Here is a 72089-nt window from a genome sequence, read left to right as displayed (position 1 = left end):
GGCCTCCTTCTCTGCTGTAAATTTTCTATGATTCGATGATTCTAAGTCCCGCCAGCAATTAAAGCCAGCGGGAAGGTATTTAAAGCAGTAAATCAAGTACTTAAAGTACTTGAAATGTCCACAAATCCAATTAACAATGAAGGCAAGTGATTTTAATGCTGCCTCAACATGTTTCCCGTGCTGCGTGCAACATGGCATTGGAAAGTAGTCAGGTGTCAGTCGGCAGCCATTTGGACATTTAAATCCCTGTTTGACAGATAGGGATAAAAGGTGAATTATTGCAGCAGGGCACTCAGTTCTCTCAGACAAACTTTTGGCTGAGAGATCTTTGTGTTGAGACTGAAAATTCTTGGTTTCCACTCAGAATTGTTCTGTTTACACATATTTACCAACTTTTCAGACCCCCTCAAACTGACACCATGGGGGGTGGAATGGCTGCATTCACCACTACATCCGAGGACGAGGAACATCACCATCCTCACCAGGCACGGTATGCACTTCCGCCTCTTGAAGCTCCACAACACAGTGCTGAACCACAGACACCTGTGCAAGAGCAGAGAGGGGAATAACAGAGAGAGCGACGTCGCAGGAGGCACTACCTTCATCAGGTGAGGTGAGAGTGACTGCCCTTGACATCAAGGCAGCATTTGACCAAGTGTGGCACCAAGGAGCCCTAGTAAAATTGAAGTCAATGGGAATCAAGGGGAAAACTCTCCAGTGGCTGGAGTCATACCTAGCACAAAGGAAGATGGTAGTGGTTGTTGCAGGCCAATCATCTCAGCCCCCGGGCATTGCTGCAGGAGTTCCTCAGGGCAGTGTCCTAGGCCCAACCATCTTCAGCTGCTTCATCAATGACCTTCCCTCCATCATAAGGTCAGAAATGGGGATGTTCGCTGATGACTGCACAGTTTTCAGTTCCATTCGCAACCCCTCAGATAATGAAGCAGTCCGAGCCTGCATGCAGCAAGACCTGGACAACATCCAGGCTTGGGCTCATAAGTGGCAAGTAACATTCGCGCCAGATAAGTGCCAGGCAATGACCATCTCCAACAAGAGAGAGTCTAACCACCTCCCCTTGACATTCAACGGCATTACCATCGCCGAATCCCCCACCATCAACATCCTGGGGGTCACCATTGACCAGAAACTTAACTGGACCAGCCATATAAATACTGTGGCTACGAGAGCAGGTCAGAGGCTGGGTATTCTGCGGCGAGTGACTCACCTCCTGACTCCCCAAAGCCTTTCCACCATCTACAAGGCACAAGTCAGGAGTGTGATGGAATACCCTCCACTTGCCTGGATGAGTGCAGCTCCAACAACACTCAAGAAGCTCGACACCATCCAAGATAAAGCAGCCCGCTTGATTGGCACCCCATCCACCACCCTAAACATTCACTCCCTTCACCACCGGCGCACTGTGGCTGCAGTGTGCACCATCCACAGGATGCACTGCAGCAACTCGCCAAGGCTTCTTCAACAGCACCTCCCAAACCCGCGACCTCTACCACCTAGAAGGACAAGAGCAGCAGGCGCATGGGAACAACACCACCTGCACGTTCCCCTTCAAGTCACACACCATCCCGACTTGGAAATATATCGCCGTTCCTTCATTGTCGCTGGGTCAAAATCCTGGAACTCCCTTCCTAACAGCACTGTGGGAGAACCGTCACCACACGGACTGCAGCGGTTCAAGAAGGCGGCTCACCACCACCTTCTCGAGGGCAATTAGGGATGGGCAATAAATGCCGGCCTTGCCAGCGACGCCCACATCCCGTGAATGAATAAAAAAAAAGAGGGTCTACAGACTGAGGCTGAGCTTCCTGGACCTCTCTGAGGAGCAGTGCATACGGAGTCTGAAAGTGAGTCGCCAGGTGGTCGCAGACAGCTACAGCCTCCTTCATGCCGAGCTGTTCCCGGCTGGCCTGGCGGCATCTCATTACCTGTTGCTGTTAAACTGACAACTACCCTCAACATTCCAGGGTGCCACGGGTGACATCACAGGTCACCGATGGCTTGTTTCGCAGGGCCTCGAAATACATCAACTCCCCCGTGGACGACCTCAGCCAGAAGGAGAGGGCAGTGAGATTCCACTCTGTGGCTGGCTTCCCTGTGTACAGGGTGCAATCGATTGCATGCATATAGCAATCAGAGCACCTCGACATGAGCCAGGACTGTTCATCAACAGAAAAGGTTATCACTTCATCAACGCTCAGCTCATTTGTGACCACCGCAAAAGATTTCTTCACGTGTGTGCGAGATTCCCTGGCACCTGCCATGATTCATTCATTCTGAGGGAATCCAACATCCCAAACCTCTTCTACATACCAAACAACCTTAAGGGCTGGCTCCTCCGGGACAGGGGATACCCCCTGCACACGTGGCTGATGACACCTCTGAGGAACCCCATCAGCGAGCAATAGCATTGATACAATGAAAGCCACATCGCCACCAGGTCTGTAATTGAACATGCGATAGGGCTGCTGAAGTTGCGATTTCGGTGCCTCGATTGTTCTTGGGGAGCGCTTCAATACACACCAGCAAGAGTGAGTTGCATCATAGTAGAGTGTTGTGTCCTGCACAACATGGCATAACAGAGAGGGGTACTGGTTGATGACCATTCATTCACATTTTCAATGAACATTGAGGAGGAGTAGCAGCAGCAGGAGCACCAGGAGGAAGTGGAGGAGGATGACAAACCCATAGGCAGAGCAGTGGCTCACTTGGCTGCTCGTGAGGCCAGGGAGTCACTTATATGTGAACAGTTCTCATAAGATCACAAAGTGAGAATAGTCCGGTCCTCACACCGCCTGGAAACACCTGCACCAACACCAGCAGCCCCTGCCCTCCCCACCCCACTGCAAAAAACAGTCCTGCACCACACATATACCCACTGTAAAGTCACCCACTGGGTGACATCAAGTGTTGCCTTTCATGAAATGAAGAATGGACAAGACGTGGTAGTAGTGGTGAGAATGATAACATTTAATGTGACTTTAACAAGAAACAAAAAACATGACAGTCTGTCAGACACCCTTGTACAAACCTCTCATGATCACAAATCCTTAGCCTTTCTCTTCCTACTACTTCTACGTGATGCATCCCCTAAGGCTGCAGCAGAGGTAGTGGTAGGTTGTTCATGTCCATCCCAGGCTGCTTAGATGCTTTCGGCCTACGCCCTCTGGATTTTGGAGCCCGTGAGGGCCCCGCCAAAGACTGCTCCACCTGCACCTGTGCAGGGCCAGACTCGGGCACCTGGAGAGGAGGCAGCATTGCGGATATTGGTTGAGAGGGGAGCAACGGGTGAGATGTGGGAGCACTTTGAGTGGCATCCCTACTTCCGTGTCCCCTTTCGCCATCATCCCTCTCCTGGACCAGGCCCACAACACTCCTACCACCCTGCTGGAGAACAGTTTGGAGGACGTGTATGATGCCTTGGAAGCCTAGTTGAAAATGTATGTCTGCCTGTTTAAGGCGGCAGAATGTTGTTCACCGTGAGTCCAAAAGGCCGTTGTCAGGGCCCGAATGGACTCATTTGTGAGCCGAGCTTAAAACTCAATGGAGGATGGCCTTCTCTCCATCGCAGACATTCCCGCACTTACCTGCAACACTATCTCAGACAGTTCCTCACGTCCCTGTGATACTATCTCAGAGATTCCCTCACGTACCTGTGCCACCATTCCATTCTTGCAGGAGTTGGACTCCTCCATCCTCTGCGCTATTGTGGAGAGTTTGCGACACCTGTTACAGTGCCTCACAAATGTGCTGCTGTCTCTCGATCATTCTCCTTTTAAAGGATGAGTCACCGGGGTTCAGCAACTGCGACCAGCTGAGCAGAGCCTGGAGAGGAGTGTGCCCACTGACGTGGACTCTCCGCAGCTGCCCGTCACCAGTGTCTGCTCGTGCTCACTTGTGTGTGGTGACTTACCACGTACCAAGCCAACTAACTGACTACTAGGACCCACCGAGGTGTGAGTATCTGCGCTGGTGGATGGCTCTCTAAGATGTGATGGTGCGCCCTCAGAGGCCAGGAGCTCCTCTGAGGAATCGCCCTCTCCTGTCACTGCAGTTGTTGAAGGGCCTGTAAGAGAACAGAAAGCAATATTAAGCATCATCACAGATGTATCATGTTGCGATGAGCATACTGAGGTGTTCAACGTGCCCATCATTGTTAACATCAATTCATGTCATGTGTGATGAATGTTAAAGTTGTGTCACCAGACATTTGTGGGGTGCCAGTCTCAGCGTCCCCGACAAATAGACACTCAACGGTACGGCTGATCTCCGGGGCCTCCTCCTCTGCCTCTGTGAGGACCACCAATTGTTGTGGCCCCCCCTCCAGTCCTCGCCCTCTCGCGTGCATTTTGCACTCTCTTCTCCTACAAGGGGAGAAAGTACAGATGTGTGAGTGAGTGAGTGAGGGTGAAGTGGTCAGTCGATGAATGCATTGCTTTAGGTGAGGCTGACCGTGAAAGAGATGCATCAGAGGGTGAGTACCAGGCAGAGACATCACATTGGATGAGGATTGGGGTGAGTGGTAGTGGTGGGGTCATAAATGGGGAGGTGAGGAAATGTTCAGGAAGGGCAGGTAAGTTGAGGATGAGCCTTAAGTGGGTATGAGGAGTGATGTGATGGAGTAGTCTTGGCAGTGCAGAATGATGTGATGGGGGAGGTGATATGCACCACGGAATGCAGGAGAATCAGTAAGTGTATTCACTTTTGTTGACCTAGTTAGGTCATTGAAATGCTTTCTGCACTGGACCCAAGTGCGGCATATGTTGCTCCTCTCTTGACCTCCTCTACCACCTTGAGCCAGGCCTTCTTGGTGGCAGAGGCAGGGTGCTTCCTCCTGTCAGCCGGGTAAAATAGTTCCTTCCTCCTCCTCCTCCTCACTCCAGCGAGCAGCACCTCAAGTGATGCATTGCTGAATCTTGGAGCAGCCTTGCTCCTGTGCTGCTCCATTGTGTCTTCTTGTTCCTTGCTCCAGCAAAATCCATTGTAGCAACGGTCCTTCAAATCATGACACCGCAGCTGTCAGCCAGTCATGCGGGTGTGCAGTCCACCCGCTGTGCAGATTTCAGATAGCAAACCAGGAAACAAGATTAATGGCGACCAATTAAGTCACGATCGCGTGGGGAACGGTAAGTTTTCATTATTCGTGTTTGCCACGTACCCGTTGACCCTCCCCACCGCTGCCATTCCACTTCCCTTTCAAAATCGTGCCTCATATGTAGCAGGGACTGTTCAGCAAATGTGCACATTATCATGTTAATAAGAACATTCACAAGGATATCTTTCTATTAGATAGTGTGAAAATTCTAGCATTGGATTTTCACTAATTTGGGACATTTAATAATTACTAATGTTTATATAAAAACCTTTTTGAGATTTTATTGTTCACAATCAGTTATGGAACCCAGTTTTAATTATAAATAAAATAAGGCCGCACAAACTGCTGGTTTCATTTATTTCAGTAACACTCCTGCACAACCAGCACACCAACAAAAGTGGGTGGGAGGAACACAAGCTCCAGCCACCCTACTCATTTGAAATGCTGCCAGATTTCAGCCTGAGCTCCACTCCCCCGATTTCAGACAGACCCAGTCCCCCTCCCAATCAGTGCTCCAATGTTCCAAGCCTGCTCCACAAGTGTGATATCAGATTCCAGATCCCTTTCCCTTAGTGCTTTGAGGCCCCAGCCCCGATTTCCGGACTGTTCTCGAAAAAAGACTTTTCCATTTTGCAGGCCCAATTGCTGCTAATCCCCAGTCACCAAGTGGTACCATGGAGACCTCTGCTGTAGATGTCCCTGGAGTTGCCATGTACTCTGTGTTGGACTGCAGAGTTTCTATTCAGTACAATAGCAAAACATTCATGTGCACTGTGGCATCCTTCAGAGTAGCTGCCATGTTCTGAAAGCTGGGACCATTCTCCAATGAGTCCAGCAGTCTTTGAGGTTTAGAAAGCATTCTTCTTTTAAAAGCAGATCTCCAAAGGTCTGGATCCTTATCGTCATCAGCTGAGGACAGACCTGAGCATATCCCTGGACAGCAAGTTCTTGCTCCTCCTGGCAACACCACTAGCTGCTCCTTCTTACTGGAGTCTACTGTAAATATTCCAAGCAGTTGATGTACTTTTGCTGCTGCTTGGCATGGTTAGATTTTGATACACTGTGTGCTGTGAGATGCAAGGTTTCTCTGGTCCCTGATTCAGTTTCATGTAGAACATCTATAGAAAGAGAAGAATAAGTTTTACAATGATACGTTAATGACAACTCGATGAGATGTAAGAGTAGATTTCCTCTTCACCGTGCCTGGGAAATTAGCATTTCCCAGCTACAGTGGGATGGAGACACATTGGGCTCAATTTTCAAAGGGTGGCAGGATGGCAATGGGGGGTGGGTCAATAGCCACGCAGCAAACCTGAAAGAAAAAAACTTACTTTTCCCCACACGATCGCGAGGTTATTGACGCTCATTAATCTTGTTTCTGGGTTGACAGGCTGGCTGCTGTCAGGAGCTGCAATGCCGAGGTGGGGGGTGGGAGGGTGTGGAGAAAGAGAGAGAGAGATACCTCATTGGGCTTCGGAGCAGAGATTGGGGGGGAGAGAAGAACAAAGATTGGGGGGGGACAAAGATGGGGGGAACATCGGACATCGTCAGAGGGTGGGGGGAGACACCGGGAGACATGGAGGGGGGTGAGACATTGGAGAAGGGACATCGGGAAAGAGAGATCGGAGGGGGGAGACATCGGAGAAGAGACATCGGGGGTGAGACATCGGAGAAGAGATATCGGGGGGGGAAAGACATCGGAGACGGAGATACCGGGGGGTGAGACATCGGAGAAGAGACATCAGGGAGTGAGATGTCAGACATGGTTTCACCAGGCGTGAATCGGAAGCCATGGGAAAGCCGCCCAGATAAGTTGAAAATCGTTGAAGTTATTACCTACTATGTAACAAATAAAGTACCTTAAGTACCTCAATGAGGTACATTTGCTTCTTTAATCAGCACACGCACACGTGGAAGTCAGCGGGTTGGAGCCGGGTTCCTTACCCACTCGGGATTTTATCGATTTTTGCTGCCCCCCACCCCCACCCCTAACGCAGCCAGACTTTCATTTGAAAATTGAGTCCATTATGTCAGCTCGCTGCCCGTTTTGCTTCCTTCCAGGATTTTCTAGGGCTTTCCCACTTGGCATCAGTAGGCCTGCAGCTATAGTAGACGCAAGTCCAGCATTCCTGTTTTAATGAGGCGGAGGTAGTGTTCCTGGCCTCCCGTTCCATTTTGCTCAGTGTGACCATTGGAAAGCCCAGCAGAAGTGAAATATGGTGGAAGAACCTGCCCAAGGACCCCCATAGACCAGAGGGCCTGTGGAAATGCTGAGGGCAAGCCAAAGACTTAACAGACAAATGAGAGATCTTTTTATAACCTTCCCCGGGCCAATGAAGACCTTGAGGATGACTGGCTAATACTCTCCAGCAATGGCCAGAAAACCACAAGGTGCCAGTCAGAAACATAGTTTCAGGCTTCTGAGGCATGTGCTCAGGCCATCAAAATGGCTTAGAGGAAGAAAATCACAGGATCCTCTTATATATCGGTGCAGCATACCTCAGGTGCGCAGTGCCTGTTGGCACACTGAATTAATGACCTGGGATTATTCTTCATCATGTGAGTGAATGAATAAGAAGGGAGGAATAAAAGTTTTGCACAAACCTTAAGTCTTGTGGGGGTGGTGGGGGGGGGAAAGTTATTCTGCCATACAGCTTCTCTTCTTAGTTATGTGCAGTCTTCTGTAAAAACAGTAGAAGGAATTGATTAATTGACAATGGTAGGATGCCCACCAGAGGGTAAAATGTGCTACTAGCATGGAGTCTCACCCTTTGGATGTTTATTGAGAAATCATCCATTAAAATGAATCGATAGAAAAGTATGGGGTAAATGCTCATGATTTACCAATATGTGTTCCCAGCAGGTGGAGGTCCATGCCAGGATCATGCCTTCATAAAATATACCTGAGGGATGATAGGAACGTGGATCCTGCAGGTACAGTAGATAGAAGGATTGGTGGAAGGGAATAATAGTTGATGACTGGTTATGAGAAGGTAGCTGATGCAAAGTGCACCCTTGTGTCATAGAATCAGAGAATCATAGAAGTTTACAACATGGAAACAGGCCCTTCGGCCCAACATGTCCATGTCGCCCAGTTTATACCACTAAGCTAGTCCCAATTGCCTGCACTTGGCCCATATCCCTCTATACCCATCTTACCCATGTAACTGTCCAAATGCTTTTTAAAAGACGAAATTGTACCCGCCTCTACTACTGCCTCTGGCAGCTCGTTCCAGACACTCACCACCCTTTGTGTGAAAAAATTGCCCCTCTGGACCCTTTTGTATCTCTCCCCTTTCACCTTAAATCTATGCCCCCTCGTTATAGACTCCCCTACCTTTGGGAAAAGATTTTGACTATCTACCTTATCTATGCCCCTCATTATTTTATAGACTTCTATAAGATCACCCCTTAACCTCCTACTCTCCAGGGAAAAAAGTCTCAGTCTATCCAACCTCTCCCTATAAGTCAAACCATCAAGTCCCGGTAGCATCCTAGTAAATCTTTTCTGCACTCTTTCTAGTTTAATAATATCCTATCTATAATAGGGTGACCAGAACTGTACACAGTATTCCAAGTGTGGCCTTACTAATGTCTTGTACAACTTCAACAAGACATCCCAACTCCTGTATTCAATGTTCTGACCAATGAAACCAAGCATGCTGAATGCCTTCTGCACCACCCTATCCACCTGTGACTCCACTTTCAAGGAGCTATGAACCTGTACTCCTAGATCTCTTTGTTCTATAACTCTCCCCAACGCCCTACCATTAACGGAGTAGGTCCTGGCCCAATTCGATCTACCAAAATGCATCACCTCACATTTATCTAAATTAAACTCCATCTGCCATTCATCAGCCCACTGGCTCAATTTATCAAGATCCCATTGCAATCCTAGATAACCTTCTTCACTGTCCACAATGCCACCAATCTTGGTGTCATCTGCAAACTTACTAACCATGCCTCCTAAATTCTCATCCAAATCATTAATATAAATAACAAATAACAGCGGACCCAGCACCGATCCCTGAGGCACACCGCTGGTCACAGGCCTCCAGTTTGAAACACAACCCTCTACAACCACCCTCTGTCTTCTGTCGTCAATCCAATTTTGTATCCAATTGGCTACCTCACCTTGGATCCCATGAGATTTAACCTTATGTAACAACCTACCATGCGGTACCTTGTCAAAGGCTTTGCTGAAGTCCATGTAGACCACGTCTACTGCACAGCCCTCATCTATCTTCTTGGTTACCCCTTCAAAAAACTCAATCAAATTCGTGAGACATGATTTTCCTCTCACAAAACCATGCTGACTGTTCCTAATCAGTCCCTGCCTCTCCAAATGCCTGTAGATCCTGTCCCTCGGAATACCCTCTAACAACTTACCCACTACAGATGTCAGGCTCACCGGTCTGTAGTTCCCAGGCTTTTCCCTGCCGCCCTTCTTAAACATGGTCGGCAGGGACACTACCAGTGTCCCTGCCGACCATGTGTGCAGGAAGTGTGTCCACCTGCAGCTACTGACCGATCGTATCTCGGAGCTGGAGCTGCGGGTGGACTCACTGTGGAGCATCCGCGATGCAGAGAAACTCGTGGATAGCACATTTAGTGAGTTGTTCACACCGCAGGTAAAGGGTATACAGGCAGGAAGTGAATGGGTGACCACCAGGAAGAGTAAGAGGTGCAGGCAGGTAGTGCAGGGGTCCCCTGTGGCCATCCCCCTCTCAAACAGATATGCCACTTTGGATGCTGTTGGGGGGGATGACTTATCAGGGGAAGGCAGCAGCAGCCAACTTCCTGGCACCACGGGTGGCTCTGCTGCACAGGCTGGGAGGAAAAAGAGTGGAAGAGCTATAGTGATAGGGGACTCAATTGTAAGGGGAATAGACAGGCGTTTCTGCGGCCGCAACCGAGACTCCAGGATGGTGTGTTGCCTCCCTGGTGCAAGGATCAAGGACGTCTCGGAGCGGCTACAGAACATTTTGGAGGGGGAGGGCGAACAGCCAGCTGTCGTGGTGCACATAGGCACCAACGATATAGGTAAAAAAGGGGATGAGGTCCTAAAAGCAGAATATAGGGAGTTAGGAGGTAAATTTAAAAATAGGACCTCAAAGGTAGTAATCTCAGGATTGCTGCCAGTGCCACGTGCTAGTCAGAGTAGAAATAGGAGGATATTTCAAATGAATACGTGGCTAGAGGAATGGTGCAAGGGGGAGGGATTCAAATTCCTGGGACACTGGAAACGGTTCTGGGGGAGGTGGGACCAGTACAAACCGGACGGTCTGCACCTGGGCAGGGCCGGGACCGCTGTCCGAGGAGGAGTGTTTTTTTATTCGTTCACGGGATGTGGGCGTCGCTGAAAAGGCCGGCATTTATTGCCCATCCCTAATTGCCCTCGAGAAGGTGGTGGTGAGCCGCCTTCTTGAACCGCTGCAGTCCGTGTGGTGACGGTTCTCCCACAGTGCTGTTAGGAAGGGAGTTCCAGGATTTTGACCCAGCGACAATGAAGGAACGGCGATATATTTCCAAGTCGGGATGGTGTGTGACTTGGAGGGGAACGTGCAGGTGGTGTTGTTCCCATGCGCCTGCTGCCCTTGTCCTTCTAGGTGGTAGAGGTCGCGAGTTTGGGAGGTGCTGTCGAAGAAGCCTTGGCGAGTTGCTGCAGTGCATCCTGTGGATGGTGCACACTGCAGCCACAGTGCGCCGGTGGTGAAGGGAGTGAATGTTTAGGGTGGTGAATGGGGTGCCAATCAAGCGGGCTGCTTTATCTTGGATGGTGTCGAGCTTCTTGAGTGTTGTTGGAGCTGCACTCATCCAGGCAAGTGGAGAGTATTCCATCACACTCCTGACTTGTGCCTTGTCGATGGTGGAAAGGCTTTGGGGAGTCAGGAGGTGAGTCACTCGCCGCAGAATACCCAGCCTCTGACCTGCTCTCGTAGCCACAGTATTTATATGGCTGGTCCAGTTAAGTTTCTGGTCAATGGTGACCCCCAGGATGTTGATGGTGGGGGATTCGGCGATGGTAATGCCGTTGAATGTCAAGGGGAGGTGGTTAGACTCTCTCTTGTTGGAGATGGTCATTGCCTGGCACTTATCTGGCGCGAATGTTACTTGCCATTTATGAGCCCAAGCCTGGATGTTGTCCAGGTCTTGCTGCATGCAGGCTCGGACTGCTTCATTATTTGAGGGGTTGCGAATGGAACTGAACACTGTGCAGTCATCAGCGAACATCCCCATTTCTGACCTTATGATGGAGGGAAGGTCATTGATGAAGCAGCTGAAGATGGTTGGGCCTAGGACACTGCCCTGAGGAACTCCTGCAGCAATGCCCTGGGGCTGAGATGATTGGCCTCCAACAACCATTACCATCTTCCTTTGTGCTAGGTATGACTCCAGCCACTGGAGAGTTTTCCCCCTGATTCCCATTGACTTCAATTTTACTAGGGCTCCTTGGTGCCACACTTGGTCAAATGCTGCCTTGATGTCAAGGGCAGTCACTCTCACCTCACCTCTGGAATTCAGCTCTTTTGTCCATGTTTGGACCAAGGCTGTAATGAGGTCTGGAGCCGAGTGGTCCTGGCGGAACCCAAACTGAGCATCGGTGAGCAGGTTATTGGTGAGTAAGTGCCGCTTGATAGCACTGTCGACGACACCTTCCATCACTTTGCTGATGATTGAGAGTAGACTGATGGGGCGGTAATTGGCCGGATTGGATTTGTCCTGCTTTTTGTGGACAGGACATACCTGGGCAATTTTCCACATTGTCGGGTGGATGCCAGTGTTGTAGCTGTACTGGAACAGCTTGGCTAGAGGCGCAGCTAGTTCTGGAGCACAAGTCTTCACCACTACAGCTGGGATGTTGTCAGGGCCCATAGCCTTTGCTGTATCCAGTGCACTCAGCCGTTTCTTGATATCACGTGGAGTGAATCGAATTGGCCGAAGACTGGCTTCCGTGATGGTGGGGATATCGGGAGGAGGCTGAGATGGATTATCCACTCGGCACTTCTGGCTGAAGATGGTTGCAAACGCTTTAGACTTGTCTTTTGCACTCACGTGCTGGACTCCGCCATCATTGAGAATGGGGATGTTTGCAGAGCCTCCTCCTCCCGTTAGTTGTTTAATTGTCCACCACCATTCACGACTGGATGTGGCAGGACTGCAGAGCTTTGATCTGATCCGTTGGTTGTGGAATCGCTTAGCTCTGTCTATAGCATGTTGCTTCCGCTGTTTAGCATGTATGTAGTCCTGTGTTGTAGCTTCACCAGGTTGGCACCTCATTTTTAGGTACGCCTGGTGCTGCTCCTGGCATGCTCTTCTACACTCCTCATTGAACCAGGGTTGATCCCCTGGCTTGTTGGTAATGGTAGACTTAACGGCACAAATAACTACGTATGGGTATGATCTTGTGGCCATTGCAGAAACATGGCTGCAGGATGACAACAACTGGGAATTAAATATGCCAGGGTATTTAAAAATCAGGAAGGACAGGCAGGAAGGAAGGGGAGGTGGGGTGGCTATGTTGATAAAGGAAGGAATCACTGTAATACAGATAAATGATATTGGGACAAAGCATCAAGATAATGAAACAGTTTGGGTAGAGATAAGGAATAATAAGGGGAAAAAAACACTAGTGGGCGTAGAATATAGGCCTCCTAATAGTTGCAACTCTGCTGGAAGAAGTATTAATCAGGAAATAGTCGGGGCATGTACAAAGGGAACAGCTATAATTATGGGGGATTTTAACTATCATATTAACTGGACAAATCAAATTGGGCAGAGCAGCCTTGAGGAAGAGTTCATTGAGTGCATCAGGGATGGATTTCTTGAGCAGTATGTAACTGATCCTACAAGAGGGCAGGCAACCTTGGACCTGGTCCTGTGTAATGAGTCAGGATTAATTAATAATGTCCTAGTTAAGGATCCCCTTGGAACGAGCGACCACAACATGGTTGAATTCCATATCCAATTAGAGGGTGAGAAGGTTGATTCTCAAACAAGCGTACTGAGCTTGAATAAAGGAGACTATGATGGTATGAGAGCAGAATTGATTAAAGTAGACTGGGAAAATAGATTAAAGGGTAAGACGGTACATGAGCAGTGGTGTTCATTTTGGGAGTTATTTTACAAACTTCAAAATAAATATATTCCAATGAGGAAAAAAGGGTGTAAAAGAAATGACAGCCACCCGTGGCTAAGTAAAGAAATCAAGGATAGTATCCGACTAAAAACAAGGACATATAAGGTAGCCAAACTTAGTGGGAGGATAGAAGATTGGGAAGTCTTCAAAAGACAGCAAAAAGTAACAAAAGGATTGATTAAGAAAGGGAAGTTAGATTATGAAAAGAAATTAGCAAAAAATATAAAAACAGATAGCAAGAGTTTCTACAGTTATATAAAAAGAAAAAGGGTGGCTAAGGCAAACGTAGGTCCCTTAGAGGATGAGACCGGGAAATTAATGGTGGGAAACATGGAGATGGCAAAAATGCTGAACAAATATTTTGTTTCAGTCTTTACGGTAGAGGACACTAAGAATATCCCAACACTGGACAAACAGGGCGCTCTACGGGGGGGAGGAGCTAAATACGATTAAAATCACTCAGGAGATGGTACTCAGTAAAATAATGGGACTCAAAGCGAATAAATCCCCTGGACCTGATGGCTTACATCCTAGGGTCTTGAGGGAAGTGGCAGTTGGGATTGTGGATGCTTTGGTGATAGTTTTCCAAAATTCCCTGGATTCAGGAGAGGTCCCGGCAGATTGGAAAACTGCTAATGTAACATCGTTATTTAAAAAGGGTGGTAGGCAGAAGGCTGGAAATTATAGGCCAGTTAGCCTAACATCTGTGGTGGGTAAAATTTTGGAGTCTATTATTAAGGAGACAGTAACGGAACATTTGGATAAACATAATTTAATAGGACAAAGTCAGCATGGCTTTATGAAGGGGAAGTCATGTCTGACAAATTTGCTTGAGTTCTTTGAGGATATAACGTACAGGGTGGATAAAGGGGAACCAGTGGACGTAGTGTATTTAGACTTCCAGAAGGCATTCAACAAGGTGCCACATAAAAGATTATTACTTAAGATAAAAAATCACTGGATTGGAGGTAATATTCTGGCATGGATGGAGGATTGGTTATCGAACAGGAGGCAGAGAGTTGGGATAAATGGTTCATTCTCGGACTGGCAACCAGTAACCAGTGGTGTTCCACAGGGGTCGGTGCTGGGTCCCCAACTCTTTACAATCTATATTAACGATTTGGAGAAGGGGACCGAGTGCAACATATCAAAATTTGCAGATGATACAAAGATGGGAGGGAAAGTAGAGAGTGAGGAGGACATAAAAAACCTGCAAGGGATTATAGACAGGCTGGGTGAGTGGGCGGAGATTTGGCAGATGCAATATAATATTGGAAAATGTGAGGTTATGCACTTTGGCAGGAAAAATCAGAGAGCAAGTTATTATCTTAATGTCGAGAAACTGGAAAGTACTGCAGTACAAAGGGATCTGGGGGTCCTAGTGCAAGAAAATCAAAAAGTTAGTATGCAGGTGCAGCAGGTGATCAAGAAAGCCAACGGAATGTTGGCTTTTATTGCTAAGGGGATAGAATATAAAAACAGGGAGGTATTGCTGCAGTTATATAAGGTATTGGTGAGACCGCACCTGGAATACTGCATACAGTTTTGGTGTCCACACTTAAGAAAAGACATACTTGCTCTCGAGGCAGTACAAAGAAGGTTCACTCGGTTAATCCCGGGGATGAGGGGGTGGACATATGAGGAGAGGTTGAGTAGATTGGGACTCTACTCATTGGAGTTCAGAAGAATGAGAGGCGATCTTATTGAAACATATAAGATTGTGAAGGGGCTTGATTGGGTGGATGCGGTAAGGATGTTCCCAAGGATGGGTGAAACTAGAACTAGGGGGCATAATCTTAGAATAAGGGGCTGCTCTTTCAAAACTGAGATGAGGAGAAACTTCTTCACTCAGAGGGTGGTAGGTCTGTGGAATTCGCTGCCCCAGGCAGCTGTGGAAGCTACATCATTAAATAAATTTAAAACAGAGATAGACCGTTTTCTAGAAGTGAAGGGAATTAGGAGTTATGGGGAGCGGGCAGGAAATTGGACATGAAGCTCAGTTTGGATCGGTCAATGCCCTGTGGGTGGCGGAGAGGGCCCAGGGGCTGAGTGGCCGGGTCCTGCTCCTACTTCTTGTGTTCTTTAGATTTGTGGTTGGGATCAGATCAGCCATGATATTATTGAATGGCGGAGCAGGCTCGAGGGGCCGATTGGCCTGCTCCTGCTCCTATTTCTTATGTTCTTATGTTCCTAAAGGCACAACATTTGCTACCCTCCAATCTTCAGGCACCTCACCTGTAGCTGTTGATGTTTCAAATATCTCTGCTAGGGGACCCGCAATTTCCTCCCTAACCTCCCATAACGTCCTGGGATACATTTCATCAGGTCCTGGAGATTTATCTACCTTGATGCGCGTTAAGACTTCCAGCACCTCCCTCTCTGTGATATGTACACTCCTCAAGACATCACTATTTATTTCCCCAAGTTCCCTAACATCCATGCCTTTCTCAACCGTAAATACCGATGTGAAATATTCATTTAGGATCTCACCCATCTCTTGTGGTTCCGCACATAGATGACCTTGTTGATCCTTAAGAGGCCCTCCTCTCTCCCTGGTTACTCTTTTGCCCTTTATGTGTTTACTTATGAGTAACAATCAAAGAACTATAAGAGACAATGTGGGCGAGGGAATTATTCATTACACGCATAGTTAATACGCTGCATTACTATAAGATAATGGTGCAAGTCCTAACTTGGCACAACTGCTGAGGTCATTAAAAGTCTTGTGGCAATAAAGCCACAACTGCTGCACATTGCTGCTTCACTACCAACTGTCACACACCCTGATTAACTCTTCTGGACAGCCAATGACCATCTGGAGGAAATAGAAGCTCCCTCCTATTGCATTTTATCCAGTGAAAGTTCTGCTGCCCCCATCTGAAAACTAGGCTGTTCTGCTGCTCCCCATGGCTGCTCGTTGACATTAAAGATGGCTCACAAGAGCATTTTACTTTTCTTTGGTCAGGATTGCAACAAAACCCTCAAAGTCCTGGGACATTGCAAGATTTCCCACCCACCAGTGGACAAGCTATCAATCAGGGATGTTCATCATGGCTGGTGCTCACCCACAATAACCCAGTAAAACAAGCAAGCTCAGGTGCCAGTGCAAACATCAAATAGACCAACATGCACCCAAATGGAGGATCAGCAGGAAAGTCATACCCCTCAGTGTTTTATAGGAAACTGAATTGGATGCTGAGAAGCAAATTTACATAGAATTGCATAGAATTTCACAGCACATTAACAGGTCATTCAGGTCGATGCTGGTCTTTATGCTTCACACTAGGCTCCTCCCACCTTACTTCATCTCACCCTATTAGCATATCCTTCTAGTCCTTTCTCTCTCATGTACTTATCTAGCTTCCCCTTAAATGCATCTATGTTATTCTCCTCAACCACTTCGTGTGGTAACGAAGTCCACATTCTCACTACTATTCCGAGTAAAGAAGTTTCTCCTGAATTCCTTATTGGATTTATTCGTGACTATCTTAAATTTGTGGCCCCTAGTTTTGGATTCCCCCACAAGTGGAAAAATCGGGAGGGAAAAAGAAATTGGATAGGGCCTATTATTGGGCGGGGGTAGCGTGATCCACTATTACCCGGCGCCCAATGGCCCCTGCGCAGGCAGGATGAGACTTTCATGAGGCCTGAGGACTTACCTTCAAGCAGCGTTCTGAATCAGCGTTGATACGAGGATTCAATGCAATTCACTGCAGGGGAGCCCCAAGCTCTTAAAGATCTCTTAAAGGTAGCTGGTACCTGTTATTTACTGAAAATAACAGTCTGCTGTCTGCACGGAGTCTGAACAGAGTTCAGGCATCGCATTTGCAAAACACAGATGCAGCTCCTGTCCCTATGTTTACAAAGTGATGAGTTATGTTAAAACATTGAATAGAGGTTACACACTACTGAATCCCACATCCTCCAATCTGCATGCCAGACCTCACCAATCTGCCGATCTGAATTTGTACCAGACCTGCGAGAATGCGTGCACCAAGGTTCTCTGCTAATGCACTAGAGGCCCTGGTGCAAGAGGTGGACAGAAGGAGGGGCATCCTATATCTGCAGTGGGGGGGGGGGGGGGGGGTAAGAAGAGGCCCTCCAGACATATGGCCAAAAGGCAGTGGGAGGCAGCGGGGGACGAAGTCAATGCCAGGCACACAGCATCATGAACATGGATGCAGTGCAGGAAGAAGTTCAATGCTTTGACATGAGTGGTCAACTGTCAAGTGGCATCTCCTACCAACTACACCACTAGCCACATCCACTGCTCCACGCACTACACCCCCTTCATCCACATACCAACAAGCTCCTACCATCAGTACTCAACTCTTCCAATCAGATGCTTCCTCTCGCCCTTACACATTACCCCTGTTGCAAGCTGCCCACCCACAATTCACAGGCCACACATACTGGCAGCTATTCAACCATGACAGGCATATCACCCAGACACACGTCCCGCTTTCTTGCAGGAGAAGGTGACGCATATCAGGAGGCATCAAGTGGCAGTGGCATTTAGCCCCTCGAGCCTGTTCCACCATTCAATGAGATAATGGTGGACCTGTGACCTAACTCCATATACCCGTCTTAGCCCCATATCCCTTAATACCCTTGGTTCACAGAAATCTATCAATCTCAGATTTAGAATTCACAATTGAGCTAGCATCAACTGCCAGTTGCAGAAGAGCGTTCAAAACTTCTCCCACCCTTTGCGTGTACAAGCATTTCCTAACTTCACTCCTCACTCTAAATGTTAGGCCATGTCCCCTAGTTCTAGTATTCAAGTGGAGGAGACCTCCAAAAACAGTTACAAATGTCTCAGCAGCCAGAAGCAATAATCCAGCCACTAACCTGTAAATGCTGCATGGTCCCTTTAAATAACGCTGCTGGGGGTCCTCCGGGCACTCTAAGACACGTTCAGATTGTCCGGTTAAGACTGTGTGTTGAGTTAAGCGTAAAGTCCTAAAATGGTGTCGATCACTTTAAATCAGCTTCACACACTGATTGTATCCATTTTCTCCTTACTTTACATGCTTCTGGAATTCGGTATTTGCGCTTGCGCTAACTCCTGTACCAAGATGGCGTCCGGCGCACGTCACGCTGGAAATGTGCGTACGCAGCAAAGACGCCATCTTGGATGTTGGAGAGACCGTGTAGCACTGAAACAATGGGCACTACAAAGCCCAATTTAGCGCCCATCTTCTCTACATCTACCCTATCGAACCCCTTCATAATTTTAAAGTCCTCAATCAGTTCAGAACTCTTTGATCTAATGGGTTCAGCTACTTGCAACCCTCCAAATGTCATGCAGTGAACAAAAATTCTAATTTCTGGTTATTTTCCGTTGTCAAAACAAGTAGGCTGTTATGCAAGGAAGCCAGCTGTTATAATTTACTGAGATGTTAGAGAACATTAACATCTTGGTTCCAGGATTTCTTTCAAGAAATTACTTGTACTTCAAAAGGGGAAATATCTTTCCAGTGCTTATCAGTTTCTGTTCATTAAAGCTGATAGAATTCTATTAGTCATGATTATGTACCAGAGACCATGGGGTGATTTTTGTCTGCCTTCTGCCCATTCACGCTGGAAAATAAGGCGTTAGGCAGGCAATTTTTTTTTTTAATTCCTACTGCCCACTGGCGGCCCGACTAAATTTTCAAGCAGGCCTCAGATTGGGCGGGCTGAACTCCCACTGTAATTCCTTATTTACATATTTAAATCAGGGTCCTATGCTGGTTGTGCAATGCAATTTTCAGATTCATCCCACCCAGTGGTACTGGATGTACAGTAGCTGAACCAATTGTCCTTAAAGGGATCACTGCAGGCCACACTGAAATGGGTCAAAAATCTTGGTGACACTGATTTTGTTGGGGCTCTTCCCACCCACCACTGCCCCCTTCCCCCCACCCCCACAATTGCCTCCTCCCCCTTCCCCCCAACCCCGCAATTGCCTCCTCCCCTTTAAGTTTAACTCCGTTCAAATCTACGGTGGAGACGCTGGACTCCTCTCCCCAACACCCCCCGATTCGGGCCTCTCACTAATGCCATCAAGTGAGCAGTGCGATCACTCCGCCCACCGCCTGCCCACTGTGCATTATAATTGAAAAACGGCCTTTGTGTCTTTTCAAGAGTTTACTAGGAAAAGCTGGAGGACCTAAATACTCTTTCAAACAGTCGACACAGTATATAATGTAATTGACTGATTGTGCTGTACTGTATCGTGCCTATATTTTTGCTTCTGTGAAACATTATGAATAAATCTGAACAGTAGTTTAACTTCTACCAAGTGGTGTAACACTCCAAGTTGACAGAAGACATAACAAGTGTCCTACATATTCCCTACTAAGCAATCTAATTCTAACTCTTGCCCACAACTGCTGCCAACCTCATTCAGCTTGGACATGAGTAACTATGTTTTATTTAAAACATTTATGTCGCATGGAGACCACGTGACCAGGTTAAGAAGTGGATCTGACCAAAAAGCTGAGTGAGTCCACTGTAAAATCCACAGTCAGATGGCAACCACAAAATGGCAGTAGCAAAGTCAAGGAAAACATGAAAGGTAAAGGAAACAGTACAGCCTGATATTTAAAAACAACCAAAGGAATGGGGAGAATAAATAATAAATATCAAGTACATTATCAGAGAGAATTCAAGAGAAAATTTAGGATAAGTTAGCTAAGAAAAAATGTCAATGAAGTCTACAGTGTTTTTTAATTGCTGTAAAAAATGTTTTGTACTGAGTTAATATTATATTTGATGGAGTCAGTATTCCTGCTTTTTTGATTATATACTCACATTGAGGAAATCTATTCAAGCTCTCTCCGTGCCTCTTTTATTAAATTTTTAAAAGATCACCATAATGAAGGTTAATAAACTAACATTTCCTAAAATGGTGAACTCAACTGAATGTTCTTCTCATGCATTTATAAAAGTCCCAGGATGATCAACTTTTCTCAATGAATACAAGGGCCAATATCAAGTGAAATTATAGTATTAAAAATTTTGAGGAGTCAAAATTTATAGGGGAGGGGAGATGAATGATTATACTGGGTTGAGGAAAGGGTGGCTCATATCCCTTCTGAACAAAATTATGAGGGGGATAGGTAGGATGGATACTAAGGAGCTTTTTCCCTTCGTTGAGGGTTCTATAACAAGGGGACATAGATTCAAGGTAAAAGGCGGGAGGTTTAGAGGGGATTTGAGAAAGAACTTTTTCACCCAGAGGGTGGTTGGAGTCTGGAACTCACTGCCTGAGAGGGTTGTGGAGGCAGGAACCCTCACAACATTCAAGAAGCATTTGGATGAGCACTTGAAATGCCATAGCATACAAGGCTACGGACCAAATACTGGAATATGGGATTAGATTAGACTGGGCTTGATGGCCGGCATGGACACGATGGGCCGAAGGGCCTCTATCCGTGTTGTATAACTCTATGACTCTATGACTCTAATTCCACTTTAACCAATGGATGTTACGCATATCATAGGGAATACATACCACTAGCATGTTTATAAAGATAGATTTTCTGAATTGATGCTTAGGTGTGGGATCATAGAAAAAATATAGAATCCTACAGCACAAAAGGAGGCCATTTGGCCCATTGTGCCTGTACCGGCTCTTTGAAAGAGATAAAAAAATTAGCCCCACTCCCCTGCTCTTTCCCCATGGCCCTGCAACTTTTTTCCTTTTCAAGTATATATCCAATCCCCTTTTGAAAGTTACTATTGAATCTGCTTCCACTACCCTTTCAGGCAGTGCATTCCAGATCATAACAACTCACTGCATTAAAAAAAACTCCTCATCTCCCCTCTAATAATTTTGCATAATTATTTTCAATCTGTGTCCCTCGGTTACTGACCCTCCCACCAGTGGAAACAGTTTCTCCTTAGAATTCTCAAACCCACATAACTTTGAACATCTCTATTAAATCTCACCTTAATCTTCTCTGCTTGAAGGAGAACAATCCTAGCTTCTCTAGTCTCACCAGATAACTAAAAACCCTCATCCCTGATACCATTCTAATAAATCTTCTCTGCACCTCTGCATGGCCTTGAAATCATTCCTAAAGTATAGTGCCCAGAATTGGATACAATATTCCTGCTGAGGCCGAACCAGTGATTCATAAAGGTTCAGCATATCAGATCAGAAATGTGGGTGCAGGCGTTAGTAAGCCTCGCAGGTTTTTATGTTCATTCAAATTAAAACTGCTTATTTAGATTTTCATGTAGAACCTTGTGAAACTGCTTCTAATTCAACTAAAAGCACTAGGAATCCTATTTAAGACAAAATAACAAATTTGTTAAAAAGTAGCAGTGTGAGTGAGAGGTGCAATTTCAAATGGGGTGTTGGGGTGGTGTAGAAATTGTTGAATTCCCACAAGTCTCGGTGCTTGGACCCCTAAAGTTTCTGATCTACTTAAATGATGAAGATACTGAATCATAGAATCATAGATAGGTTACAGCACGGAAGGAGGCCATTCAGCCCATCGGGTCCGCGCCGGCTCTATGCACAAGCAATCCAGTTATTCCCACTCCCCTGCCCTACCCGGTAGCCCTGCACATTTTTTTCATTTCAAGTACTTATCCAGTTCCCTTTTGAAGGCAATGACTGAATCTGCCTCCACCACTCCCTCAGGCAGTGCATTCCAGATCCTAACCACTCGCTGTATAAAAAAGTTTTTCCTCATATCACCTTTGGGTTCTTTTGCCAATCACCTTAAATCTATGCTCTCTGGTTCTTGGCCATTCCATCAATGGGAACAATTTCTCTCTATCTACTCTGTCGAGACCCTTCATGATTTTGAATACCTCTATCAAATCTCCTCTCAACCTTCTCTGTTTCAAGGAGAACAATCTCAGCTTCTCCAGTCTATCCTCGTAATTTAAGACCCTCATCTCTGGAATCATTCGAGTAAATCTCCTCTGCAGCCTTTCTAAGGCCTTCACATCCATCCTAGAGTGCAGTGCCCAGAACTGGACACAATACTCCAGTTGTGGCCGAACGAGTGTTTTATAAAGGCTCATCATAACTTCCTTGCTTTTGAACTCTATGCCTCTATTTATGAAGCCCAAGACCCCATATTTTTTAACTGCTTTCTCAACCTGCCCTGCCACCTTCAACTATTTGTGCACATATACCCCCAGATCCTTCTGTTCCTTTACCACTTTTAGAATTGTGCCCTCCAGTTTATATTGCCTCTCCTCGTTGCTCCTACCGAAATGCATCACCTCACATTTTTCTGCATTAAAGCTCATCTGCCACATTTCCACCCATGCCACCAGCGTGTCTATATCCTCCTGAAGTCTATCACTATCCTCCTCACTGTTCACTACCCTTCCAAGTTTTGTATCATCGACAAATTTTGAAATTGTGCCCTATACTCCCAAGTCCAAGTCATTAATATACATCAAGTAAAGCAGTGGTCCCAGCACCAACCCCTGGGGAACACCACTGCACACCTCCCTCCAGTCCGAAAAACAACCGTTCACCACTATTCTTTGTTTCCTGTCATTCAGCCAATTCTGTATCCATGTTGTTATTGCGCCCTTTATTCCATGGGCTGCAATCTTAATAGCAAGCCTACCATGTTGGATACTGTTGAGGGAGATGGCTTATCAGGGGAAAGCAGCAAGAGCCAAGTTCGGGGCACCACGGGTGGCTCTGCTGCGCAGGAGGGGAGGAATATGAGTGGCAGGGCTATAGTGATAGGGGATTCAATTGTAAGGGGAACAGATAGGCGTTTCTGCGGCCGCAAACATGACTCCAGGATGGTATGTTGCCTCCCTGGTGCTAGGATCAAGAATGTCATGGAGCGGCTGCAGGGCATTCTGGAGGGGAAGGGTGAACAGCCAGTAGTCGTGGTCCATATCGGTACCAACGACAGAGGTAAAAAAAGGGATGAGGTCCTGCAAGGTGAATTTAAGGAGTTAGAAGATAAATTAAAAAGGACCTCAAAGGTAGTGATCTCAGGATTACTACCAGTGCCACGTGCTAGTGAGTATAGGAACAGGAGACTATACCAGATGAATGCGTGGCTGCAGGGATAGTGTAGGAGGGAGGGATTTAGATTCCTGCGACATTGGGACCGGTTCTGGGGAAGGTGGGACCTGTACAAGTGGGACGGGTTACACCCGAGCAGGACTGGGACCAATGTCCTCGCGGGGGTGTTTGCTAGTGCTGTTGGGGAAGGTTTAAACTAGAATGGCAGGGGGATGGGAACCTGAGCAGGGAGACAGAGGAGGGGGAAACAAGGATAGAAACAAAAGACAGAAAGGGAAGAAGCAATAGTGGAAGGCAGAGAAAACAAGGGCAAAAAACAAATAGGAGCATAGTGCAAAATAATACTAAGATTACTAGCAATCTTAAAAAGCCAAGTCTAAAGGCATTGTGTCTTAATGCACGGAGCATTCGCGATAAGGTAGATGAATTAACAGCGCAGATAGATATTAACGGTTATGATATAGTTGCGATTACGGAGACATGGCTGCAGGGTGACCAAGGATGGGAACTGAATATCCAGGGGTATTCAATATTTAGGAAGGACAGGCAAAAAGGGAAAGGAGGTGGGGTAGCGTTGTTAGTAAAGGAGGAAATCAATGCAATAGTGAGGAAGGATATTAGCTCGGAAAATCACAATGTGGAATCTGTATGGGTGGAGCTCAGAAACAGCAAGGGGCAGAAAACGTTGGTGGGGGTTGTCTATAGGCCCCCAAACAGTAGTGGAGATGTAGGGGAGGGCATTAAACAGGAAATTAGAGACGCATGCAAGAAGGGTACAACTATAATCATGGGTGACTTTAATTTACATATAGATTGGTCAAACCAAATTAGCAATAATACTGTGGGGGAGGAATTCTTGGAATGTGTACGTGATGGATTTCTAGACCAATATGTTGAGGAACCAACTAGAGAACAGGCGATCCTAGACTGGGTATTGTGCAATGAGAAAGGATTAATTAACAATCTTGTTGTGCGGGGTCCCTTAGAGAAGAGCGACCATAACATGATAGAATTCCTCATTAAGATGGAGAGTGAAGTAGTTGAATCCGAAACTAGGGTCCTGAATCTAAATAAAGGAAATTACGAAAGTATGAGGTGTGAGTTGGCTAGGGTAGATTGGGGAACTTTACTAAAAGGGATGACGGTGGATCGGCAATGGCTAATATTTAAAGAACGTGTGCAGGAATTACAACAATTATTCATTCCTGTCTGGCGCAGAAATAAAACAGGAAAGGTGGCTCACCCGTGGCTTACAAAAGAAATTAGGGATAGTATTAGATCCAAAGAGGAGACATATAAAATTGCCAGAAAAGCGGCAAGCCTGAGAATTGGGAGCAGTTTAGAATTCAGCAAAGGAGGACAAAGGGGTTGATTAAGAAGGGAAAAATAGAGTATGAGAGTAAACTAGCAGGGAACATAAAAACTGACTGTAAAAGCTTCAATAAATATGTCATGAGAAAAAGATTAGTGAAGACAAATGTAGGTCCCTTACAGTCAGAAATGGGGGAAATTATAATGGGGAACAAAGAAATGGCAGAACAATTAAACACATACTTTGGTTCTGTCTTCACAAAGGAGGACACAAATAACCTCCTGGAAATATTAGGGAACCAAGGGTCTAGTGAGAGGGAGGAACTGAAGGAAACCAGTATTAGTAAAAATAATAGTGCTAGGGAAATTAATGAGGCTAAAGGCTGACAAAACCCCAGGGCCTGATAATCTACATCCCAGAGTACTAAAGGAAGTGGCCCTGGAAATAATGGATGCATTGGTGGTCATCTTCAAAAATTCTATAGGCTCTGGAACAGTTCCTACAGATTGGAGGGTGGCAAATGTAACCCCACTATTTTAAAAAGGAGGGAGAGAAAAAATAGGAAAGTACAGACCAGTTAGCCTAACATCAGTAGTGGGGAAAATGCTAGAGTCTATGATAAAAGATGTGATAACGGGATTGGACAAAGTCAGCATGGGTTTATGAAAGAGAAATCATGCTTAACAAATCTACTGGAGTTTTTTGAGGAGGTAACTAGAGAATAGATAGGGGAGAACCAGTGGATGTGGTGTACTTGGATTTTCAGAAGGCTTTTGATAAGGTCGCACACAAGAGGTTAGTGTGCAAAATTAAAGCACATGGGATCGGGGGGAATATACTGGCATGGATTGAGAATTGGTTGACAGACAGGAAACAGAGAGTAGGAATAAACGGGTCTTTTTCCAGGTGGCAGGCGGTGACTAGTGGGGTACCGCAGGGATCAGTGCTTGGGCCCCAGCTATTCACAATATATATCAATGAATTGGATGAGGGAACTGAATGTAACATTTCCAAGTTTGCAGATGACACAAAGCTGGGGTGGAATGTGAGCTGTGAGGAGGATGCAAAGAGGCTCCAATATGATTTAGACAAGTTGGGTGAGTGGGCAAGAACATGGCAGATGCAGTATAACGTGGATAAATGTGAGGTTATCCACTTTGGTTGTAAAAACAGAAAGGCAGATTATTATCTGAATGGTGATAGATTGGGAAAAGGGGAGGTGCAACGAGACCTGGGTGTCCTTGTACACCAGTCGCTGTAAGCGAGCATTCAGGTGCAGCAAGCAGTTAGGAAGGCGAATGGTATGTTGGCGTTCATTGCAAGAGGATTTGAGTACAGAAGCAGGGATGTCTTACTGCAGTTGTACAGGGCCTTGGTGAGACCACATTTGGAGTATTGTGTGCAATTTTGGTCTCCTTATCTGAGGAAGGATGTCCTTGCCATGGAGGGAGTACAACGAAGGTTTACCAGACTGATTCCTGGGATGGCAGGACTGACGTATGAGGAGAGATTGGGTCGACTAGGCCTATATTCACTCGAGTTTAGAAGAATGAGAGGTGATCTCGTTGAAACATATAAAATTCTAAAAGGACTAGACAGACTAGATGCAGGGAGGATGTTCCCGATGGATGGGGAATCCATAACCAGGGGTCACAGTCTCAGGATACGGGGTATGCCATTTAGAACTGAGATGAGGAGAAATTTCTTCACTCAGAGGGTGGTGAACCTATGGAATTCTCTACCACAGAAGGCAGTGGAGGCCAAGTCATTAAATGTATTCAAGAAGGAGATAGATATATTTCTTAATGCTAAAAGGATCAAGGGATATGGGGAAAAAGCGGGAACAGGGTACTGAGTTTGACGATCATGCCATGATCATTTTGAATGGCCCGAAGGACTGAATGGGCTACTCTTGCTCCTATTTTCTATGATTCTATGATTCTATGTGGCACCTTATCACCTTTTGAAAATCCATATACGCCACAGAAACTGCGTTGCCCTCATCTGCCCTCTCTGTTACCTCATCAAAATACTCTATCAAGTTGGTTAAACATAATTTGCCTTCAACAAATCCGTGCTGGATTTCCCTAATCAATCCACACTCATCCAAGTGACTGTTAATTCCGTCCTGGATTATCGTTTCCAAAAGTTTCCCCACCACCGAGGTTAAACTGACTGGCCTATAATTGCTGGGTTTATCTTTACACTCTTTTTTGAACAAGGGTGTAACATTTACAATTCTCCAGTCCTCTGGCACCACCCTTGTATCTAAGGATGTCTGGAAGATTATGGCCAGTACCTCTGCAATTTCCCCCCTTACTTCCCACAGCATCCTAGGGTGCATCCCAGGTGACTCATCTATTTTAAGTACAGCTAGCCTTTCTAGTACCTCTTCTTTCTCAATTTTTAGCCTATCCAGTATCTTAACTATATCTTCCTTTACCGAGACTCTGGCGGCATCTTCTTCCTTGGTAAAGACCGATGCAAAGTATTCATTTAGTACCTCAGCCATGCCCACTGCCTCCATGAGTAGATCTCCTTTATGGTCCCTAATCGGCGCCACCCATCCTCTTACTATCCGTTTACTGTTAACATGTCTGTAGAAGACTTTTGGATTCCTTTTTAAGTTGTCCGCTAGTCTATCCTCACACTCCCTCTTAGACCCTCTTATTTCCTTTTTCACTTCCCATCTGAACTTTTTATATTCTGCCCGGTTCTCACTTGTGTTATCTGTCATAGGCTGCTTTTTTCCACTTCATTTTACTCGCTATCTCCTTTGTCATCCAGGGAGCTCTGGCTTTCGTTGCCCTACCTTTCTTCCTCGTTGGAATGTATCTTGCCTGTACCCGAATCAACTCCTCTTTAAAGGCTGCCCACCGTTCAATTATAGTTTTGCCTGCCAATCTTTGATTCCAATTTACCCGGGCCAGATCTGTTCTCATCCCACTGAAATTGGCCTTCTTCCAATTGAGTATTTTTACTTTAGAGTGGTCAGAGTCCTTTTCCATAACTATTTTAAACCTTATGATACTATGATCGCTGCTCCCTAAATACTCCCCCACTGACAATTGCTCCACTTGGCCCATCTCATTCCCTAGAACCAAGTCCAGCAATGCCTCCTTCCTCGTTGGGCCAGAAACCTACTGGTCGAGAAAGTTATCCTGAACACATTTCAAAAATTCCTCCCCTTCTTTGCCCCTTATATCATTGTTATCCCAGTCTATATTAGGACAGTTGAAATCCCCCCTTATCACTACTGTATGGCTTTTGCACCTCTCTGTAATTTCCCTGCAAATTTGTTCCAACTATTTCCTTCCCACGAGCTGGTGGCCTATAGAATACACCCAGTAGTGTAATGGCACCTCTATTGTTTCTTAACTCTAACCAAATAGATTCTGTCCTTGACCGCCCACCCCCCCCCCCCCCCCCGGACATCCTCTCTCTCCAGCACTGCAATATTCTCCTTAATCAATACTGCCACCCCTCCCCCTCCTTTCTTTCCTTCCCTATCTTTCCTGAACACCTTGTATCCAGTAATATTTAGTACCCAATCTTGCCCTTTTTTGAGCCAGGTCTCCATTATCACCACAACATTGTATTCCCATGTGACTATTTGTGCCTGCAGCTCACCAAACTTGTGTACCATGCTTCGTGCGTTCACACACATGCACCGCAAACCTGTCTTAGACTTCCTTGTACTCTCTGTTGGTCTGACCCCACCAAATACCTTATTATTTCTTACTCTAGGGCTATCCTTCTCTCCTGATCCTTTGTGCCCCTTGCTTCCCCTCTCCAATGCTACATCCTGGTGCCCATCCCCTTGCCAAATTAGTTTAAACCTTCCCCCGCAGTACTAGCAAACCTCCCCACGAGGACAACTGGTCCTAGCTCCGTTGAGGTGCAACCCGTCCGGCCTGTACAGGTCCCACCTCCCCCAGAACTGGTTCCAATGCCCCAGGAATCTGAAGCCCACCTCGCTGCACCATCTCTCCAGCCACGCATTCATCTGCTCTATTCTCCTATTTCTATATCCGCTAGCGCGTGGCACCGGGAGAAATCCAGAAATTACTACCTTTGAAGTCCTGCTTGTAAATCTCTTTCCTAACTCCTTAAACTCTGCCTACAGGACCTCATCTCTCTTCCTAGCTATGTCATTGGTACCGATATGGACCTTGACCTCTGGCTGCTCACCCACCCCCTCCAGAATGTTCTGCAGCCACTCAGTGACATCCTTGACCTTGGCACCAGGGAGTTACCACACACGTGAGCATGAACAGACACTGGTGGCAGGGGCAGCTGCGGAGAGTCCATGTTGGTGGGAGCACTCCTCTCCAGGCTCTGCTCAGCTGGACGCAGATGCGGAACTCTGGGGTCCACCCTAAAAGGAGAATAATCGAGGGACAGCAGCACATTTGCGAGGTACTGGAACAGGAGCCACGTGCACTCTCCACAGTGGCGCAGAGGATGGAGGAGACCAACTCCTACATGAGTGGAATGGTGGCACAGATACGGGAGGGAATCTCTGAGATACTGTCACAGTGACGTGAGCAACTCTCTGAGATAGTGTCACAGGTAACTGCGATGGAGAGAAGGCTAGCCTCCATTGAGCTTCAAGCATGGCTCACAAATGAGTTCATTCAGGTCCTGACAACGGTCGTTCGGACTCAGGGTGAACAACATTCTGCCACCTTAAACAGGCAGACAGAAACTTTACAACTGGGCTTCCAAGGCATCACACATGTCCTCCAAACTGTTCTCCAGCAGGGTGATAGGAGTAATGTGGGCCTGGTCCAGGAGAGGGATGATGGCGAAAGGGTACATGGAAGCGGGGACGCCACTCAAAGCGCTTCCATGTCTCACCCATTGCCCCCCTCTCAACCAGTACCCGCAATGCTGCCTCCTCTCCAGGCAGCCGAGTCTGGGAGCAGTCTTTGGAGGGGCCCTCCAAAACCCAGAGGGCGTAGGCTCAAAGCATCTAAGCAGTGATGGCATGAACATGAGCAACCTGCCACTACATCTGCTGCGGCCACAGTGGAAGTAGTCAGAAGAGAATGGCGAAGGTTTTGTGAGCACAAAGGGTATGCACAAGGGTGTTTGACAGACTGTCATGTTTCTCATTTATATTTAGTTTTTGTTAAAGTGACATTAAATTTTATGATTGTCACTACTGCTACCACATGTTGCACATTCTTTACTGGCTTTTGTGATAGGGCCCTTTCATGAGGTTCACCATGAACGGCGACAATTGATGCCACTCATTGGGTCACTTTACAATGGGTGTTTGTGTAGTTGCAGGACTGTTTTGTGCAGGGAGGGATGGGCTGCCTGGTGTGGATGCTGCTCTTTCCAGGTGGTGTGACCACTGGACTGTTCACACTTTCTGATGCAAGGAGAACCGTTCACTTATCAGTGACTCCCTGACCTCACGAGCAGCCAGGTCACTGCTCTGCCCATGGGTTCCTCCTCCTCCTCCTCCTCCTCTTCCTCTGTGTGGGTGGCAGATGTGGATGAGGCCTCCTCAAGCGGCACCCCTCTCTGTTGTTGCCCTCTGTGCTCTTGTGCAGGTGCCTGTGGTGCAGCACTGTGCTGTGGAGCTGCAAGTAGCAGAAGTGCACACCGTGCCTGGCGAGGCTGGTGATGTTGCTCGTCCTCGGATGTAGTGGTGAATGCAGCCATGGTTTCCCCCCACCCGTCCTGATGGTGTGAGTTTAAGGGGGTCCAAAAATTTGTTAAATATGTGTGAACAGAAGAATTGTGGGTGGAAAGTAAGAATTTTCAGTGAAAACACAAAGATCTTGCAGCAAAACGTTTGTGTGAAAGAACTGAGTGTCCTGCAGCAAGAACTCTCACCTTTTCCCCTCATCTGTCAAACAAGCATTTGAATGTCCCACTGGCTGCTGGCTGAAATACGTCTGACAGAACATGGAGTGTTTCCCACAGCACGGTAAACACGCTGGTGTTGTTTCAAATTGGGACCCCTTGCCTTAATGTGGACAAAATTATGCACTTTAAGTACTTTAAGTATCTAAATAAGTGTCTTAACTATCGTCCCGCCGGCTTTAATTGTTGGTGGGACTTCTGCATTCAGGAGGCGCGTGCGCAACCAGACACGTCAATAGGGAACCTGGAGGTCGGTGGGTTGGAACCGGGTTCCAAACCCAATTGGGATTTCTGTGATTTTAGGAGCCCCCCACCCCCACCGCACCCACTACTTCACTGGAAAATCGAGCCCAAAGAGTCTGTAAAGGGATATAGGCAGGTTAGGTGAGCGGGCAAGAAGGTGGCAGATGGAGTATAATGTGGCGAAATGTGAGGCTATTCACTTTGTTAGGAAGAATAGAAAAACAGAATATTTTTTAAATGGTGAGAAACTATTAAATGTTGGTGTTCAGTGAGATTTGAGTGCCCTTGTACAAGAAACACAAAAAGTTAGCATGCAGGTATAGCAAGCAATTAGGAAGGCAAATGGCATGTCAGCCTTTATTGCAAGGGGCTTGGAGTACAAGAGTAAGAAAGTCTTACTACAATTGTACAGGGCTTTGGTAAGACCTCACCTGGAGTACTGTGTACAGTTTTGGTCTCCTCATCTAAGGAAGGATATACTTGCCTTAGAGGCGGTGCAACGAAGGTTCACTAGATTGATTCCTGGGATGAAAGGGTTGTCCTATGAGGATAGGTTAAGTAGAATGGGTCTATACACTCTGGAGTTTAGAAGAATGAGAGATGATCTCATTAAAACATATAAAATTCTGAGGGGGCTTGACAGACTCTGAGAGGTTGTTTCCCCTGGCTGGCGAGTCTAGAACTAGGGGGCAAAGTCTCAGGATAAGGGGTCGATCATTTAAGACTGAGATGAGGAGGAATTTCTTCACTCAGAGGGTCGTGAATATTTGGAATTCTCTACCCCAGAGGGCTGTGGATGCTCAGTCATTGAGTATATTCAAGGCTGAAATAGATAGATTTTTGGACTCTAGGGGAATCAAGGGATATGGGGATAGGGCGGGAAAGCTTAGTTGAGGCCAAAGATCAGCCATGATCTTATTGAATGGCGGAGCAGGCTCGAGGGGTTGTCTGGCCTACTGCTGCTCCTATTGATTGTGTTCTTGTGTTCAGAAGATTTGCAAAAGAATTTAGATTGGCTATGCAATTGAACAAACATCTTATAAATAAAATTTCGCACTTGAAGTATTACAGAATACTGGATCATAAGAATACAATGAATGGAATTAAACTGCCACAGGGAAACTTAGAAAGTGACCTGGGTGTAACAGTAGACTTTCAATATACAATATGGCAAAGTAGTTTGGAAAAATAGAATCTACAGTATTTAGTCAGAACAGTAAAATATAAATCTACAGAAGTTATATTAAGACTCTACAATACTCTGATTAAATCAGACCTGAAAAGGAACAGAAAAAAGACAAAAAAGGCTGACCACCCAGATGGATGCCAATTCTCTCTTTCGCTTCTGTAAATTTCTATACTCTTGCTTAACTTAATTATGAGATGATGATCCAGGAGGAATTAGGGAAGCTTAAACCTTACCATACAGAATGTTGGGGGGCAGGGTGGGGGAGAGGAGGAATCTCATTAAAATATACAAAATATTACATGGCATAGATAAAGCAAATCCTGACGATTACTTCAAAATAAGCCAAATAAAGTAATACTAAAAAGAGATATCTGAAAAAAACTTTTTAAACTCTGCTTCACTTGATTAAGTGAAAAATTTGATAAGGCTGCTATTGAAATCACTGCAGCATTTTCTCCTTAACTGAAAACTATACTTGCCCATGACCAATGGTTGATAATTTTGCCAAGTGTATCAAACACTAATTGCAGCACAATCCGAACAGCTACAGAATTAAACTCAGTAATATGTAACTGCAGAAGGGACTATCAAAAATATATCACATTACAATAACGATGTGAATTTGTCATCTACTCACTAGAGTGCACACATCACAAAAAGAGATCGGACATCATGTCATCAGCATGTAACCATGGAAACTAGATTTTGTTAGCAGTTGCCACGGTTCTTATTCTGCTGCAATACCACAATAAATAAATTTTAGTAATCAAGTGGTAGAGGGGATCAACATTTTTTACATATATTCATTGTTTTCAGAGCATTGGATTATTTTAAGTGAAGCAGATATATTTAAAAAGAGAAAGTGGAATTCCTTTGACTGGTGGCTTATTGATTACCTGCTGGGGCAGAATTTAAAGAGATGTTATCCTCAAATGTTTAAAAGCTAGTGAAATAACTAGTAGAGCTCTTGAACCATCATTTCCAAAGTTATATATAAGAAAAATAACATTAACCCCGATACTAACGGGGAGGCGGGAAGGGTGCGGGAGAGCCTGGGAGCAGGCGCAGATTCCGGCAAGGCCAGGGACGTGGTGGCCCTGCTGATGTTAACAGCATGGCCTCATTTAAATAACTCTGTACAGACTCCCGCCTGAAATCCAGCCAGGTTGACTGCCTGGCCGGCGTGCAGAGGCAGAACTTTAGCCGCAGGAGGCCACAGTCGGGGATCCATGGGAACAGTCCCCTGCAGTCAGTGGTGGGGGGAAGCCTCAGGCCGCGATTGGGAGGGGGGAGGAGGAAGGCTGAGGCTGCAGTTGGGAGGGGGGAGCCTGCTGGTGGAAGCGATCGGGAAGGGGGGATGTTGGGGCTGAGAGGTCGAAGGCTGAGTAGCAAGCCTGAGGATTGGGAGCAGTTTAGAATTCAGTAAAAGAGGACCAAGAGATTGATTAAGAGGGGAAAAATAGAGTAGGAGAGTAAACTTGCAAGGAACATAAAAGCAGACTGTAAAAGCTTCTACAAGCATGTAAAAAGTAAAAGATTAGTGAAGCCAAATGTAAGTCCCTTACAATCAGAAACGGGAGAATTTATGATGGGGAACAAGGAAATGGCAGAGCAATTAAACAAATATTTTGGTTCTGTCTTCACAGAAGAGGACACAAATAACTTCCCAGAAATGCTAGGGAACCAAGAGTCTAGTAAGAAGGAGGAATTAAAGGAAATTAGTATTAGTAAAAAAAAATAGTGCTGGAGAAATGGGACTGAAAGCCGATAAATCCCCAGGGCCTGATAATCTGCATCCCAGAGTACTAAAAGAGGTAGCCATGAAGATAGTGGATGCATTGGTTGTCATCTTCCAAAATTCTATAGATTATGGAACAGTTCCTGCAGATTGGAAGGTGGCAAATGTAACCTCACTATTTAAAAAAGGAGGGAGAGAAAAACCAGGGAACTACAGTCTGGTTAGCCTAACATTAGTAGTAGGGAAAATGCTAGAGTCTGATAACAGGAGACTTAGAAAATATCAACAGGATAAGATAAAGTCAACATGGATTTATGAAAGGGAAATCGTGATTGACAGACCTACTGGAGTTTTTTGAGGATGTAACTGATAGAATAGATAAGGGAGAACCAGTGGATGTGGTGTATTTGGATTTTCAGAAGGCCTTTGATAAAGTCCTACATAAAAGGTTAGTGTGCAAAATTAAAGCACATGGGATTGGGGGTAATATAGTGGCATGGATTGAAAATTGGTTAACAGACAGGAAACAGAGAGTAGGAATAAATGGGTCTTTTTCGGGGTGGCAGGCAGTGACTAATGGGGTACCACAGGGATCAGTGCTTGGGCACCAGCTATTCACAATATATATCAATGATTTGGATGATGGAACCAAATGTAATATTTCCAAGTTTGCTGATGACACAAAACTAGGTGGGATTATGAATTGTGAGAAGGACGCAAAGAGGCTTCAAGGAGATTTAGACAATTTGAGTGAGTGGGCAAATACATGGCAGATGCAGTATAATGTGGATAAATGTGAAGTTATCCACTTTAGAAGGAAACACAGAAAGGCAGAGTATTATTTAAATGGTGATAGATTGGGAAATGTTGATGTACAAAGGGACTTGGGTATCCTTGTACATCAGTCACTGAAAGCAAACATTCAAATGCAGCAAGCAGTTAGGAAGGCAGATAGTATGTTTGTCTTCATTGCAAGAGGATTTGATTACAGGAGCAAGGATGTCTTACTGCAGTTATACTGGGCCTTGGTGAGACCACACCTGGAGTATTGTATGCAGTTTTGGTCTCCTTACCTAAGAAAGGATTTGCTTGCCATAGAGGGAGTGCAGCGAAGGTTCATCAGACTGATTCCTGGGATGGCAGGACTGTCGTATGAGGAGAGATTGGGTCCACTAGGCCTGAATTCACTCGAGTTTAGAAGAATGAGAGGGGACCTCATTGAAACAATTAAATTCTGACAAGGCTAGACAGACTAGATGCAGGGAGGGTATTTCCCCTGGCTGGGGGGTCTAGAACGAGGGGTCACAGTCTCAGGATACGGGATAGGACATTTAGGACTGAGATGAGGAGAAATTTCTTCACTCAGAGGGTGGTGAACCTGTGGAATTCTCTACCACAGAATGCTGTGGAGGCCAAGTCACTGAATATATTTAAGAAGGAGATAGATAGATTTCTAGACACAAAAGGCATCAAGGGGTACGGGGAGAGAGTGGGAATATGGTATTGAGATAGAGGATCAGCCATGGTCATATTGAATGGTAAAGCAGGCTTGAAAGGCCAAATGGCCTACTCCTGCTCCTATTTTCTATGTTTCTACGTTTCCTTGTGAGGATAGTGGGGAGCGCTCCTGCTACTCCTGACCTACAATGAGCTTAAAACCAGACAAATCAGGCCTCTTCTGGCCAGTCAGCTCCTCCTACGATGTCACTGCTGCCGGGCAACAGACAGTGAGGGACTCCCCCTGTGTTGAGGTTAAAATAAGTTGCTTCGTTGATGAATCATCGGGCCGATACTTTTGCATATTAAGTAGGCCCCCGCCTGCTTTTGGCAGGAGCCTCATCCAGGGTCTGAATCGCCACCGTAAACATTACGGCGGCTGGGAATGGGGTCGGGTTGAGGTCGGGTTGCTCGATTCCAATATTTTAACCCCTCCCCCAACCATCTCCCGCTCATCAGGGTTGGGGGGGGGTTAACATAGAGCCCATTGTTTCTATTGACGCATCTCATTTTGTGTATTGTTTGATCAATATTATAAATGTAGGAGATTATATACAGAACTTTATACAGAAAATGCTACTCTAGAAAACACATATTTGACTTTGGGTGTCTTTTAGCACTGAATTCTATACAGTTTATTAAACCATTAGCTTATTAATTGTATAACAGGGATTAGGGGTTAAAGGCAGTTACTCAGACTGGCAAAAGGTGGGAAGTGGTGTTGCACAAGGATCGGTGCTGGGACCACTGTTGTTCACCATTTACATAAACAATAGGGACTCGGAAATCGGAAGTACAATTTCAAAATAAGCAGACGACACCAAATTGAGGGGTATAGTAAATACCAAGGAAGATGGCGACAAAATATAGGAAGTCATTAATAAACTTACAGAATGGGTGTGTAAGCAAATGAATTTCAATATAGATAACTGGGAGGTATTACATTTTGGTAGGAAGAATAAGGGGGCCACATACTGCTTGGATAATAGGAGTCTAAATGGGGTAGAGCAGCTGAGGGATCTGGGGGCACTGATACACAAATCACTAAAAGTAGCGATGCAGGTTAATAAGGCCTTAAAAAAAAGTAAACCAACCACTGGGGTTCATTTCTAGAGGGAAAAAATTGAAAAGCAGAGAAGTTATGAACTTGGTTAGACCACTCTTGGAGTACTGTGCACAGTTCTGGTCTCCATATTATAAAAAGGATATAGAGGCACTGGAGAAGGTGCAAAAAAGATTTACTAGGATGATACCAGAACTGAGAGGTTATTCCTATCAGGAAAGATTGAGCAGACTGGGGCTCTATTCAATAGAAAAGAAAAGACTGAAGGGAGACCTGATAGAGGTCTTTAAGATTAAGAATGGCATTGATAGGGTAAGCGTAGAGAAGATGCTTCCACTTGATCAGAACTAGGGGCCATAAACATAAGATAGTCACTAATAAATCCAATGGGGAATTTCAGAGAAACTTCTTTACCCAGAGAGTGGTTAGAATACGGAACTTGATACCACAAGGAGTAGTTGAGGCTACTAGCATAGATGCATTTAAGGGGAAGCTAGACAAACACATGAGGGAGAAAGGAATAGAAGGATATGCTGATAGGATTAGATGAAGTAGAGAGGGAGGAGGCTCGTATGGAACATAAACACCAGCATGGACCTGTTGAGCTGAATGGCCTGTTTCTGTGCTGTACATTCTATGTAATTCCATGTATATCTTCTGTAGTTATTCACAAAAGTACAATGCTTCCTTTAAGAAACAAGGTAATCAAATAGCTCATCAAACTACAAAACTAATAGTAACTTATTGTTGATTATATTTAATTTTTCCCCCATTTATCAGTTAACATTGTTCTCTTTAACTTCTCCACCTAAACCCAACTGTGAAGGTAGGAATAAGACTGGCATTCAGTATTCCACCTGTTGATCTAATCATATGCCTGGAGATGCGCCATCACCAGTAGGTAACTCTTTTTTTACATTACTATTTCCTTGCTTCCCGATCAATCAACACATCACCTCTACACCTCTCAGTGAAGGCCCACCAGTGCTAACATCTCATCATCTGCTGAATCGTGGATGCAAACTTGGTTTATGATATGTCATAGCTGATTACACTGCATCATCAGTATGCCTAATGATTTTGTTTTACAACACTGGATTAATCTGTATATCTTTCAATCTGTTGTATCTGTCTATGTGAGTGGTCTAATGGTACTTCGCCTGAAGGTGGCGCTGTAAACAATGTGACCAATTGAGAGAAATAGGGTTGATGTAATGTTATGTGAGAGCCCCAAATCAACACAAAAGAATCCCAACCATCAGCCTCCAAAAATCTCCCCCACCCCGCCAAGATGAGCAAATATTTGGACATCAACCTATCCATCACCTCTAAGAAAGGTTTTAGCACATATAACCTCCCCCATCAGAAAGTTTTCAGTCCTAACTCCTTGAGAATTGCCCTTGAGAAGGTGGCTCACCACCACCTTCTCAAGGGCAATTAGGGATGAACAATAAATGCTGGTCTTGCCAGCCACGCCCACATCCTATGAACGGATTAAAAAAAAGTTAATTTTCAGTGATCAACCCCACAACCGAGCAATGTTTTAACTCTACCTCCTTTCACCCCTTCTCCACAATGAGCAACTTTTCAGCCCTCTAACCCCTCCCCATGGAGCAAGATTTTGGCCAACAATCTCCCCTCCCCCAATTGTTGCATTTTCTGTTTTTACACACCGATTGGATGCCAATCCCTTCCCCCCCAAATTCCCCCCCCCCCCGACTAGCTGCAACTCGGGGCTCTCTGGCTGCAATTGCCCCATACAGCCCACTTCATTTACACACACAGTAAACTCCCAGCAGCCCAATGGCTCTTTTTCTCTTTTCCTGATAGCTAGCTGTCCGTGCCTCAATTCAAATACCTCTTCTCCAGCTCTCCCTCTGCACCTCACCCTTCCCATTCCCTCCACGCTCAGCATCCCCTCTTCCCCCACCTCCTCTGTCCCAACCCTCCCTTCCGCTCCTTCTTTCCCCCCACTTCCCCTTCTTTGCCTCCCCTTCTCCCCCATTGGTTCCACCATCCTCCAACCCTGCTTGACCTGAAAAACATTAAATTGGTCCTAACTACCCATTTGCAATGGCACAGATCATGTAGTAATACACATTTTACATCTGTGCACATTGTCTGCACCACATGACTTCCTGTTGTCACATTGTGTTAAATTCCTATGTCCATATTTATAATATGTTTTCTCTATGTAAACTAGTCACTTTGACTGTGGGGCCATCTGGCTACGAGGTTCCTACAATTCTTTCCAAATGTTTCTGCGAATCGTTTTTTTTCTCAGTGACAAATGTCTAAATAAAAATTTTAAGAAAATATTCAAATATTACTTATTTCAAAATAACAATTAAATTTGTCCTTTGAATTGTCTTTTGTTTCTTTTAAAACTTTCAGTAAAGTGTTTACTTAAAGTCCTCAGCCTGTCTCAAAAGCCTGGGCTTCCCTCAACTGAATATTTTTACCCCACATCTCTCCAAAGCCATGAGCATCATGAATTCCCTTGTAAATGATATTTTCGAGCGTATCGCACCACTACTATTGTTCAGTTTCCGAGAACAATACGGCATAGAACCAGCCAGGGAACAGGCTATTTTACATCTTGTATTGTGTAACGAGATAGGGTTAATTAGTAATCCCACAGTAAAGGATCCTCCGAGAGTGATCATAATATGATAAAATTTCACATTGAGTTTGAGAGTGACATACTTAAGTCCGAAACCAAAGTCTTAAACTTAAATAAAGTCAATTACATAGGTATGAGGGGTGAGTTGGCTAAGGTAGATTGGGAAATTAGATTAAAAGGTATGACCGTAGATAAGCAATGGCAAACGTTTAAAGAAATATTTTAATATTCTCAACGAATATGCATTCCACTGAGAAATAAAAATTCCATGGGAAAAGTGGAATCTGTGGCTAACCAAAGAAGTTAAGGATGGTATCAGATTAAAAGAAGAGGGCTATAATGTTGCCAATGGAGAAAATAGAATATGAAAATAAACTAGCAAGAAACATAACAACGGATTATAAAAGCTTCAACAAGTATGTAAAAAGGAAGAGAGCAGTAAAAGTAAATGTTGGTCCCTTAGAGGCTGAGACAGGAGAAAATAAAATGGGGAATAAGGAAATGGTGGAGACGTTAAACAAATATTTTGTATCTGCTTCACAGTAGAAGACATAAAAAGCATACCAGAAATAGCAGGGAACCAAGGATCTAATGAGAGTGAGGAACTTAAAGTAATTATTATCAGTAGAGGAAAAAGTACTGGAGAAACTAATGGGACTAAAAGACGATAAATTCCCTGGACCTGATGGCCTACATCCTAGGGTTCTAAAAGAGGTGGCTGCAGAGATAGTGGATGCATTGGTTATGATCCTCCAAAATTCACTAGATTCTAGAACGGTCCCAGTGGATTGAAAGGTAACAAATGTAACCCCACTATACAAGAAAGGAGGGAGAGAGAAAACAGGGAACTACAGGCCAGTTAGTCTGACATCAGTCGTGGGGAAAATGCTGGAATCCATTATTAAGGAAATGGTAACAGGGCACTTGGAAATCATAATAAAATTAGGCGGCGTCAACGTGGTTTTATGAAAGGGAAATCGTGTTTGACAAATTTATTAGAGTTTTTTGAGGAGGTAACATGCAAGGTAGATAAAGGGGAACCAGTGGATGTATTACATTTGGATTTCCAAAAGCATTCGATAAGGTGCCACACAAAAGGTTGTTACGCAAGATAAGGGCACGGGGTTGGGGGTAATATATTAGCACGGATAGAGGATTGGTTAGAAAACAGAAAGTAGGGATAAACGGGTCATTTTCAGCTTGGCAGGCTGTAACTAGTGGAGTGCCGCAAGGATTGGTGCTTGGGCCTCAGCTATTTACAATCTATATTAATGACTTAGATGAAGGGACCGAGTGTAATGTATCCAAGTTTGCTAACGATACAAAGCTAGTTGGGGAAGTAAGCTGTGATGAGGACACAAAGAGTCTGCAAAGGGATATAGACAGGTTGAATGATTGAGCAAGTTGGTGGCAGATGAAGTATAATGTGGGGCAATGTGAGGTCATTCACTTTGGTAGGAAGAATAGAAAAACAGAATTTTTTTAAATGGTGAGAGACTATTAAATGTTGGTGTTCAGCGAGATTTGGGTGTCCTCGTACAATAAACACAAAAAGTTAGCATGCAGGTACAGCAAGCAATTAGGGAGGCAAATGGTATGTTAGCCTTTATTGCAAGGCGGTTGGAGTACAAGAGCAAGGAAGTCTTACTACAATTGTACAGGGCTTTGGTGAGACCTCACCTGGAATACGGTGTACAGTTTTGGTCTCCTTACCTAAGGAAGGATATACTTGCCTTAGAGGCGGTGCAATGAAGGTTCACTAGATTGATTCCTGGGATGAGAGGGTTGTCCTGTGCAGAGAGATTGTGTAGAATGGGCCAATACAATCTGGAGTTTAGAAGAATGAGAGGTGATCTCATTGAAACACACAAGATTCTGAGGGGGCTTGACAAGGTAGATGCTGAGAGGTTGTTTCCCCTGCTAGAGAGTCTAGAACTAGGGGGAATAGTCTCAGGATAAGGGGCGGCCATTTAAAACTGAGATGAGGAGGAATTTCTTCACTCAGAGGATTGTGAATCTTTGGAATTCTGTACCCCAGAGGGCTGTGAATACTGAGTCATTGAGTATGTTCAAGACTGAGATAGATAGATTTTTGGACTCTAGGGAAATCGAAGGATATGGGGATTGGGTGGGAAAGTGGAGTTGAAGTCAAAGATCAGTCATGATCTTATTGAATGGCAGAGCAGGCTTGAGGGGCCATTTGGCCTACTCCTGCTTCTATTTCTTATGTTCTACAAGCACTCGACCATCAGCTCCTGGAAGATCCAGACCACCATGCGTCTGCTGTTGCCTAGGAAGCTGGCCACGCCGTGTCAGAAGGGTCAAAGACTGTGACCAAGTACACCAAGTAAAGTACACCAAAGGTTGTGACCAAGTACACTAAATCCAAGTAAAACTCCATAATTTATTGGGAAAAAAACACAACAGCTAAGAGAGCTTACAACCACATCTATGCATTCTGAACACGTGTACTTTGCAAATTTTCCAGCAGGCAATCTATGTTGAAGGGTAAATGTATGTGTCCCCACATCCTCTTTGGATTTGAGAGTTTCTTTCCTTTTTTACAAAAGACCTTGGAAGAAACTAGAGATTGAATTCTTAAAGTTTTTATTTCAGGCAAGTGATGAATTTATATGAATATGTTACAATTATGCTTTTCTATGATGAACTCCTCTTAGAAAACAGAACCAGCATGTGTGAACATAAATCATCATGAGACTGTGGGAACAATAATATCAGTTCACTTTTTAACTGACGTTTGGAAATGAGATTGTTTTTTAAAGTCAGTCATCGCTTTTGATTGTATGCATCAGTTAAAAAAATTTTCCCCAGAACCATTTGTGAGGCTTCACATTTTTTAATTCAAAGGAACTGGAAACTGCACAATTTATGAACATTTTATGGAGTCATTTTTGTTTGTGGAAATTTGTGTTTAATAAAAACTGTTACAAATTCATTAATAATAGAATCAGTGTTTCCATTACTATGTTCTTCCCCAAGTTGTGTTTCTTGGGTGCTGGTTGTAGGCCATCTTTTTCTTTGGAGGGAGAGAAAGACAATGTTAAGTGTGAGTGGCACAGACACATTCCCTATGAGTGCATGCATCCCATTATGATAAGATGTGGAGTTGCATAAGATGTTTAACTCATGTGTCATTGAAGACTAGCAGTAGCCCTTGTGGCGAGCAATTTCGGTTGCCAGAGTGGTTTTGAGTAAAGAAGATGCTCTGCCACCCATATATAATAAGGAAGTGAGTAAAGGCTGACCAAGTGGTAGAGGATTGTAGTGGCAAGAGTGTCTAGGTTTATCATCACCACCCTTGTAAGGTCGTTGAACATTTTCCTGCACTGTGTGGCAGTTCTTGGGATGTGCAGGTTACACTGACAGCTTGCTTCACCTCTTTACCTTACCTGACTAGGTAAGGTCATTAAATTTCACACAGCCCTGGGTTGCTGAGCATGTCGTCAAGGCGGCTCTTACTCTTACAGCAACTTCTTTCCACTGTGCCTAGGCAGTAACCTCTGAGGATCTTCTTGCCATCCCAAAGAGGGCATCCCTTTAAGCGTTATTTGGGCCAGCAGCAAATCAGTGGATGCCTCCAGAAACTTGATGCTGTACTCCTCAGCTGACAACTAAGAATGTCTAACTTCAAAGCCTGCTTCCAACCAGTCTTCTGATGGAGCCTGGCCCTTTCACCTGCTGGAAGACTTTAAATCATACGGAAGGATGCCATTCTCCACCATAATCTCCACTCCACCCCCACCCTCGACCAAGTGGTAAGGTCTCACTCAGCGTGGGAATACCACCAGGAATGGTGGTGGGAAAAAATGTATAAGCGGAGCGGTTAGAAGGCACAGGTAAGAAAAACACATTGAAAAAGTTGATGAAACTCAGTGGAAAGCTCACAAGGCCCTGATGGCATATATCCTAAACAAAAGAAAGACTTGCATTTATATAGCGCCTTTCACGTCCTCAGGATGTCCCAAAGTGCTTTACAACCAATGAAGTAGTTTTGAAGTGTAGTCACTGTGGTAATGTAGGAAATGGCACAGCGAATTTGCACGCAGCAAGGTCCCACAAACAGCAATGTGATAATGACCAGATAATCTGTTTTTAGGTGTTGGCTGAGGGATAAATAATTTGGCAGGGGGGTGGGCACCAGGATATAGCATTAGAAAGGAGAAACAAGGTGCACAAAGAATTGGGAGAGACAGATAGCACTAGAGTAAGAAATAGTACAACATTAGGTGAGATCAGACTAAGAGAGAAGGTCTAAGATATGTTTACAGTGCATATGTGTAAACGCACAAAGTGGGGTAAATAAGGTTGGTGAGCTGCAGGTGCAAATAGCCACTTGGGAATATGATGTAGTGATGATAACGGAGACTTGACTCAAAAAATGGCAGGATTGGGTATTAAATATTCCTGGATACCAGGTGTTCAGGAAAGATAGGGAAGGAAAAAAAGAAGTTGGGGGGGGGGTGCGTGGCAGTATTGATTAAGGAGAATATTGCAGTGCTGGAGAGAGAAGATGTCCTTGAAGGGTCAAGGACAGAATCTATTTGGTTAGAGTTGAGAAACAATAGAGGTACCATTACACTACTAGGTGTATTCTACAGGCAACCAACTAGTGAGAAGGATAGAGAGGAGCAAATTTGCAGGGAAATTACAGCAAAGTGCAAGAACTATACAGTAGTGATAATGGGGCACTTTAACTATCCGAATATAGACTGGGATAATAATAGTGTAAAGGGCAAAGAGGAAGAGGAATTTCTGAAGTGTGTTGAGGAGAACTTTTCTGATCAGTTTGTTTCTGGCCCAATGAGGAAGGAGGCATTGCTGGATCTGGTTCTTGGGAAAGAGGTGGGTCAAGTGGAGCAAATGTCAGTTGGGGAACACTTAGGGAACAGTGATCATAATGTCATAAGGTTTAGATTAGTTATGGAAAAGGACAAGGAGCAATATAGAGTAAAAATACTTAATTGCAGGAGAGCCAATTTCAGTTGGTTGAGAACGGATCTGACCTGGGTAAATTGGAATCAAAGATTGGCAGGCAAAACTGTAATCGAACAATGGGCAGCCTTTAAAGAGAAGATGGTTAGGGTACAGTTTAGGTACATTTCCACGAGGGGGAAAGGTAGGGCAACCAAAGCCAGAGCTCCCTGGATGATGAAAGAGATAGTGCAATGAAGCAGAAAAAGGGGATGTATGACAGATGTCAGGTTGATAATACAAGTGAGAACTAGGCTGAATATAGAAAGTTCAAAGGAGAAGTGAAAAAGGAAATAAGAGGGACAAAGAGAGAGTATGAGAATAGACTGGCGGCTAACATAAAAGGGAATCCAAAAGTCTTCTCTAGGCATATAAATAATAAATGGGTAGTAAGAGGAGGGGTGGGGACGATTAGGCACCAAAAGGGAGATCTATGCAAGGAGGCAAAGGGCATGGCTGAGGAACTAAATGGAATTGTTTTTACAAAGGAAGAAGATGCTGCCAAAGTCACAGTAAAACAGCAGGTAATTGAGATACTGGATGGGCTAAAAATTGATAAAGAGGAGGCACTAGAAAGGCACGCTGTATTTAAAGTAGATAAGTCACCCAGTCCGGATGGGATGCATCCTAGATTACTGAGGGAAGTAAGGGTGGAAATTGCAGCAGTGCTGGCCATAATCTTCCAATCCTCCTTGGATATGGGGGTGGTGCCAGAGGACTGGAGAAATGCAACAGGTATACCCTAGTTCAGAAAAGGGTGTAAGGATAAACTCGGTAACTACAGGCGAGTCAGTTTAACCTCAGTGGTGGGGAAGCTTTCAGAAATAGTCACTTGGACAAGTATGGATTAATAAAGGAAAGCCAGCATGGATATGTTAAAGGCAAATCATGTTTAACTAACTTGATTGAGTTTTTTGATGAGGTATTAGAAAGGGTTGCTGAGGGCAATGCATTTGATATTGTGTATATGGACTTTCAAGTTTGATAAAGTGTCACATAATATGCTTGTCAGCAAAATTGAAGTCCATGGAATAAAAGGGGCAGTGGTAGCATGGATGCAAGTGGCTAAGTGATAGGAATCAGAGAGTAGTGGTGAACGGTTGGTTTTTCGGAGTGAAGGATGGTATACAGTGGTGTTTCCCAGGGGTCGCTACCAGGACCACTGCTTTTTTTGATATATATTAATGACTTGGACTTGGTTGTACAGGGCACAATTTCAAAATTTGCAGATGACACAAAATTTGGAAGTGTAGTAAACAGTGGGGAGGATAGTAATAGACTTCAAGAGAACATAGATAGGCTGGTGGAATGGGCGGACACATGGCAGATGAAATTTAATGCAGAGAAGTGCGAGGTAATACACTTTGGCAGGGAGAACGAGGAGAGACAATACAAAATAAATGGTACAACTGTAAACAGAGAGACCTGAGTGTATATGTGCACAAATCTTTGAAGGTGGCAGGACAGGTTGAGAAAGCAGTTAAAAAAGCATACGGGATCCTGGGCCTTAAAAATTGAGGCATAGAGTACAAAAGCAAGGAAATTATTTTGAACCTTTATAAAAACTGGAGTATTGTGTCCAGTGCTGGGCACCGCATTTTAGGAAGGATGAGAAGGCCTGAGACAGGGTGAAGGAAAGATTTACTAGAATGGTTCCAGGGGTGAGGAATTTCAGTTACGTGGATTGACTAGAGAAGCTAGGGTTGTTCTCAATAGAGCAGAGAAGGATGATAGGAGATTTGATAGAAGTGTTCAAGATCATGAAGGGTTTAGATAAAGTAAATAAAGAGAAACTGTTCCCATTCGCAGAAGGGTCGAGAACCAGAGGACAAATTTAAGGTAATTGGCAAAAGAACCAAAGGCAATAGAAGGAAAAACTTTTTTACGCAGAGTACTTATGATCTGGAATGCGCTCCCTGAAAGGGTGGTGGAAGCAAATTCAGTCATGGCTTTCAAAAAGGAATTGGATAAATACTTGAAGGGAAAAAAATTGCAAGGCTACAGGAAAAGAGCGGGGGAATGGGACTAACTGGATTGCTGGATTACCGAATGGCCTCCTTCTGTGTTGTAACCATTCTATGATTATAAGATTACGAACATACGAACTTACGAATTAAGAGCAGGAATAGGCCATTCGGCCCCTTGACCCTGCTCTGCCATTTGTTCCTATGTTCCTATGTCTTGCAGGTGTGCAAGTGTCACACTTATTTCTCCATCCTATCATGAAATAATACCCCTATTTTTAAAATAGGAACATAGGAACATAAGAACATGAGTAGGCCATTCAGCCCCTCGTGCCTGCTCCACCATTTGATAAGATCATGGCTGATCTGTGATCTAACTGCATATACCTGCCTTTGGCCCATATCCCTTAATACCTTTGGTTGCCAAAAAGCTATCTATCTCACATTTAAATTTAGCAATTGAGCTAGTATCAATTGCAGTTTGCGGAAGAGAGTTCCAAACTTCCACCACCCTTTGTGTGTAGAAATGTTTTCTAATCTCACTCCTGAAAGGTCTGGCTCTAATTTTTAGACTGTGCCCCCTATTCCTAGAATCCCCAACAAACAGAAATAGTTTCTCTCTATCCACCCAATCTGTTACCCTTAATATCTTATAAACTTCGATCAGATCACCTTTTAACCTTCGAAACTCCAGAGAATACAACCCCAATTTGTGTAATCTCTCCTCGTAACTTAACCCTTGAAGTCCGGGTATCATTCTAGTAAACCTATGCTGCACTCCCTCCAAGGCCAATATGTCCTTCCAAAGGTGCAGTACCCAGAACTGCTCACAGTACTCCAGGTGCGGTCTAACCAGGGTTTTGTATAGCTGCAGCATAACTTCTGCCCCTTTGTACACTAGTCCTTTAGATATAAACGCTAGCATTCTATTATCCTTATTGATTATTTTCTGCACCTGTTCATGACACTTCAATGATCTATGTACCTGTACCCCTAGGTCCCTTTGGACATCCACTGTTTTTAACTTTTTACCATTTAGAAAGTACCCTGTTCTATCCTTTTTTGGTTCAAAGTGGATGACCTCACATTTGTCTACATTGAATTCCATTTGTCACAGTTTTGCCCATTCATCTAATCTATCAATATCGCTTTGTAATTTTATGTTTTCATCTACACTGTTTACAATGCCACCAATCTTTGTGTCATCGGCAAACTTAGATATGAGACTTTCTATGCCTTCATCTAAGTCATTAATAAATATTGTGAATAATTGAGGACCCAAGACAGATCACTGCGAGACTCCACTAGTCACATCCTGCCAATGTGAGTACCTACCCATTATCCCAACTCTCTGTCGCCTTTCGCTCAGCCAACTTCATTACTGTTGCTTTACTTATGTTAATTTTATCGAGTCCCTGTCCCCGATTCAATATTAGTTTTCTTGAGATTTCCGACATGCTATCCTCTTTTTCTACTCGTAACTTAACCCTGACGCAAAGTAATTGTTCAACATGTCCGCCATTTCCCCATTGTCAATGACAATATCCCCACTTTCAGTTTTTAAGGGGCCAACACTGCTCCTGACCAACCTCTTTTTCCTAATGTAACTATAAAAGTTCTTCGTATTGGTTTTGATATCCCTTGCAAGTTTCTTTTCATACTCTCTTTTTGCAGCTCTTACTATCTGTTTTGTGACCCTTTATTGATTTTTGTATCTTTCCCATTTGCCAGGATCTGTGCCATTTTTTGGCTTTTTGTATGCCCTTTCCTTATGTCTTATACTGTCTCTTACCTCTTTAGTTGTCCATGGCTGTTATTTTTGGCAAGTAGAGTTCTTGCCCCTCAGGGGTATAAACCGATTCTGTATCACGTTAAATGTTTCTTTAAACATTTCCCACTGATCATCAGTCGTTATACCCATTAACAGATTTGCCCAGTTTACTGCGGACAGTCTCTGTCTCATCCCATTGAAGTCGGCCTTACCTAAGTCTAGAATCTTAGCGGCTGATTCACTTTTTTCCCTTTCAAACGCTACAATGAATCCCTGGCGACCATGCGTGCAGGAACTGTGTCCAGCTGCAGCTACTGGCTAACCGTCTTTTGGAGCTGGAGCTGCGGGTGGATTCACTGTGGAGCATCCGCGATGCTGAGACTATCGTGGATAGCACGTTCAGTGAGGTGGTCACACCGCAGGTAAAGATTACGCAGGCAGAAAGGAAATGGGTGACCGCCAGGCAGAGTAAAAGGACTAGGCAGGTAGAGCAGGGGTCCCCTGGGGCCATCTCCCTCTCAAACAGATATTCTGCTTTAGATACTGTTGGGGGAGATGGCTTATCAGGGGAAAGCAGCAAGAGCCAGGTTCGGGGCACCACGGGTGGCACTGCTGCACAGGAGGGGAGGAAGAAGAATGGCAGGGCTAGTGATAGGGGATTCAATTGTAAGGGGAACAGATAGGCATATCTGCGACTGCAAACTTGACTCCAAGATAGTATGTTGCCTCCCTGGTGCTAGGGTCAAGGATGTCACGGAGCGGCTGCAGGGCATTCTGGAGGGGGAGGATGAACAGCCAGTAGTCGTGGTCCATATAGGTAAAAAAAGGGATGAGGTCCTGCAAGGTGAATTTAAGGAATTAGGAGATAAATTAAAAAGCAGGACTTCAAAGGTAGGGATCTCAGGATTACTACCAGTGCCACGTGCTAGTGAGTATAGCAACAGGAGAATAGACAGGATGAATGCGTGGCTGCAGGGATGGTGTAGGAGGGAGGGATTTAGATTCCTGGGACATTGGGACCGGTTCTGGGGGAGGTGGGACCTGTACAAGCGTGACGGGTTACACCCGAGCAGGACCCGGACCAATGTCCTCGCGGGGGTGTTTGCTAGTGCTGTTGGGGAAGGTTTAAACTAGAGTGGCAGGGGGATGGGAACCTGAGCGGGGAGTCAGAAGAGAATAAAGTTGAGAGCAGCAAGAGAGGGGAAGACCCAGGGGAAATCTACAATACAAATAGTACAAACAGTTGTTGAAGAACAAGTGAAAGGGAAAAGCGTAGAGCAGCGGAAAGAAAGTGTACTTTAGGCACGACAGATAAAATAAAAACTAGAAGGCGTAAGGCGATTAACCCAGCATCAAAGCTGTGGCAGGGGGTTGGGAACCTGAGCAGGGAGACAGAGGAAAGCGTGTCAGGAAGGGACAGAAGGTATGGAGTAAAAGGTAAAGTGTTAAAAAAGGAAAAAGCAGGAACTAAGTGTCACAAAACATATTTGAAAGTTCTTTATCTGAATGCACGTAGCATTTGCAACAAAATGGACGAGTTAACGGCACAAATAACTACGTATGGGTATGATCTTGTGGCCATTACAGAAACATGGCTGCAGGGTGACAACGACTGGGAATTAAATATGCCAGGGTATTTAACAATCAGGAAGGACAGGCAGGAAGGAAGGGGAGGTGGGGTGGCTATGTTAATAAAGGAAGGGATCACTGTAATACAGAGAAATGATATTGGGACAAAGGATCAGGATAATGAAACAGTTTGGGTAGAGACAAGGAATAATAAGGGGAAAAAAACACTAGTGGGTGTAGTATATAGGCCTCCTAATAGTTGCAACTCTGCTGGAAGAAGTATTAATCAGGAAATAGTCGGGGCATGTAATAAGGGAACAACTATAATTATCGGGGATTTTAACTATCATATTAACTGGACAAATCAAATTGGGCAAGGCAGCCTTGAGGAAGAGTTTATTGAGTGTATTCGGGATGGATTTCTTGAGCAGTATGTAACTGATCCTACAAGGGGGCAAGCAACCTTAGACCTGGTCCTGTGTAATGAGCCAGGATTAATTAATAATGTCCTAGTTAAGTATCCCCTTGGAATGAGTGACCATAACATGGTTACATTCCATATCCAATTAGAGGGTGAGAAGGTTAGTTCTCAAACAAGTGTACTGAGCTTGAATAAAGGAGACTATGATGGGATGAGAGCAGAATTGATTAAAGTGGACTGGGAAAACAGATTAAAGGGTAAGACGGTACATGAGCAGTGGTGTTCATTTAGGGAGTTATTTTACAACTTTCAAAAAATATATATTCCACTGAGGAGAAAAGGGTGTAAAAGAAATGACAGCCATCCGTGGCTAAGTAAAGAAATTAAGGATAGTATCCGACTAAAAACAAGGACTTATAAGGTAGCCAAACTTAGTAGGAGGATAGAAGATTGGGAAGTCTTCAAAAGACAGCAAAAAGTAACAAAAGGATTGATTAAGAAAGGGAAGATAGATTATGAAAATAAATTAGCATAAAATATAAAAACAGATAGCAAGAGTTTCTATAGTTATATAAAAAGAAAAAGGGTGGCTAAGGCAAACGTAGGTCCCTTAGAGGATGAGACTGGGAAATTAATGGTGGGAAACATGGAGATGGCAAAAATGCTGAACAAATATTTTGTTTCAGTCTTTACGGTAGAGGACACTAAGAATATCTCAACACTGGACAAACAGGGGGCTTTAGTGGGGGAGGAGCTAAATACGATTAAAATCACTAAGGAATTGGTACTCAGTAAATTAATGGGACTCAAGGCAGATAAATCCCCTGGACCTGATGGCTGACATCCTAGGGTCTTGAGGGAAGTGGCAGTAGGGATTGTGGATGCTTTGGTAATAATTTTCCAAAATTCTCTGGACTCGGCAAAGGTCCCGGCAGATTGGAAAACTGCTAATGTAACACCCTTATTTAAAAAGGGTAGTCGGCAGAAGGCTGGAAATTATAGACCAGTTATCCTAACATCTGTGGTGGGTAAAATTTTGGAGTCTATTATTGAGGAGACAGTAGCGGAACATTTGGATAAACATAATTTAATAGGACAAAGTCAGCAGGGTTTTATGAAGGGGAAGTCATGTCTGACAAATTTGTTTGAGTTCTTTGAGGACATAACATACAGGGTGGATAAAGGGGAACCAGTGGACGTAGTGTATTTAGACTTCCAGAAGGCATTCGACAAGGTGCCACATAAAAGATTATTGCTCAAGATAAAGAATCACTGGATTGGGGGTAATATTCTGGCATGGGTGGAGGATTGGTTATCTAACAGGAAGCAGAGAGTTGGGATAAATGGTTCATTCTCGGACTGGCAACCAGTAGCCAGTGGTGTTCCGCAGGGGTCGGTGCTGGGTCCCCAACTCTTTACAATCTATATTAACGATTTGGAGGAGGGGACCGAGTGTAACATATCAAAGTCTGCAGATGATACAAAGATGGGAGGGAAAGTAGAGAGTGAGGAGGACATAAAAAACCTACAAGGGGATATAGACAGGCTGGGTGAGTGGGCGGAGATTTGGCAGATGCAATACAATATTGGAAAATGTGAGGTTATGCACTTTGGTAGGAAAAATCAGAGAGCAAGTTATTATCTTAATGTCGAGAAACTGGAAAGTACTGCAGTACAAAGGGATCTGGGGGTCCTAGTGCAAGAAAATCAAAAAGTTAGTATGCAGGTGCAGCAGGTGATCAAGAAGGTCAATGGAATGTTGGCTTTTATTGCTAGGGGGATAGAATATAAAAACAGGGAGGTATTGCTGCAGTTATATAAGGTATTGGTGAGACCGCACCTGGAATACTGCATACAGTTTTGGTGTCCATGCCGAAGAAAAGACATACTTGATCTCGAGGCAGTACAAAGAAGGTTCACTCGGCTAATCCCGGGGATGAGGGGGTGGACATATGAGGAGAGGTTGAGTAGATTGGGATTCTACTCATTGGAGTTCAGAAGAATGAGAGGCGATCTTATTGAAACATATAAGATTATGAAGGGGCTTGATCGGGTGGATGCGGTAAGGATGTTCCCAAGGATGGGTGAAACTAGAACTAGGGGGCATAATCTTAGAATAAGGGGCTGCTCTTTCAAAACTGAGATGAGGAGAAACTTCTTCACTCAGAGGGTAGTAGGTCTGTGGAATTTGCTGCCCCAGGAAGCTGTGGAAGCTACATCATTAAATAAATTTAAAACAGAAATAGACCGTTTTCTAGAAGTAAAGGGAATTAGGGGTTACGGGGAGCGGGCAGAAAATTGGACATGAATTTAAATTTGAGGTTAGGATCAGATCAGCCATGATCTTATTGAATGTCGCAGCAGGCTCGAGGGGCCGATTGGCCTACTCCTGCTCCTATTTCTTATGTTCTTATCATGTTATGATCACTATTGGATAGATGTTCACGCACAGTTAAGCTGTTAACTAAATCTGGTTCATTACTCATTACTAAATCTAATATGGCTTGCCCCCTTGTTGCCTCTAGGACATACTGCTGTAGAAAACTACCCCGGACACACTCAATAAATTCACTACCTTTCTGACAGTTGCTAGTCTGCTTTTCCCAATCTATGTGAAGGTTAAAGTCCCCCATTAAGACCACTATGCCTTTCTTACACGTTTGACGAATGTCTGCATTTATACAATCTAGCACTTCAGAGCTGTTGCCAAGGGTCCTATATACAACTCCCACTATAGTCTTAGATCCTTTCCTATTTCTCAATTCAACCCATAAGGTCTCTGTTGGCTGCTTACCTCACGTTATATCCTCCTTTATCATTGAAGTGATTTCATCTCTAATCACTAAGGCTACTCCTCCCCCTCATCCATTTTCCCTATCTCTCCTGTAGACCTTATAACCCAGTATATTTAGTTCCCAATCCTGACCATCCTGCAGCTATGTCTGAGTAATAGGTATCATGTCATACCCTCCAATTTGAATTTGAACCTGTAGTTATACAGGTTCAAATGTATATAGAACTCTTAGTTGGGCCACACACCCTAGCCTGACCTTCAGCTTTGATGCTGAGTTAATCGCCTTACGCCTTCTAGTTTTCACCTTATCTGTCATATCTAAAGAACACTTTCTTTCTGCTGTTCTACGCTTTTCCCTTTCACTTGTTCTTGAACAACTGTTTCTACTATTTGTATTGTAAATTTCCCCTGGGTCTTCCCCTCTCTTGCTGCTCTCAACTTTACTCCCTTCTGACTCCCCACTCAGGTTCCCATCCCCCTGCCACTCTAGTTTAAACCATCCCCAACAGCACTAGCAAACAGCCATCCCGCTTGTACAGGTCCCACCTTCCCCAGAACCGGTCCCAATGTCCCAGGAATCTAAATCCCTCCCTCCTACACCATCCCTGCAGTCATACATTCATCCGATCTATTCTCCTGTTCCTATACTCACTAGCAAAATAGGGTATCCTCTGACTCATCATTAGTAAAGGCAACAGAAATCTGCATATAGATATGTAAAAATAAAGTTCTGGGCTGAAGTAAAGGGGCCACACTCTCACAATTTATAGGCATCACAAAAATAGGGTATGTGGTTAACTGTAAAGCGACGGCAGGAGGACAGACAGATTTGTAGATTAGGCAAATAGATGGCAAATTAAATTTAATAGAGAAATACATTGCAAGAGGAAAATAAGACATCTACATATACATGCACACTGAATGGAAAAAAAACTTTTTAAAAAGCAGAGGAGCAGAGAAACTTGAGGGTTCAGATACACAACTTTAAAAACAATAATTTGTTAAAGCAAAAAACATATGGGATCCTCGGTTTTATAAATAGGGGTAAAAAGAATACAAAAGCAAAGAGGTAATGCCAAACCAAATCATTGGTTGGACTAGTTAAATTAGTGCTGATTTTCCGAGTCTGCACCTACGATTGTCCAATATGCATTGGCAGTGGGTGAGATACCTCACCACAGACTTGGAAAATTCACATCATAAGAACATAAGAACATAAGAAATAGGAGCAGGAGTAGGCCATCCGACCCCTCGAGCCTGGTCCACCATTCGATAAGATCATGGCTGATCTTCTACCTCAATGCCATTTTCCTGCACCATCCCCATATCCCTTGATGCCTTTAATATCTAGAAATCTATCGATCTCTGTTTTGAATGTACTCAATGACTGAGCCTTCACAGCTCTCCGGGGTAGAGAATTCCAAAGATTCACCACCCTCTGAGGGGAGAAATTTCTCCTCATCTCAGTCCTAAATGGTCTACCTGTTATTCTGAGACTCTGACCCCGGGTTCGCCCTGTATCTACCCTGTCGAGCCCTGTAAGAATTTTGTATGTTTCAATCAGATCACCTCTCATTCTTCTAAACTCTAGAGAATACAGGCCTAGTCTACTCAATCTCTCGTCATACGACAACCCTGCCATCCCAGGAATCAGTCTTGTGAACTTTTGGTCCACTCCCTCTATGGCAAGTATATCCTTTCTTAGGTAAGGAGACCAAAATTGTACACAATACTCCAGATGCAGTCTCATCAAGGCCCTATATAATTGCAGTACGACATCTTTACTCCTGTACTCAAATCCTCTTGTAGTAAAGCCAACATACCATTTGTCTTCCTAATTGCTTGCTGCACCTGCATGTTAGCTTTCAGTGACTCATGTACAAGGACACCCAGGTCCCTTTGAAAATCAACATTTCTCAATCTCTCACCATTTAAAAATACACTGCATTTCTGTTTTTCCTACCAAAGTGGAAACTTCACATTTTTCCACATTATATTCCATCCGCCATGTTCTTGCCCACTTAGCCCGTCTATATCCCCTTGAAGCCTCTTGCATCCTCCTCACAACTCACATTCCTACCTAGTTTTGTGTCATCAGCAAACTTGGAAATATTATATTTGGTCTCCTCATCCAAATCATTGATATAGATTGTGAATAGCTGGGGCCCAAGCACTGATCCCTGCGATACCCACTAGTCACAGTCTGCCAACCTGAAAATGACCCATTTATTCCTACTCTCAGTTTTCTGTCTGTTAACCAATTCTAAATCCATGCCAGTATATTATCCCCAATTCTATGTGCTCTAACTTTGTTCACCAACCTCCTGTGTAGAACCTTATCAAAAGCCTTCTGAAAATCCAAATACACCACATCCATTGATTCCCTCTTATCTATTCTGCTAGTTACATCTTCAAAGAACTCCAATAGGTTTGTCAAACATGATTTCCCTTTCATAAAGGGAACATTTCATAAAGGTTACATTTGCTACCCTCTAATCTGCAGGAACCATTCCAGGATCTATAGAATTTTGGAAGATGACAACCAATGCATCCATTATCTCTATAGCCACCTCTTTCAAAACCCTGGGATGTAGATCATCAGGTCCTTGGGATTTATTGACTTTCAGTCCCATTAATTTCTCTAGTACTATTTTTTTACTAATACTAATTTCCTTCAGTTCCTCATTCTCGCCAGACCCTTGGTTCTCTAGTACTTCTGGGAGGTTTTTTTGTGTCTTCTTCCATGAAGACAGACACAAAGGGCCCAATTTTACCAGGGGTGCGGGTTCTGGGCGGGTGGGCCTGCGGGCACGTTGAAAACGCGCCCGGTGAAATTAGTGGGTTACCCGCGCGATCATAGCAGGCAACACACTAATTGGATCCACTTACCTGATCCTCCGGGTTCCCCGATGCTGATCTGCGCGTCGGGCGGGCTGCGCATGCGCAGTAAGATCTGTCAGCTGGAGGCGCTCTATTTAAAGAGGCAGTCCTCCACTGACAGATGCTGCCAAAAACAGCAAAAATTACAGCATGGAGCAGCCCAGGGGGAAGGCTGCTCCCAGTTTAATGTTGCCTCACCCCAGGTATCATTAGATGGGGTGAGGAGGAGGGGGAGGACAGAGATCTTCCACCCGGCGGGCAGGAGGAAGCGGCCTGCCTCTGCCACCAAGAAGGCCTGGCTCGAGGTGGCAGAGGAGGTCACCTGCGCCACCAACATATCGCCCACCTGCATACAGTGCAGGAGGCGCTCCAATGACCTCAGTAGGTCAGCCACAGTGAGAACACGTACTCATTCCCCTACATTCCGTCTGCCACAACACTGCCCCCATCCCACATCTCCTTCAGCATTGCCAACACTACTCTGTCACATCACCCCTCATACCCACTCAAACCTCATCCTCATCTTACCTGCACCTACTCACCTCGCGAGTACTCACCCCGCCACTACCACGCAACCCAATCCTCATAAAATCTCATGGCTCTATCCCATACTCACCCTCTCGTGCATCTCTCTCACGGCCAGCCTCACTCAACCTGCCACCACCTGTGCTGCAGCCACAGGGCATGCATCACATATGTGCAGTAGGCAGCGTAAGACAAACGTGTCGTGAGCATGAAGGGGATGCACAAGGGTGTTTGAGGGTTTGTCATGGTTCTTACATCTATTGACTTAAAGAACAACTCACATCACACATTATATTGGCACCAATACTGCCATGTCTTCGCGAATCCTGACCGGTTTGTGGAATAATGCCTGCTCCTGGGTATCCCTATGAATACCCACCACTGATGCCACCCAGTGTGTCACTGCAGAGTGGGTGTAGGTGTATTTGCAGGGCTCTTCTGCGCAGACGACTGAGAGACATCGGCGATGTCCCCGGCTGCAGCCTGGAAGGCTGTGGAGCAGAAGTTCGGGAGGGCAGTGGTGACTTTGACAGCGACAGGTAGGAAGATGGTGCACGGGCCAGCCAGGAGCAGCTCGGCATGAAAGAGGCTGCAGATGTCCACGGCTACATGTCGAGTGACTCTGAGCCTCCGTGTGCACTGCTGCTAAGAGAGGTCCAGGAAGCTGAGCCTCGGTCTGTGGACCCTGTGGCGAGGGTAGTGCCCTCTGCGACGCATCTCTCTCTGCGGTAGCCCTCCCTCCTGCTGTACAGGTGGATGTGTCACAGCACTCTGTTGTGGAGCTCCACGTGTCAGAGGTGGACGGCGTGGATGGCGAGGCTGGTGAGGCTGGTGATGCTGTTCGTCCTCCGAGGAGGTCATGACTGCAGCTACGGTGGCACCCATCCGCAAGATGTACATCTGAGGGGGTCCGCAAGGTAGGTACATGTCTCCGGACCCTGGGGTAAGTGTGCAGGTTGGTGACTTCGACCATCAGGAGGAGGGTGGTGGAGGCCAAACTTTGTCCCAGGTGACAGAGCGGCCTCCTGCTGAGGATCTCTCCCACCCCCACCCCCCGACCTGTCAAATGGACCTTTGCAGCTGCCACAGGCTGACGGCTGCAACACGTCCATTTCAACTGGGACTGTTTCCCCCAGTGTGTGAAACAGTCCCATGTTTATCCAAAATCACACACAGTCCCTTAATCAGGTCAGTTAATGACCTGAACAACCAAAGTAAATACTCTCAAGTGGCATCCCGCTGGCTTTAATTGCCTGCGGGATTCCCACCAGCGGGGGCTGCGCACGCACCCCCGCACGTCAGCGCTGAACCCGGAAGTGGGCGGGATCGAGGCGCGATCCGGTCCCGCTCCTCCATTTCGGGATTTTCGAGGCCCCCCCGCCGAGAACGCACCCGAGAGCGGGTGCTAAAATCGGCCCCAAAGTATTTATTTAATTTCTCTGCCATTTCCTTATTCCCCATTATAAATTCTCCTATCTCTGTCTGTAAGGGACCCATATTTGCCTCCACTAGTCTTTTCCTTTTTACATACCTATAGAAGCTTTTACAGTCCGTTGTTATGTTTCTCGCTAGTTTACTCTCATATTCTATTTTCCCTTTCTTTATCAATTTCTTGGTCCTCTTTTGCTGAATTCTAAAATGCTCCCAATCCTCAGGCTTACTGCTTTTTCTGGCAATTTTATATGACTCTTCCTTTGATTTAATACTATCTTGAACTTCTCTTGTTACACATCATTGTGTCTCAGTTTGAGCACCCTACTTTGAAAGGATGTCAAGGCCATGGAGGATGTACAGAAGAGATTTGCTAAGATGATAACAAGGATAAGAGGCTTTGGTTACAAGGAGAGACTATAGAAACTGGGGGTCTTTTCACTCGAAGGGCAAAGGTTAAAAGGAGATCTGATAGAGACATTGAAGGTTAGGAGGAGTTTTGGTAATGTACATAGAGAAAACCTATTTCTTGCTGTAATTAATACCTGGAACTCCACAAGCTTCTATGGAAGAATGAACTAGATTGGCCAAATGGCTTCCTATGCCTGTGATGTTGCCAGCCATCCATCTTAAAGTAATGAGCCACTTTCTAAAATGAGCAAATGCAGTTTTACTTTATCTGATTCTTCTGAATAATTATAAAATAGTAAAGGCAGAGCATTTAAAAAAACCTAAACCAGTCATAACTCAAATCCTCCTTTTGCAACTAAATTGTTGAAAACTAAATTACTTCCAAAAATGTATACATTGGTCTTTATATTTATTAGAACCAATTTTGTTTGGTTAGATTATGGATGTGCACCTTCAAAACTGAACTAAATTTGACTGCCAGATGTATTAAGCATTATGGAGATCTTGAAAAATTCTATTGTGCGGATAAGTTTTCCAAACTTTGACCACAAGTTAATTTCTAAATAAAGCAGTTTTATCTTTGCCTTGCTAATGTTTGATACTATTATTCAACTCTTCACTGTAGCCTAACATCAAATCCTATACTAATTATTTCATTGTAGCTATTTAAACATATGCTTTCCACAATCACCCATCACCGCTATGCTCGCTGAGCCACATTGGCTCCCGGTTTAAAATTCTCATCCTTGTTTCCAAATTCCTCCATGACCTCGCCCCTATCTATTTAATTAACCTTCTCCAGCCCTACAACCCTCCAAGATCTCTGCACTCATGCAATTCTGGCCTCTTGCGCATCCCCGATTTTAATCGCTTCACCATTGGCTGCCATGCCTTCAGCTGTCTAGGCCCTAAGCTCTGGAATTCCCTCCCTAAATCTCTCTACCTCTCTATCCTCTTTAAAGATGCTCCTTAAAACTTACCTCATCCCTATCCTAATATTTCCTTATGTGGCTTGGTGTCAAATTTTGTTTGATAACATGCCTGTGAAGCACTTTGGGACGTTATACTACGTTAAAGGCGCTATATAAATGCAAGTTGTTGTTATTGTAAATCAGAAATAAAGTATGATAAATAAAATATAAGCAAATATGATAATTCACATTCCAGTGGCTAGTCTTCATATTACAGCTTCTGGTATGCACACGGATGTAAGATTTCAATTGTTGCTGTATCAGAGATTCATTTTAAGTGCAAAATTTGTTGGATGTATCAATGAACTGCTTCAGTTCAGTGAGCAATACATACATACGCACATGCATGCACACAATACTATTCTCCTACAACAACAATGGAAAATGAATTATTCAATAGCTTAATTCAGATACAGTCCTACCTCAGTTAATATGTCATAATTCAATCATGCTTATTGCTCTTCACAATGGCCATGTCCAAATTGTATAGAAATAAAAAGAAATTGCTGCACATTCTAAGCTTTCCACCACTGATCCCTACCTAACAGCACTGTGGGAGAACCTTCACCACACGGACTGCAGTGGCTCACCACCACCTTCTCAAGGGCAATTAGGGATGGGCAACAAATGCTGGCCTTGCCAGCGACACCCACATCCCATGAACGAATAAAAAAAATTCATAAATCTGTCGGCTTGTAAAGAGAAAAGGAAGGTTAATGTTTCAAGGTGATACCATTAGTCAAAATTGATAAAGGGAAGCAATAGGACTGATTATGCTTAAACCAAGCGCAATGGGAACTTCAGAAATTGTAACTTATATTCCTCCCGAAGCCTTCCATTTAAACATCTCATTTGAAAGGTGGCATCGAACACTCCCTCAGTACTACACTGAAGTGTCAGCTTCTAACTCTGACTAGAGTGCTACTAACTGAGCCAAGCTGACACTCTCAAGGATGTAACACAACTCAGAGGTTTACTTAGCATAAAATGAAATGAGATAACAGCCAGCCATTCAGCCTATCAAGTTCCCTTCCACAGATCATATGCCATTTATGACATGGCAGATGTTATTAAATTCAATCTCCTAAGGGAGACAACTAACCATAAGCAAACTTCCAAGATGACAAAAGTTTGTGTAATTGATCCTGAGCACCTTCCTTTTCTTTCTTCCTCCTGCCCCTCCCCTAGCTTAAGATAATAAATGGAAAGCTGTAAGACAAAAAAAACATTATACCCTACATTTTCAACTTGGACTACTTATTTCCACATTCCACATTACTTAGGAACAATCACCGGAGCCAGTGGCTTACAAAGGTAGAGATGTCAAATTTGGTTCTCTAAGGATTTATATCCAAAGCAATAATCAGTCTTTTTCTTAAGATAAGGACATTAATGCTACGTATTTCCAGTATCTTTACTACTTAGGACACCAGGATTTTTACATGTATTTTGAGTATCACATTCCATGATTCAGTCCATTCATTTCATGAAAATAACAAATCAGTATTACGTTCTAAAGTGCATTTGATAAATACTTATCTTTATAACCTGCAAACCCATTCTCAACCAGATACTTTGTATTTTCTGCTTTTGTTGTCTGTCCACATATCCACTACTGTAATCTCCAGCATCATTTAAGGCTTACTAATTTTGTACTCACATTGTCCAGTTCCGCAATTATGGTCCAAGGTAAAGTCTGATTGTACTTACATTATCTACTATTCTGCTCATTTTAAAGGCTTAAATCTTTCAAATTTCACTAATTTTGAAAAGTTCAATTCAGAGTCTCTCTTTAAATCTTGTATAAGAACGTAAAAAATAGGAGCAGGAGTAGGCCATATGGCCAATCTAGCTTGCTCTGCCATTCAATACGATCATAGCTGATCTTCTACCTCAACTCCACTTTCCCACCCTATCCCCATATCCCTTGATTCCCTTAGTGTCCAAAAATCTATCGATCTCAGCCTTGAATATACTCAAGGACTGAGCATCCACAGCCTTCTGGAGAAGAGAATTCCAAAAATTCACAACTCTCTGAGTGAAGAAATTTTTCCTCATCTCAGTACTAAATGGCCGACCCCTTATCTTGAGACTATAGTCCCTAGTTCTAGACTCTCCAGCCAGGGGAAACAGCCTCTTAGCATCTACCTAACATCTAAGAATTTTATATGTTTCCATGAGATCACCTCTCATTCTTCTAAACTCCAGAGAATATAGGTGCATTCTACTCAATCTCTCCTCGTACGGCAATCATTTCATCCCAGGAATCAATCTAGTGAATCTTTGTTACACCCCCTCTAAGGCAAGTATGTCCTTTCTTAGGTAAGGAGACCAAAACTGTACACAGTACTCCAGATGTAGTTTCACCAGAACCCTATATAATTGCAACAAGACCTCCTTACTCTTATGCCCCAACCCCCTTACAATAAAGGCTAACATGCCATTTGCCTTCCTAATTGCTTGCTGTACCTGCCATCAGGTCCAGGGGATTTGTCGGCTTTTAGTCCCATTAATTTCTCCATACGTTTTCTTTACTAATCTTAATTACTTTAAGTTCCTCACTCTCATTAGACCCTTGGTTCTCCATTATTTTCAGTATGTTTTTTGTGTCATCTACTGTGGTTTTTTGTGTCATCTACTGTGAAGACAGATACAAAATATTTGTTTAACGTCTCTGTCATTTCCTTATTCCCCATTATAATTTCTCCTGTCTCAGCCTCTAAGGGACCCACGTTTACTTTCACTAATCTCTTCCATTTTACATACTTGTAGAAGCTCTTACAATTTGTTTTTATATTTCTTGCTAGTTTACTCTCATATTCAATTTTCTCTCTCTATCAATTTCTTGGTTATCCTTTGTTGGTTTCTAAAACCCTCCCAATCCTCAGACTTACTATTCCTTTTAGCAGCATTGTAAGTCTCTTCTTTTAATCTAATACTATTCTTAACTATTTTACTTTGACACGGTTGGATCACTTTTCCTGTGGAGCTTTTATTCCTCAAGGGAATGTATATTCATTGAGAATTATGAATTATTTCTTTAAATGTTCGCCATTGCTTAGCTATCATCATATCTTTTAATCTAAATTCCCAATCTACCATAGCCAACTCGCCCCTCATAGCTTTGTAATTGGCTTTAAGACCGGAGTTTCGAACTTTACATTACTTTCAAACTCAATATGAAATTCTATCATATTATGATCAGTCCTCCCAGAGGATCCATAACTATAAGATTACTAATTAACTCTGTCTCGTTACACAATAATAGATCTAAAGTAGCCTGTTCCCTAGTTGGTTCCTTGACATATTGTTCTAGAAAATTGACTCGAATGCATTCCATGAACTCGTCCTCCAAACTACTTTTGCCAATTTGGTTTGCCCAGTCTATATGAAAATTAAAGACCCCCACGATTATTGCATTACCCTTGTTACACGCTCCTCTAATTTCCTGATTTATACTCTGTCCAACACTATAACTAGTGTTAGGGGCCTATAAACTACTCCCAGCAGTGTTTTCTGCCCCTTGTTATTTCTTAGCTCCACCCATACTGATTCTATATTCTGATTTCCTGAACTAAAATCCTGTCTCACTACTGTCTTTATCTTATCCTTTATTATTAGGGCTACCACAACCACTATCCGCCCGCCCCACCCCCACCCCTGCCTCCTTTTCCATTTTGACTATGTTTTCTAAAAGTCAAGTACCCTGGGATATTTAGTTCCGAACCTTGATCAGCCTGAAACCACGTCTCAGTAGACTCAGCTCCACAATTATTTTAGTCATAGAACCATATAAGTTTACAGCACAGAATGAGGTTGTTACAAAAGCTAAGACAATGTTAAGATCAATTTGTAAGCTACTTTATTCAACAATAGGCAAAACATACATAGTATTGACTACGATGAGACAATCAGTAACTTCTACTCATGTACTATTACAAATAAAACATATATGCCAGCCAGCTTTGTGAAGTCCTTAATGTAAAAGGATAGATTCTGTGTGCTACCTGCCCCAACGATCAGGGCAGAGGTTATTCCCCCTTTACAGCTTTCTGGGGCTTGAATGACTGCCTTTTTGGTATTTGTCCTGATTTTTAAAAGCCTTTCTTCAAAGACGAGTAGAGATCAAAGAGATTGTCAACACCAAGGTGCTAGATAACTTCCTGAATGAAGAAACATTACAAGTTGCCTATTGTTTGGTCTCTGAAAGAAAACACTTTCTATCTCACAATTAATTACCATTCATCTGCCTAAGGAATCACAACTCTTGGGGCTGCCCCCTTCCAAAAAAAATGCTTTTAAATAGTTTTTGTTCAGAATACATTTTAAAATGCTGTGTGTCCAAGTCTTTTCTGTGGGGAAATGACCAAAGAATGCCAAACCATGAGAGAACATTCTGTCTGTGCCGTCTCTATGCTCAAGAAATCCAAAACGAATCCCACTGCCCCACGCTCTCCTCATACCCTTGTATCTTTTTGCTTCAATTACTTTTCCAATTTTCCATTAAAAAGGTACAATGGTCGCTATCTCAGTCACTCCCAATGGTTCCATGCTCCAACACACTTTCATGTAAAGAAACTTCTCACAGTCTCTCTCCTCATTCTCAGTGATCATTTTAAAATCATTACCCATCATCACTGACTCCCCAACCAGAGGAAATAGTCTTTCCCTATTCACTATCAATCGCAATTTTAAAAACTTCTACTAAATCTCCTCTTAGCCTTCTCTGCTCCAGTGAAAACAGTCCCACTATCTCAAGTCTCTCATCCTTGGCATAATGTTGATAAATCTACATTAAACGTGTTCTATGGCTTTAATGTCTTTTCTATAAAGGGGTGCCCACAATTGCACACAGTACTCTCATGGTGGGCTGACCAATGTTTTGAATAAGTTCATCATTATTATTTACTCTTGTGCTCTATTCCCCCTTTTTATAATACCCAAACTTTTACTGGCCTTTTCTATGGCTTTATTTACTTGCACTTTCAGGAAATTATGTAATTGATCCCCTAGGTGTCTTCATCCACACCCTTCAGTGTTTTTCCATTAAGTGTATACTCCCAGTCCTCATTTTTCCCTCCCAAAATGTATTACTTCACACTTATCCATATTAAATTGCCTCTGCTACCTGTCTAAACTATGTCTTCCACAAGTCTTTTATAGACTTCCTTGTTTGCCAAACCTCCAATTTTGTATCATCAACAAGTTTGTGTTTCCTATACCCAAGTCCAAATCATGTGGTCTCAAAATCCAAAAAAGGTAATGCACCAATACGGGGCACTGTAAACATACCACGACATCTGGTAAACAATGGGACACCACCTAATGATGCACGACAGTCCCAATCTGAACCCTGAACAATCCTCCTGAATTCTATTTCTTAAAAAATGCATGATTGTGGTTTCCCAGGAGCTGCTAATTCCAAAAGTGCAGCAAATCAGAATCTGATATGTGATTTCAGTTTCCGTTTATTAAAGCAAATCTGAAAGAACTGAAAATAAATACACATCTGTTAAATTACCAGCATGAATCATTTGAATGCATCCACAGAAAAGTAATGGCAAACTGAACACAACGCATGGAAAATGAAAGGGGGACGTATGGCAATGCAAAAAAGAAAATCATGAAGTGACAGAACCGTACTATAAGCCAGGAATGGCGATGACCAGGCAGCTGTCTGCCACTTCCCCTGTAGAGCTACAATCATGTCCCCCATGCCACTACCAGAGTTGGAAACACGAACCATCCCCGTGAAAAGAAAAGGCTCGTGCTTTATTTTGAAAGATGTTGTCAGCAACTCCAACAGTCACGGCCCAATCAGAATCTCACCAGATCTAAGGCTGCCATGTCCAGCAGTTCGCAAGAGGAACTGACAACGCAGCTAGAGATGTTGGTTTCCTGCCTCATCTGTGGCAACGATAGTAGAGGAAGGACAGAAAGATTACTGCACCTGCCCCACGTGTTCTTGACCCAAAAAGTAACAGAAAATATCCCAAAAGAAATTGACAATGCTACTTCTGAAAGTGTTAATTTTACCGCAGAAAGTGTGCTAAATGTAGACATCTATGGGAATGTTTCATGCAGTTACTAGTGCCTAACTGCTTAAATTTCATCTGCAAGACATCATACATTGTCTTTTAGCTGCTCTCGTTTTCTTTCATAAGTTTATCCAACCATTCTGTGATGTCCTTCACCTGGGCATCAGGAAGGCAACATACCATTCAGGACGCAGCATTGATAGCAAAAAAGGCTACTTATACCCTTGACTATGGAATCTTCCACTACTGCCTCTCTTGTAGACTAGTTGCCTCTTATGCCTTTGTATAGTGCTACGATGTTGCTCAGGACCAGCCTCTTCTGAGTCACTGTTCATCTCATGGTTGTCCAACACCAAATACAAATTGGGCAGTTCTAGTAACTCGGAGGTTCCCTGAACCAAAGAATAATGTCTTCCTCTGCTGCTCCTGCCCATGGTCACCCATTTCTCCCTTACTATATTTTTGTGTTCTGTAGTGTCTAGCATCCATTTAACATTTATAGCGCTTCTGTTGTATCTAGTGCTCTTTGTATGTGTAATTTTTTTAAAACCCTGATCATATCAAATAAAAATTCATAAATGGCATACCTCAAAGCAACAGAGGCAACAGAGGAAACCTGATTGAAGAGATTTAAACATGGAGCTGCAGGAAAAATAGGCACAGGTTTGGGAGGTAACAACACATAGAATCATACAGCACAGAAGAGGCCATTCGACCTATCATGCATGTGCCAGCTCTTTGAAACAGCTATCCAATTAGTTCCACTTCCCTGGTCTTTCCCCATAGCCCTGCAAAGTTTTCCTTTTCAAGTATATATTCAATTCCCTTTTGAAAGTTACTACTGATTCTGCTCCCACCACCCTTTCAGGCAGTGCATTCCAGATCATAACAACTCACTGCATAAAAAAATTCTCCCCATCTCTCCTCTGGTTCTTTTGCCGATTACCTTAAATCTGTGTCCTCTGGATACTGACGTTCCTGCCAGTGGAAACAGTTTCTACCTATCTACTCTATCAAAACCTTTCATAATTCTGAACACGTCTATTGAATCTCCCCTTAATTTTCTCTGCTCTAAGAAGAATAATCCCAGCTTCTCTAGTCTCTCCACATAACTGAAGTCCCTCATCTCTGCTACCATTCTAGTAAATCTCCTTTGTACCCACTCCAAGGCTTTGACATCCTTCCGAAAGTGTGGCGCCCAGAATTGGACATAATACTCTAGCTGAGGGCTAACCAGTGGTTTAAAGGTTTAGCATAACTTCCTTGCTTTTGTTCTCTATGCTTCTATTTATAAAGCTTTTTTCCCAGCCTTATCAACTTGTCCTGCCACCTTCAAAGATTTGTGTATGTGAACCCCAGGTCTCTCTGTTCCTGCACCCCCTTTAAAATTGTATCATATAGTTTCTATTACTTCTCCTCATTCTTCCTTCCACTTCACATTTCTCTGCATTAAATTTCATCTGCCATGTGTCTACCCATTTCATCAGTCTTGTCTATGTCCTCCTGAAGTCTGCGACTATCCTCCTCACTGTTTACTACATTTCCAAGTTTTGTGTCATCTGCAAACTTTGAAATTATACCTACTATACCCAAGTCCAGGTCATTAATATACATCAAACAACAGTTGTCCCAATACCGACCCCTGGGGGACACCACTGTATACTTCTCTCCAATCTGAAAAGCAAGGACTTGAGAGGAAAGGGAGGTAGGAGTGGTAGTTTGCAAGAACAGAGGGGTCGAGGTTAGTTTTTTTAAAGGGGTGATGGCAGTTTTGAAAGTCAGAGAGACAGTACCTGAGGAGAGAGAACCATGTCAGCTAGCATGGGGGCCAGGAAGGGAAGTTGCGTGGTCAGCAGTTTAGTGGGAATGGGGCCAAGGGAGCAGGAGGTGGTTCTCGAGAACAAGATGAGCTTGGAGGGGGCATGAGGAGAGAAACTAGAAAAGACACAGGTTCCAGACTAGGTGGGTAAGGAGAAGGAGAGATGCAGCAGTGGTAGCTGAACAGATGGTGTCAATCTTAATGACAAAAGAAGTCCATGAACTCCTAGCAGGTGTCAGCTGTGGCTCAGTGGTAGCACTCTCTCTTCTGAGTCAGAAGGTTGTGGCTTCAAGTCCCACTCCAGAGACTTCAGCACAAAATCTAGGCTGACACTCCTATGCAGTACTGAGGGAGTGCTGCATCATTGGAGGTGCCATCTTTCGGATGAGACGTTAAACCAAGGCTCCGTCTGCCCTCTCAGATGTACGTAAAAGATCCTATGACACTATTTTGAAGAAGAGCAAGGAGTTCTCCCCGGGATCCTGGCCAAAATTTATCCCTCAACCAATATCACTAAAACAGATAATCTGGTCATCATCACAATGCTGTTTGTGGGACCTTGATGTGCACAAATTGGCTGCCGTGTTTCCTACATTACAACACTTCAAAAAGTACTTAATTGGCTGTATTTATTGGGTCGTCCTGAGGTCATGAAAGGTGCTATATAAATGCAAAATCTTTCTTTTGTTGGAGGTAAGGGTAGAAGAAACAGGGGGGAGGGGTTTAAGGAGACGGTTGGTACTAGAGGAAAGAAACTGGGGGTTATCTTTTACTAATTAACACTCCGATCATTATGGTAACCATTCTGGTTTCAGATTTGTTTAATGTTGAGGAAAAAATTGTTTAATTTAAATTTTACAGAAATATTTTAAGAAAGTAAGCTCAGGTAACAGGCAAAAATCCAATTCATTACAAAAAATAAAGTAAATTCCAGTACAGAAAAATTTAACATCCCTCCCACAACCTTTTCCACTTAACTGAAAAATAAGGAATTGCCACTGATTACCAGCAGAAATTTTGCAGCCAAAAGAGGATGCACCTCATCTTGCCCTGATGTCAAATCAGCTTTACTGGGCTGGTTCAAGCGCACCTAGGCAGCTAACCTTCCTGGGCTATCTGACCTCACCATGCTAGAAAATTTGCCAAAAGATTTTGAACCAGTCCATTTCTGCATCCTGGCTCACTCACTTCAAAAACAGCAATCAAATCCAGGTCCATATATCTGGCAAGTTACATTCCCACAGAAATCAACAGCAACTGGGTGAGTGATAAAATTTCTGAAATGTTATTTGTTTTAAGCCCAAAAGGCATCTTTAATATTGATGAAACTGTTGCCTTTTCAAAAGAGAGCTGCACCCAAGGAGAACATTATCTTTCATGAATAAAAAATACTTGGGTGGAAAAAAAAGATAGGCAGCTTTATTGTCATAATTTGCATCAGCTTGACTAGAACTAAAACAGCTATTGCTGACTACAAATTTTAAAAACCTCCAATGTTTTCATAAGTTTGTAACTTTCTGTAACCTACAGAAACTAAAAGGTGTAGATGACTGCTGCTCCTTTAAGAATGGCTGCGTCAATTTGACCAAAGCCTGACAGCGCAAGGCAGAATAATCATGATTTGCTAATTGTGGGACTCACAAAGTGCCTGCATCTAATTTGGGATGCAGCTAACATTTTTACTGCCAAAAATGACATCTATGATCCAGGCAACAGATGCTGGTGTGATTTATGCTATGAAACATCAGAACAAGTGTTTGGTGTGAAGTCATTGCCTTGCAATGAAGCATCTGGTCTATGATGCAGAAACAGGTTGGCACACCATTTTTGTTGGATGTTCTGCAGGTAGTCCTTGTGATCATGGGAGGAGCTGATAGCAAAATTCATTGCCAACTGCTTTTTGCAAAGTAAATTCATCCCACCAGAGGAAATAGCTGCATCTGCCAATCAAAAATCCCCCACAGGTACCAATGGCCAACTCTGAAGCAACAAACCTGAGCAAATAAGTTCTTTGCCAAGGGAGGAGGTTTGAAATCAGCCAACATTGTTGAATCTTGATGTCAGGTTTACTAACCAATAGAAATTGTTTATGCTGTATGGAAGGATGCTACCACTAATGGGAATGAAATAAATAAATCCAACTGACAAGGAACTAGCCCCACCATGACCACAGCATCCAATTATGCAAGATGGCTGAGGTAACAAATGCGATGGCCCAATGGACTTTTCTGTTACAGAGTTGAGAACTTTATTGACAAAAGTGCAGGAAGCAAACCACAATCAGAATTTCACAGAATGACTGAACTTCATATTGCATGACAACACCACCAAAATAGATTAACTGCTCATCTATTTCATTGCAGTTTGTAGGTTCTTGTTTGCAAATTGGCTGCTGCATTTCCCTATACTGACTACACTTTAAAAGTGCTTCAGGATATATCACAGCACTTCACAGCCAACAAAGATATGAAAGGTGCAATAAAAATTCAAGTTTGTTCTTTATTGTACAGTGCTCAAGTTTTGATCACAGGCATTTCAGTAGTATTCTTTAATAGTATCCTTGTTGTGGTGTTTCATTAGCATTACTAAATAGGCTCTAAATGGTAATTGGAATGTCTTTTAAGCAAAAATTAAGAGTAGGCAGTACATTAAAGATATAATTAAGACTACACCCCTATGGATTGAAACATTAACAGGATAGAATCCAGAATAACTTTCAGAAGTGGGGGTTATCAGGGCAAGCATGCATAAACCAATGTAATATGTGAAAATGTAATTGAAATAAGGGTTGAAGTGGTGGTTCATAAATGGAACAATTAGAACTTCTACACTCCAAAGACTTACGTTCAGGATATGCCAATACTGAGCCATTAAATACGTAGTATATTAGAGCTGATTAGTACTCAGTATGCTACTAAAATCAAGCCATGTGTATTGTATGAGGCCAGGTTGGTTTGCAATTAAAGTTAATACAGAACAAGCAAATGTATTTGCTACTATTTATAGAAGCAGAATTAGCTTTCTAGTTGAGTAAGGATTCAGTACTATGGATGCCACTTGTTAGAATGGTTTAGCCTGTGGCTACTATGCCATAGTAAATTACAAGTCACTATGTTTTATATATTGAAAAAATAGTAAGTGCAACTGGCGGCCCAGGTTTAAGTTCATGCAAAACTCCCAAGTCGCATTCTCCCCACCAGCTATAGTTATTTTAAATAACTTCCATTCAGCCATTCTGATATAGCAATTTAGCCCTTCTCCCCTCCATTAATTCCCCTACCCTCAACAGTCACAATTAAACTAGCTTTCTCAACTCAGACTTAAGTTACCACATGGCACTGTGGTTTTGTAATGTTTCAAGCACTGGGAAAAGCATTTGTTAAAAAGATCACCCAAAACATTAACTCATCTGTTCTCTCCACAGATGCTGCTTGACCTGAGAGTTTTTAATGAAGCATTTCTAACATAACAACATAAGAAATAGAAGCAGGAGTAGGCGACATGGCCCCTCAAGCCTGCTCTACCATTCATTCAGATCATGGCTGATCTTCGAACTCAACTCCACTTTTCTGCCCAACCCCCATATCCCTTGATTCCCCTAGAGTCCAAAAATCTGTCTAACTCATCCTTGAATTTATTTAACGACTCAGCAACCACAGCCTCTGTGGTAGAGAATTCCAAAGATTCACAACCCTCTGAGTGAAGAAATTCCTCCTCATCTCAGTCTTAAATGGTCGACCCCTTATCCTGCAACTATGCCCCCTAGTTGTAGACTCATCAGCCAGGGGAAACAATCTCTCAGCATCTACTCTGTTAAGCCCCTTTATAATCTTACATGTGTCAATTAGATCACCTCTCATTCTTCTAAACTCCAGAGAGTATAGGCCCACTCTACTCAACATCGCCTCATAGGTCAACCCTTTCATCCCAAGTATCAATCTTGTGAACCTTCGCTGCACCACCTCTAAGGCAAGTATATCCTTCCTTAGATAAGGAGACCAAAACTGTACACAGTACTCCAGGTGAGGCCTCACCAAAGCCCTGTATAATTGTAGTAAGACTTCCTTACTTTTATACTCCAACCCACTTGCAATGAAGACCAACATTCCATTTGCTTTCCTAATTGCTTGCTGTACCTGCATGCTACCTTTTTGTGTTTCTTGTACAAGGACACCCAAGTCTCTCTGAACACCAACATTTAATAGTTTCTCACCATTTAAAAAATATTCTGTTTTTCTATTCTTCCTACCAAAGTGAATAACCTCAAATTTCACCACATTATACTCCATCGGCCACCTTCTTGCCCACTCACCTAACCTTTCTATATCCCTTTGCAGACTCATTGGTGGAAAAATGAGATAACGGTCGGTTTCGGGTCGGGGTAGTGCGATGTGCTAGCAGCCCGCGGCCGATGGACCCTACGCAGACAGCACATGAACTTTGTGCTGCCTGCAAATTATCATATCTCCGTGCAGCCTCTCAGCAGTGCGGGTTGCGCTGGCTGCATGGAGAATGAGGAAGTTGGAAATGGGGCGTGCACAGCGCACATCATCAGCAGCCTGCACCTCTTAAAGGTGTAGGTGCACATTTCAAATGTCAGGTACACAGCTTAGATGGAGGAGGGAAAGATGGCCACGAGAATAGCTGGACCGGCATGAGAGAGGGCTCCATGCTTCACTGATAATGCTCTGGAGGCCCTGGTGGAAGACGTGGACGAAAGGAGGGTCAACATGTAACCACAGGGTGGCCGGAGAACCTCCAGACTGCAGCTCCACAGGCATTGGCAGGTTGTGGCACAAGAAGTAGACGCCAGGAGCATTGCACCACGCACGTGGGTACAGTGCCAAAAGAAGTTCAATGATTTGACATGAGTGGTCAAGGTGAGTGAATGCAAATGTCAAGTGGCACTTCCTACCAACTGCACCACTGCTCCACGCATCACACTCCCCATCACCCACCCACCAACAAACAATGCCCATCCATACGCAATGCTGCACTCGGCATGCTGCATCTCTCCCGCACATAGTACCACACTTGCAGGCCACACAACCACCACTCACAAGTCACACACACTGGCAGCTATTCAACCACGACAGGCACATCACCCACACACCTTGCAGGACACTCACTAACACACTGTCCTCTGTCTTGCAGGAGAAGGTGGCGCATAACAGCCAGCAGCAGGAGGGGCCTGAGAGTTGACGGGCACGCTTACACGTCCTCACTCCCCTAGAGGAGATAGTGCTTAGGATCATTGGGCAGGCCGTCGCTGCAGCCATCACAATATGCTATGCTGGAGGTCCCGATGAAGGGGGTCTCTGCATATCTAATGCTCCTTTTCCTTTTCTACATCTCCCTCCTCCCATAATCTTTTCTGACTCACGTGCTGGCAGCACACACGTCTTACTTTCTCCTCTCCACACTCCACAACTCAACCTGTTTTCCTTTGTCATTGCAGATACCCAAGAACACGTGGCGGCACCGTCCAAGGAGGAGGAGGAGGACACTGAAGCAACACCATCACTCGATCTGACACTTGCTTCCACCAGCTCAGAGAATGACACTGCGCGTCCTTTAGAGGTTAGGTTGGAGGAGGGATCTGCACATTGTGAGACACCAAGCGCAAGTGCGCAGATGCCAGCTCACCGGAGGGCGAGCTCGCTCACTAGTTCTGCTGCAGAGGAGACAGATGAGGACTTTGATGG

The sequence above is a fragment of the Heptranchias perlo genome, chromosome 6 (assembly GCF_035084215.1).
Source record: "Heptranchias perlo isolate sHepPer1 chromosome 6, sHepPer1.hap1, whole genome shotgun sequence".
Classification (NCBI taxonomy): Eukaryota; Metazoa; Chordata; class Chondrichthyes; order Hexanchiformes; family Hexanchidae; genus Heptranchias; species Heptranchias perlo.
The sequence above is the reverse complement of the archived record's forward strand: the minus strand, read 5'-3'. Positions refer to the sequence as shown.